The sequence below is a fragment of the Staurois parvus genome, unplaced genomic scaffold, assembly GCF_062004578.1.
Source record: "Staurois parvus isolate SC_StPar_1 unplaced genomic scaffold, SC_StPar_1.0 ptg000361l, whole genome shotgun sequence".
In the NCBI taxonomy this organism is placed as follows: Eukaryota; Metazoa; Chordata; class Amphibia; order Anura; family Ranidae; genus Staurois; species Staurois parvus.
The window spans coordinates 164,658-225,605 of record NW_028318157.1 but is presented as its reverse complement, the minus strand read 5'-3'; the positions used below and the strand labels follow the sequence as shown (position 1 = coordinate 225,605).

Below are 60,948 nucleotides of genomic sequence, written 5' to 3'. Positions count from 1 at the left end.
TTGTTCCACCCTCCTTACTCAGCTCCTACAACATTGCAGTGTAAGATTTTCACTTCCTCTGTCCCCTGACTACCTCCACACACATACTACAGTTTATCAATATGCTCATGAGGAAGTAGCTATTTTTAAAGTAAACAGTCGGCTTAGTTGAGGAAACGAAAACCCCATCTAGGTCAGCTGTATGAATTGCAATAATTCTACCAAACACTTCTGGACAAGTTCTGTAGCTAACCATTAAAGTATGGGGTCAGTTCATTCAATAAATTATAGTTGCCCAACTGTCACACTGATCCGGGGGCTTCAATAAGTCTTGATAACATTAAGTGTGTTGTTAGGAGGAGGAACCCAAAAATGTGCTTCCAATGAGATATTTCCAATGCACACGTTCCTAAAAATGGCTGTAAAGTAGGTGGGTGCCTCAGCAACCACTGGTTGGAAACCGAGAAACATACAGGGAAAGAAATATGTCACCAGCACACCAGAGATCTCCAAAACAATGTCCAAAAGTTTTATTAAATGATTACGTCACAGTGTAAAAACATCTTGGGGACTCTTTCTCCAGGCATGTGACCTCTGTGAATCTGTTTCTCATCAATTCTCAATTGTGTTAACATGTTTCAGAATGTGGCACTGTTCCTTTTTTTTTTAAGACACCGACAACATATGTTAAGACCAAGAAGAATCAATCTTGTCTATACTGAGTGATCGTCACTATTGCCTCACTATTTCAACCTGCAATCCATGTAAATATTGGTAACATCGCCAAAACCATTGTCTAGGAGCCCTGTATAACAAAATTATCTGCTGGCAGAGAGCCGCTTGCTCCACCAACCAAGCACTGTAGCTGAACTATACATAGAATACACAAAGATATGGGATTTCCAAAGGTGAGCAATATCATATATTTACATCCAGATACTTGCAGTCCACATCTAGATGCACCTTCCTACTTTCAGACAATATTTGCTTTCAAGGTTTGGAAGAGCAGCTCTTTATACAACAGGATATAACTCATATACAAGACTCCCCACATTCAGTGATATACTTAACAGGAAAACTTGCTCTATGCTGTTTTTATGTGGAGGTGGCCATCTCAGTAGGGGCAGGGTTTTGCTTCCTCTTGTCAGAGCTGTGTACCTGATGACATAGGGTAATATTCAAGAGGAAGGAGGAGTGGACAGGAGGCACAGATGTAGAGAGATCCTTGCATTGCAGGTCATCAGATACAGCTTCCTCTTCAGCAAGTAGAACAGTGAACAGCACAGTAATGACATCACCAAATGGTCTCACTCCAAATCTGGTGAGACTAGCAGTCATAGGCAGCAGTTTCTCACACTAGACCTATACAGCAATGAGATTGAGTGCACAAGATGTGCACTACATTATTTCAGTGAAGAATTGCAATAATAAAGTCTAGGTTCACTTTAATAAAAACTTCTACATAAACCCCATGCGTTATGTAGCCCTTTTGAGGTACAATGTTTTCTAGTTAAATCATTATTATAAATGGCTTGGGAAAAAAGGTTTCTCTTTTCTAAAGACATTTTTGTTGTGCTTGGTCATCCTCTGCATTGCTGAATCACCACCTCAGCTGGAATAAGACTTTTATTGCAGCGAGTGGTCATTTATTGGCATCTCATTAGGTTCACTGCTTAGAACAGAGCGTGTCACAACCTTGGAAAACTCAATAGAGACCAATACAAAGAAAAAACACTTGGAATGCCAAGTATGCCAGGGATTTTTTTTATTTTTTCACATGACCAGTTTTTAAAGGGTCAGACTATATTCTGTTAACAATGAAAACTTTCTTTTTGGCAGATGTTGGAAAGTTAACGCTGAACTGAATTCACATTGTGTTCTCAGAGAAGTTGATATAATGTGCAAATTTAGACAGCATGCACACACATTTTGGCAGACTTTCCTTTTGTTCTGTTCTCCTCTAGCAAAGTGAGGTTTTCTCTTCCTCTTGTCACTGCCATCCTCCCGACTGTCCTTCAGCTATATATTTCTGCCACTGTCAAACAACTTTCATATGCATTTTCCGGCACCCAGCTGTTACATACGTCAGGCATGTACTATGTACTACTTAAAACAAACTGTTAGCAGAAAGGGAAAAAATATTTTTTCTGTTTGGTAGAGGACACTACACCTACTGTATCTGCTACAAAAAGGGAATTTGACTGTAAATTCCAAGTCTTGAAGGACAGTACAGGAACGAGGAATTGATTCATAGAGTATGGTATGTCCCCAAGTAATAATCAAGGGGTGGGAAACAATGCAGCTAAACAGTTACAACAGGTCTACAGCTAAACCCCTCCCAAGAAAAAAAAAACCATGGTAAATAGATCCAAACAAACTCTTAGCAGCAGAAGCACTTCTATCCTGGAGAAGGAACAGTGGAAATTCAACAGTTGCCTAGTAACCAACAAAATGGGAGATATTTGAAACAGAATTCAAACGGTGGCTCCACTCAACGTATATAGGCTAAGTGGTATATAGGACCAAGAACCCGACCTCAGCAGGCGAATGGGCTCAGGCAGGGAAGGAGGAACCCAAAGGGCAGGAGCCCCTTTAAAAAAAAAAAAAAAAGGGGGGGTCGAAATGACCACGCAAGTGGTAGAAGCATAGGGAGGAAACTCCAGGAGGACCTTTCTGTAAGGAATTCCAGAGAAAAGTGGGGCAGGTCCTATGGGAGCCATGAAAGTCATGCCTTACCCCTAATCCCAAAAAAAGGAGAAAAAAAAAAAAAAAAAAAAACATGTCATCTGGCAGTACATGGTGGGGAAATGATAGAAGTCCTCAAAGGACAATAAGAAGCAAAGAGAAACCCGGTTTCCAGGCTATCCTGTCCCCAAGTGGAACAAGAAGAATTAAAAATAAATCTGGTTACACATAGGAGGAAATTTTTCAAGCGGAGGTGTCCATCACCTAAGGACACTAGCAAAACTTTTTAGCCTCACAGAGTGGGCACTGGTATGTGGGGACACCAAGGGGTGGACCCAGCAAAGCCTTTGCCCAGTGTACAATCATCTGAAGGTAGCGACATATAACCCATGGTCCACAAATCAATTCCTGTGTCCTGTACTGTAGGATAAAGATAGTAGCCTGAGAAAACAAAATCAGTACAACTCTGCAATACATGCACATTTATCCATGTTCTGTCTCTGTTGGTCTACAGGGCACCGTTCCCTTAAGTTATAGAGATGGAGAGAGTAAGCTGCTCTGGAGTCAAGCAGAGGAGAGCTCATGACACTGCAGCAACGGCTTGGATGTCACCCATTTTTTTAACTGCTATTGGTGTCCCTGTTGGGTGACCAATGACAGGAAGTGATAGGATATCTCTCTGATAGGGATAGAGACAGGAATAGAAGCATGTTTATTTAGTAGAGTGGAAAGGGGATGAAGCATCTGCTAGGAATGTATTATACGCTGTATTCCTACCTCAATGACATCCGCATCTATTACTTTTTTATAAGATACTAATATACAAACACATACACACAATGTTTTTCAATCCCTCACAAACACCACAATTCCTTTTTACAGGATTCTAGAGCTTTTATTACATCCGGTTTTTTTTGTATGTTACAGCATTCACATTCATGATGTCTTTCTAGATTTTTTCTTGTTTTTGTTAAAAAAAGAGAAGTTTGGAAGCAGCATATGGGCCGTTGTCGCAATCCTGAGCAAGTGGAAAATAAATAAATACTACACCATCTTCTGAAAACTGCTCAGAGCTTCCTCCACCTTCTGGTCCTCTGTCTCCAACTGTTTCATCTAGGCAGAAGATAGGGGATGAAAGAGTAAAGACAGCTTTCATGAATATATACAGTAAAGCTAATTTTTGACTTTTTTTTTTTTTAATAACCAAAACACATTTTCCACAGCAAACATTCTCACATTGTTACTTTTAAAATGTTTCACCAATATCAAATGTCTTTACTGAAACAGGTGCCATCCAGATGGAACAGCGAGCTTGTAAAGACTAAAGTGAACCTGTCATGACAGATATATGCAGCCTACCATTCCTGTACAGTTTCCGATTGCCTGGCTGTTAGACTGATTCTGTGGCTGCAATATTTACTGAGTTACTGATCTACAACAAGTAGATCAAGAAAATTAGGTAAATGTCATAAGTCCTGATCAGTATAGGTAGTAGCAAAGTGTTGGCAGTCACCATGATAGTGGGGCAACCAACACCTTCAGAACAATATGTCAGAGCAAAAAAAAAAAAAAAAAAAAAAAAGGAGAGGATGCAGGACTAGGAAAAAGAGGAAAGGACAGGAGGCAAAGAGAGGAAGCAAAAATAGGATAGGGGAGAAAGACGAGAGAGGGAGGGAGGGAGGGAAAGAGAAAAATAAGAAGGCAAAGGGAGAGTGAGAAGAGGAGAGAGGTGGAGGGTGAATGAAGAGGGATGGAAGTGAGAGGACGGAGATGGAGAGAGAGAAAGAAGAGGTGAGAAGAATAGGAAAGTGAAATTGGTGAAGAGGGAAGAGGGAAGAGGGAAGAGGAAGAAAGACAAAAATGTATGAGTGAAAATAAAAGAAAGACATGGAGGGAGAGTGAGAAGAGGTGAAGGAGGCAGAGGGAGCATAAGAAGAGGAGAGAAAAGCAGAAAGAAAGTGATGAGGAGAGGGAAGAGGGAGAGAGGAAGAGGAGAGGGAAGAGGGAGAGAGGAAGAGGAGAGGGATGAAGAGCAAAGGAAGTAAGGGGGGAAGGGGAATACAGGAGTGTGGAGGCACGAGGAAGAGAAGGAGAAAGTAATTAGAGGCTACATTATTGGTGGAAGGCTGACAGAGGCCCAGCAGCTTAACAAATGGAAACCAACTCTTACCATCCACAGTATCAAGCATCTCTTTCTTCTAACAGACCTTACTACGAGCTGTAACTCACCTTGTCAGCATCTTGTTGCTGTACTACAGTGGGAACTTTGTTGCGGTAATCTGCTCCAGACACGCGCTCATGCAGTTTCTCAAGCTGTCGGTTCAGCTCACTCTTCCTCAGCTGCAGCTTACCAAGTTCTTTCTCCACATCAATAAGACCCTGCCAGGAGACACAGGAATTCATATCACTTTCTGCACCCGAGTGCTGCATCACTGTGCTATGCAGTTGCAGCCATTACGTCATGTCACTATACTGTCACTATACTGTCCTGTCAGGCTCACCTTGAGAATAAGGTAGACGGTGGCTTTATCAGATGCGGTGTTCACAGCACTGCCATCTGGAGCATTGTCTGCAGGCTGCATAATCATCAGAGATTGAGAAGAGGAGAGGACGGTGATGTACGAGGTATAAGCAGCAACCACAGCCCTGGTATCATCATCTGCACACTTAACGTAACCTATGAGGACAAGGGGAGACTGAGAGTTCCTGGTCTTTGGCAATACCAAACTGGTACCAGTAAGAAAACTACTTTGCAGCTATAGTGGCTCACTGGAATTTGTGCTCAGATTAACATGTATTTTCTTGTAACTGCAGCATTTTTTAAGAGAAAAAACAGGTGAATGTGAATGTCTTCAGAGGTGTACTGAATATGTTTTTCTTTATTTTGTCCAGATATACACTTTACGGCCAAGCTATAATGGTTTACATCTCAAGATACTCCATGGCCAAAATGTGGCCACTGAAACCTTGCCAGACAGTAGAATATTACTAGTGGCTTTCTCAGCTTATTACAAGATACAACAAAGACAACACTAGTTTTGTAGCACTGGGGTCCTAGCTTAAATGTCCACAGGAGCTACTGTCTGCACACAATTTTTTTTCACAAGTTTGTGTCACATTTTCTTTTGGAGCCCCAAAAATATAATGATCGGTTAAACTAGACTTACTGCTTGCCAGGGACTTTGGTAGGGACATTAAATTGTTACTAAACCCAGGAACCTCCATCCACTATATCTGATCTCCCACAGTACACAGAACATGGAAATTCAATTATTTTAGTAAATATAAACGGCTAAATACATTTTCTCATCAGAAGTTAGAGCAGTCTTGTGACTTTTATCAGTGTCCAGCACAGCACTAGCTAAAGCTTGTACAAGGAGTTTTCTTTTTACTCTAGGAGGATCCAAAACCCCTGACCTCTGTCTGACCAGTTCTGATTTGCCCTGTGCTGATCACATGCACTCTCCCAAAGGGGAAAAAAAACCCTTTCTAGCAACACACCAAACTGAGCATGTGCAAATGCCTACGGTTCAGTCTGTCTTATCAGGAGATAAGAGGTGGACGTTTGAAAAAGGGAAGGAACAGAGAAGAAAGGATAAAACATCCTTTTTACACAATGCAGAGGATTAACCCTTTAGGTTCCACAGTGAGTATAACAAGCATGCTTTACTGCATATACAGACTGATATTACTGTTGTGGGTTTAGTAACACTTTAAAACACAACCTTCTCTCAGTCAGGAACTAACAGGAATTAGTCTACGCACTCTGAATAGCAATACTGTTAAACACAATCAATAAAAGACCAGTTCATTTCAGGATAACTAAAATAACAGCACCTGATGATACATGATTATCCTTGAATATTTTTGTTCATGTTTAAATACAATTGCAGTGCCAATAACTATTGTACAAATACATTCAGTCCAAAGTCTGAGTATCATAAAAGCTGCCTTGGCCAATAAACAGAAATAGAGTCCTATACAGAGAAACATGGAACAATCATGTTCAAAGTCCTATGAAAAAGAGGAAGGAGAGACCCAATAATGCAATAAACATTTTAAATAAATAAATGTGCTCCAAAAGTCAAGCAGCAGTAACTTGTCATGCTATTGTTCAGATAGGGAGATTACTGGCATGCAAGATACAAGAGAGTCATCAATTACAATTTTAAGCTAGTCAGCAAAAAAAATAAAATAAAAAAACACAGTATTTTACTTTTCCTAGAGTTAAAGAGATACCTATTTTTAACCCACTGATGATAGCTCTGTATTTATGTCTTCAAACCCTCTCTAGCAATTGCAAGGAATTTTATTGTACATTATGGAAAATGAAACAGAATGCCTGGGAATACTTAAGGCGGGGACTTTCTAAATTCTGAGTAGGAAAGGAACACAGTAAGAAACTTTGGTCATGGAGAACTCAACACAGGAACCCCCGAGACACGCAAAAAGCATGCAGGAGACTCCACCCACAACGGTCCACCTTTAATATCTTAGATATTACTTTTGATAAGAATGACTGTTTAAAGCTGAACTCCAGGCAGATATACCACTAAATAGAGCTCTGCAATCCCTAATAAATCATTACATTTATTTCTGTTAATGCAACTGAAATCCCCACTGTATGGGCAGACAGCGTGGGAAGACAAGACTGAAAGCCAATAAGGTGTGCTGCATACAAATATGCTGACAATGAACATGCTAGTAGGAGCAAAGACTGAGCATGCCTTATTGGTCCCTCACAGCTTTTTTTCTGTTCAATTAACAGGCTGGGGGTAGAGAGTGGGCACAACTGTATCTTTCTACAACCTATAAAGGCTGGTTCATGCCAGCTCCCTGCATTTCTAATGCATCCCAATACAATCCTGTATAACAACAATAACAATAATAATATGAATGATTGTTGTGGGGAACCTGATCACCAATTGTTTTTATAGTGTCCTTGTGTTAAACCTGCTTTAACAAATGCAGATCAATACAGCTCAATGTACCTAGTGTGAATGAACCCTTAAAAGAAGAAAAAAAAAAGGTAGCATTGCAATGCTTTGCTGAGCAGGTCCACAATGGGTGGCAGCACGTGTTATATGCTATGCTTTGCTGTGCAAGATGGTGTGAACCAGCTTTCACTGTAACAGAGTAAAGTGAAGTCATCGAGTTGTGTAGCTGTTTGCCTGGAGTTCTGCTTTCATTTTATTTTCTACCAGGCAATGATAACATCAATAATCACACCATCTAGATGTCAACTCCTCAAAGAATGCAGCTTCTGGACCCAAAATCTATTCCAGGTGACATTTTCTGCATTACATTACCTTGTGTAGTTACCTTCATTGTTTCACTGAGTACTTACTGTCTGCTTTTGTCTTTGTGAGATTATAATCAGCCCGCAGAGACCGAATGGATTTCACTATAAGCAATGCAAGATCCATATTCTTCTCAGTCCCTTCATGTCGCCAACGGAACTACAGGCAACAAATACACAAAACAGAGGAATGGTTAGTGTTAAAGGTGATTCCTGAGATCATGTGTTGCTGTATTATAGGTCTTTGTGGTACCTGAAACAACCAAACATTTGGGGGTTTTTTTTCCTGACCTGCTCCAAACAAATCACAGCTGGATTATGTTAGCCAAGGGTAACAGCTACATGTCTGTCACACAAACCTCATTCGTCACCCTGATATTTTAGACATCACCTATTATATATGTGTTCTCAGGGGTGTGGAAATTTTATCAAAAACTACTTGTCCAAGGGACTAAATCGGGGTACCAATCTACTTGTCCTCTCGACAATCTACATGTCCTGATTTTTAACCAAAACCATATTTAATTAAGGATGATCAACCCTTCACTCAGCAATCACACCTCAACAAGTGTGGGGATGGTCAAAGGCGGCATGCTGAGCATGGGGATGAACAGAGGAAGCATACCGAGCGTGGGGATGGTCCAAGGAGGCATGCCGAACGTGGGGATGGTCGGAGGTGGCATGCCGAGCATGGGCATGGTCAGAGGCAGCATACCGAATGTGTGAATGGTCAGAGGTGGCATACAGAGCGTGGTGATGGTCAGAGGTGGCATGCCACCTCTGATTATCCCTACATTCAGTAATCACAAAGTACAATGCTGTATGTGGATATGGCAGGTGGAGTAGATAAGTAGTAATAGGACAGAGTTTGATGTGTGTTGACATTGACATGTCCTGTATGGTGGTCCGGGTCCTGAGGCCACCCGCTGTGTGTGTGTGTGTTCTGCAGCAGAGTGTATGCAGACGGAGGGAGATACAAATGGAGAAAAGGAAGTCAGCGTGTCCAAGAAGGAGAAGAAGAGTAAGAGAAGTGTGGGAGTGGCCAAGACTAAATGGGGGCCGCCAAGTGGAGTGGTTGGGCTGAGGGAGCTGCTGAGCTAGTGAGAGGCCGGCGGAGAGGGGACAGCAGCATGGATGAGTGGAGAGCCTGCTAACTCTGGTGTAGCATGAAGATTTGTTCATGCTGCACTGGTATCTGCTCTGCAAAAAAAGAAATGTAAACCCTGCTTCTTTTCTGCAGCAGGGCTAAATGTAAATAAAAACCACCTGCCTGCGTTGGACGATATGAATTGCACATCCCTGGTTCCTATAATGGTTCCTCACTCAATAGGCCTTGTTAAAGCAGAATTGGACTGTATCTGAGCACCACAAACCGAGATCACAAGTTAATTTGTAACATTCAAAGCAAACTCGCCCATCTATCCATGTCTCTATGCTTTATTATGTTGAGAACCCCCCCAGCAGATTTAGCCACAGCAATCATGAGCAAGGGCAGATGATACATGTAGCATTTACTTGTAACCATCTGCCCTTAGCTCAGGCATGCAGGCAGAGAAGCGTGTGCTTCGCTAGGAATTCCCCTCCTCCAAATGCAAGTAAAAGGAAATCACCATGAAAACTCCTGGGATGTATGAGATATATATATATATATATATATACATACATACACACACACACACACACACACACATATACACACACACACACACAGTATCTCACAGAAGTGAGTACATCCCTCACATTTTTGTAAATATTTTATTCTCTCCTTTCATGTGACAACACTGAAGAAATAACACTTTGCTACAATGTAGAGTAGTGAGTGTACAGCTATTAATGTCTAAACCGCTGGCAACAACAGTGAGTACACCGCTAAGTGAAAATGTCCAAATTGCAATTAAACATTCCCGATGTCATGTTACTTGTTAGTGTTTCAAGGTCTCAGGTGTGAATGGGGAGCAGGTGTGTTAAATTTGGTGTTATCGCTCTCACTCTCATACTGGTCACTGGAAGTTCAACATGGCACCTCATGGCAGGGAACTCTGAGGAAAGAATTGTTGCTCTACATAAAGATGGCCTAGGCTATAAGAAGATTGCCAAGACCCTGAAACTGAGCTGCAGCACGGTGGCCAAGGCGATACAGCGGTTTAACAGGACAGGTTCCACTCAGAACAGGCCTCACCATGGTCGACCAAAGAAGTTAAGTGAACAGTGTCATATACTGAGATTGTCTTTGGGAAATAGACGTATGAGTGCTGCCAGCATTGCTGCAGAGGTTGAAGGGGTGGGGGGTCAGCCTGTCAGTGCTCAGACCATACATGGCACACTACATCAAATTGGTCTGCATGGCTGTTGTGACAGAAGGAAGCCTCTTCTAAAGATGAGGAGAACCTGCAAACAGTTGGCTGAAGACAAGCAGACTAAGGACATGGATTACTGGAACCATGTCCTGTGGTTTGATGAGACCAAGATAAACTTATTTTATGTCAATCACAGCCAGTGAGAAGAGAGAGTGGCGGGACCAAGCATCAGCTCCGTGTGTGAATGGACACACGGAGCAGCTGGTGCTCCCATACAAGCTGCTTGCTGAGCGGGCACCCGACAGGAGTGAGGGGCCAGGAGAGCCTGCAGGGAACCCGGGACTAGGAGGATCCAGGCTCTCTGTGCAAAACCACTGCACACATCAGGTAAGTATAAACATGTTTGTTATTTTTTCTTAAAAAAACAAGAAAAAAACAAGCCTTTGGAATCACTTTAACTCTTCTTGGCTGCAACAGTTTTTCCCTGGAACAGACAAATGCACAAAGAATACAGATGATGATTCTTCGAGGTGCTTACCTCACTATTTTCAGGATAAGGAGCTACAGAGATGCTTGGAAACTGTTCAGAGGATCTTCGGGGGAGGCGCTGATAAAGCTCTTCTGTAAGGAAAGGCATGAAGGGGGAAAGGAGACGGAGACCAGCATCCAGACAAGTGTACAGGGTATTCTGTGATACAGCGATGGCGATTTCATCTGTGCCAGCAAACACAGGCTTCAAACACTCCTGAATAAAAAAAAGTGAAGGTGGAAGATGAAGTGAAATAAAAACAATAAATTAGTTGAAGGATGAAAGTCACAAAACACGGTACTAAACCAAACACCCATATATAATTATTTATTTAAACCACTAGGAATCAGTAGGAGTCTCACTGCCTTTGAGACAACACCAAACATTAACAGCTTTGCCATGTCATAGCAGGAGGTGCATCCCTATTTGTTCAGTACATACTCTTCTTCCTGATTTGCAGTGCCAACAATGACTGTTTTACTGCTCCTTCTCACAACCCAAGTTCATAGCTGGCCTAAGATGGATGTAAATTCAACCGCTTCAGCAGGGACCAAATGAATTTCGATTCATGTATGGGCACTGTGGTTAAACAGAAGTCAATCTACCAATTGACTTCTGGCCAATGACACTGCTGTAAAAAATCCATACTCGATCAGCACTGCAGGCTGTAGACTGCAGTGCTGATCAGTGTATTCTGAAGGCAGGGAAGTCTGCCCGCTGTCAGAACACAAAGGAAGGATACCCCCATCCACCTCGAATGTGTGGATGGGACAATCAGGTTAGTTATTTTCATTCAACCTACTGGTTGAACGAACGACTCACCTATGCCCAGCTTTGGTCGGCTGCCACATTAAAAACAATACATTTCGCCCCTCTGTAACAGGCAGGGAAGAGCCCAGTGTCCTATCCCACCAGACAGATGTCAAAACAAACAGCCAGTCATATGAGCAGCTGCAGAGCAGAGAATGCCTCCACTGCCTATGATTAACTGTCGGCTTTGACAGCTTCTTGGTGGAACAGCTCAGGCAAGTATGAACTGGTGTTCAAACAAGCCTGAGCTCATCCCTATTCAGCTGTCCAGCACAGAGTTTGAAAGAGGCCGAGTCAAAAGGTATCCCTCTAGTGACTAAACTGCAAATCTCTAGATTTAACAAAATAACAAAAACATGCAATAGTAATAGTACTTTAAGGAAAGTACAACTTAAATGTGCTATACTTTCCCTTTAAACTATTGTACATTTTCCAATGTATTTGATGTTTTAACAAGGAATTAGTCTAGGTATATTCCCTGTATCGTTTGTTTGCCTTACTTTGTAATGATGGGCTCACATGTTGTGGCTGCAGTTTGTAGTGTCATAGCCAATCAACTCCCCTATGTCCATGCATTAAAGGATAAGTTCAGCTTAACAATAAAAAATAATAAATGTACCCTTTTGAAGAAAAAATGTGCATTTATTATTTTTATTCACAGGAGCCTGCAGACCAATACACACATAATCAGTGGATCACAGGTGTGACGTCAGGCTCTTGCACACGCTACTGGACAGCTCTCTGCCTGTACTTCTGTATGGGCAGACAGTTACTGAGCTGTAGGCAGTGTGCATTACCTAGGAGCATGCTGATCAGTGCACTCGCAGTTCATTGAAATTATAAGTCAGTAGGACTTGTGGTCTACTCATTCACAGATCTCAGAATAAATGACGCAGTTGTGTGTGTGTGTGGGGGGGGGCGGAGCCTTGCACAGGAAAGCCGGATTTAAAATGTGATGGCAGGTGCAGCCATTGTCATATTTGGGGTAGGGGTTGGGGTTGCTATATAGTAACATGTTACACCCTAAATACGAGTGTAACATGTCACTAAGGGTAAACCTATCCTTTTTTTTAATCTAGCTTGTCTCTATTTGCTATAAGGACAAGCAATGTTTTGTCCAGGCCACAATCCACGCCTCACCATCACAAATGAGGGAGTGCTAATGTGATGAAACTGCATGGTGAGCTCTGGTAATTGCTCTGCCTGCTTGCGTCTGATCTAATAACTTGGCTCTCACCTGAAAAGCACTAACCGCAAGGATCCAGGGATTGTGTGATATGTAATTTCTTCACATGAAGTGCCAGTTCTTAAAAGGATAAGTTCAACTTTTGATCAAAAATAATAAATGCACAAAAGGTAAAAAAAATGTGCATTTATTATTTTTGGTTGCAGGAGCCTGTAAAGCATTACACCAGTGATCAGCAGTTCCCAGGTGCCATGCAAGTGCGAGCAAGCAGATATATACGGACAGGAAGATTCAATGAATTTCTGAATGGTAGTTCATTGAGAACTACAAGCCGACAGCTGCCAAGGCTGTTGGGACTTGTAGTTCATTAATTCACAGAAGACTGTGAATGATGTGGCTGTGTGGGCGGAGCCCTGCACAGCAGGGTTGTTTTAGAAAAGTGACAGCTTGTATGGAGAACTTCTCACTTCTGTCACAAGGAGGAGGGGCAGCAGCTGTAGCAATGGGAAAATGTTACATGTTCCACCCAAAAAACAGGTGGGACATGTAACATGTTACCAAAGGTGAACTTATCCCGCAAACTACAGACCGAGATCATGCATTAATCTGTGCAGTCATGCAGCATGCCTCAGATTTGGACACAAACAAATTTCGGACGCCAGAATGTTAAGATTTACACTACTATGGGATGTGCATACAGGATAACAAATTACACCATGAAACTACATGTTCAGTGAGCATCTTATGCAAGTGAATAACACAGTGCAGGTCAGTTGGTTTATAATGCCTTTAACAACTTAAGCCCTGGAAGATTTTACCTTCTTCATGACCAGGCCATTTTTTTTGCTTTTCGGCACTGCGCTACTTTAAAGCAGTAATAAAATCTACTCCTACGTTCCATATTTTAAATAAGCCACTATATAAATGTATTCTTACATGCAGTATTAAAATTAACCCCCATTCTTATGTTTCTTAAATGTTTCCTGCTCTTTTAAAAATCTTCCTTCCTGGGGCAAGCCAAAAATTTTGAAGAAAAAAAACAAAAAAAAAACATATTTTTTACTTTCTGCTATAAAAGATATCCAATTAAAAAAAACATTCTTCATAAATTTAGGCCAAAATGTATTCTGTTACATGTCTATGGTAAAAAAAATCCCAATAAGTAGATATTAATTGGTTTGCATGAAAGTTATAGTGTCTACAAACTATGGGATTTATACTGGAATTTTTTTAAATACTAGTGATGGCAGTGATCAGTGGCTTATACTGGGACTGTGATAGTGCGCTGGGCGATCTGACAATAACTGACACTTTGTGGGAACTAACAAACTGCCACTGACATCTCCAGTGACACTAATACAGTGATAATATCATACACGGACACTGTACTAATGACACTAGCTGGGTTCAGGGGGCAATCAAAGGGTTAACTGTGTGCCTAAAAATGTCTACTCTATGTATGTGCTTTTACTAAGCGATGTGCCTGTTTTTACTCCCTGCTTAGCAGGGAGAAAAAAAAAAGGCACATTACTGCTGTCTGTACAGAGCTCTGTGTTGTTTGCCAAAACAGAGCTCTGTTCTGTCATTCGCTCAGGCGATCAGCAGGTCCCAACCATAAACTGGGACCAGCTGATCGGCTTGTGCTATAGCAATAGACAGCACAGTCAGGACAGCAGGCGCAATCCCTACCCAGAAATGCTGGATCAGGTATATATATATATATATATATATATATATATATATATATATATATATATATATGTGTGTGTGTGATTCAGCACACAGCGGCCGCCTAGTGATAAAGAAAATACTGCATACAAAGAAAACCACAAATGCTCTCAGAAGTAGGAAAAAAAAAGAGATAACATTTCTTACCAGATACACATCACAGAGATCATATAGCCAGAAGTTATATACTGCCGTAGTAGTTCCTGGGAAGTCGTAATTTTGGAAACCAGTGTTACACAGATCAATCGCAAGACTAAGACGACTTAGGATCCAGAGATCAGCCAAACTTTCCTGTCCAGTGGGCTAAAAAACATAAATTAAATATGATACCCTATATGCAAAACACAAGGACACCCAAAGAATATGTAAACCCAACATTTCATATTTCTAATATGTGCCTGCTGTACCATGTTCTTGTATGAAAAAGTATCCTGTTCTCAGAATTGCTTCCTTTTGTGTGAAATCCCTGCTGTTCCTGCCAGTCCCTCTGCTTTCCTATTAAGAGCGGACCACACTAAGCAGAAGAAGACAGAGTGGTCAGCTCTCTGTGCTGGGAAATCAGCCTGCTCTCCTCCAGATCAGACTTGTCCTGACACGCCCCCTCTGCACAACCTTTCACAAGGAAGATCAGTATGCTGCTGTTTCTCCTCCCCCAGCTCATATGTAGTTGAGAACAGAGATAATGTGGTCACTTAAAAAAAAAAGGGAAAAAATTGTATTTATATATTTTTTTTATATCTATACACAAATGTTTTGTCTTTCGTTTTAAACTGAATGAGTTGTTTTATAAGGTGGGGGTTTACAGTCACTTTAATTTAAAAGAGAACAGTCTAAAGATGCATTATCTCAGGGTTTATAATGTTCAGTCGCACATTACCATCAAAACTTGTCCACCAATACATTCCTAACATTGCCTTCAATACCAGGAGCAGAAGCTTCATAGTTTACACTGTGACAGCTGTAGGTGTGCCACAGGAATCTACGTAAAGTATCTCCTTCCTTTCTCTGAGACTTCTAGGTATATTGGCTTCTTAAGCCATTCACATCCCACTCTCCAAGAGTGTCGCTATTAATTCTAATCACTGGGATTATAAAATAAAAATAAAATAGAAGCACACTCTAGGGATTGTGGACAATGCCTGCGTATAATCTGCCACTCAGAATATGTTCATTTTAGTGGCAAAAACATCTCTCTATAGGAAGCAGTGATTTAAACTGCAGCACAGAAGTGTTTTCTTGTAGCAGCTACAGCTGGTTTTCCTTTAGATATGAACCACCATTCCTCACTTTGGGGCAATTGAGCTTTGTCAGATATTTCTACAGAGGAATTGGCAGCACCCTTTTCTCAGCTACCAGTGACAGGCTGCCTGCCACTTAAGAGATCCATCTTCCAAACACTAAGAGTGCTGTCATCTGCACACAGTGACACAACTAAGAGTCATGCAACAATCTCAAGAAACAGTCAAACTAGAAGTAAAGGAGAATCCTAAAGCGGAACTTTAACTAAAGCGTGGCACGGCAGTGCCCAGTCAGCTGATCGCAGGTAATATCCTGCTATCAGCTAACGCTGGGTCACATCAGTACGATAGTAAATGTAAAAAGGTTTAGCCATACTTTAATCATTTTAAATGCTGTCAGTATAATTACTTGAAATATACACTCACTGGCCACATTATTAGGTACACCTGTTCACGTGCTTGGTAACACAAATTGCTAATCAGCCAATCACATGGCAGCAACTCAATGCATTTAGGCATGTAGACGTGGTGAAGACGACTTGCTGAAGTTCAAACCGAACATCAGAATGGGGATTTAAGTGACCATGCAAGGTTGTTGGTGCCAGATGGGCACAACCATCTCTAGGGTTTACAGAGGAAAAAAAAATCCAGTGAGTGGCAGTTGTGTGGATAAAAATGCCTTGTTGATGTCAGAGAATGGGCAGACTGGTTGCTGCGACATTCAGATGGTAGGGTCAGAATTTGGGGTAAATAACATGAAAGCATGGATCCATCCTACCTTGTATCAATAGTTCCGGCTGGTGGTGTAATGGTGTGGAGGATATTTTCTTGGCACTAGCAAGGTGTACCTAATAAAGTGGCCGGTGAGTGTATATATGTAATAACTATACTGGCCTAAATAACCTCTTATAAACATGCTTGTTCCAGGGCAGTAAGTAAATACGAGAATGACATAATGAAACTTGTATGTTCAAAAGCAAATCATAGATGGTAATTCTCATACCCTGTGTTTCCCCAAAAATAAGACACTGTCTTATATTTTTTTTGGCTCCAAAAAAACACACTAGGTCTTATTTTCGGGGTAGGTCTTATTTTTTAAATGTCCAGGTCTGGACAGGGGGCGCAGAGGTGAGCTGCAGGCAGTTGTGGATGAGGATTACTATGGAGAGGGCCAGCTGATGACAGTTGTGAGCTGAAGTAAGGTGTTGCAGGGGTGACTTGACAGGTGTTTCAGACAGGGTGCAGATATGAGCCACAGGCAAGAGTGCAGGGGTGAGTTGCAGACGGGGAATGCAGAGGTGAGCTGTGGCCATGGAGTGCAGAGTTGAGCTGTGGCCAGGGGGTACAGATCTGAGCTGTGGCTGGGGGGTGCAAATGTGGGTTGCAACTCAGCTCACCTCTGCACCCCCCCAGCCACAGCTCACCTATGCACAGTCTGCAACTCACCTGACTCAATTTACCTCTGCAACACCTGACGGCAGCTCACCTTTGCACATCCCCCCTCCCCCTCCACTGCCCTCATATGTTTAGCTAGCTTTGCAAAACACAGCTGTCAGCAGCCGGCTCCTCTCTATAGTAACTCCCGTTTCGGGTCCTATCTTCCCACACAGTGCACTAAGCGCGCTTACTCACCGCTCTGCCTCTTCCCCACTGCCCGGTGATCACCCCTGGGGCATCGGCTTCCATGCATTAGGCTGCCGGAGTAGATGCCCCGTCCCTAAACACACTGCACCTCTCAGATATCTGTTCCTTCCCTGTCCCACAGTGAGTACAGAGGTAGGGAGGTTCTGTGGGAGTGGATGGTGCTGTCACTTCAGCCGTGCTTCTGTGTTTATAAGAGACAGTAGATATGGGTGTGCGCAGGGCCAGTGCCGGAGGTGATGGAATGGCATTCTGCCATGTTCCAGCTGAAAAAAAGCCCTGATCACAACTAGGTCTTATTTTCGGGGTAGGTCTTATACTTTAGCAATTCCCAAAAATAGCACTAGGTCTTATTTACGAGGTAGGTCTTATTTTAGGGGAAACAGGGTATTTCCTTCTGGACAGCTTTCTTGCAAGGAGTGGAGAGCAGAGGAAGCACCTCCATTCTATGTTCACTTATAATTGTACTTGTGCATAATCTAACAAATAGGCTAAAAGCAGAAAAAGAGTGGTGACTCAGGAATCTGAAATCTGAATGCTCTGACTATATAATGCGTTGGTAGTATTGATGCTATTGAACACAATTACAAATACATTAGCAGATAGAAGAGCTCACATGCATACATTTTAAAAGTTTAAGTAGCTGTTGGCTGGCATTGTGAGAACAATGGTAAAAACTCAACAAAGAAACTCTCTCTCACCAGTGAGGAGTCCGGAGGTGTGAATTTATCTCCCAGGCCTCTCATGGCAAACTTTGTTGCATTCCAGAGTTTGTTGCAGAAATGGCGGTAACCCAAGATCCTGTTCACATCCAGGTTAATGTCACGTCCTGGCGTAGAAAGATTTGTCAGAGTTGTTTCATATTGCATTTAGTCCTTACAATGTGGAGGCAGAACCACTACTAGGTAATTTTTTTTAATTTTCCCAGAAGTTTGGCTTTACCACTTTAGGACCACCGGCCTGCACTGTACTGCGGACAGATGGCTCCTACAGGCACAGTGACGTGCGCCCCCCCCGCACAGCAGGGAGATGGAACAAATAGATTTTTAGTAAAAAGCAGCACATATTACACACATTAACTTGTTAGGCACACACTCAAACCTTTGATTACCCTGAGATGTTAACCCCTTCCCAGCCAGTGTCATCAGTACAGTGACAGTATACAGTATTATCACGGAACACTGAATTAGTGTCACTGGTGATGTCGGTGTCATTTCCCACTCAGTGTCAGATTGCCCGCCACACTATCACAGTCCCATTATAAGTCGCTGATCACTGCTAGTAAAAAATAAATAAATAACATTTCCAATATATATATACCATAGTTTGTAGATGCTGTAACTTTCACACAGACCAATCAATATACACTTATTGGAATTGTTTTTTATCAAAGACATGTAGCAGAATACATTTTGGTCTAAATTTATGAACAAATTATATTTTTTTTATTGGATACTGTATGTGATAGCAGAAAGTAAAAAAATACTGTTTTTTTCAAAGTTCGCAGTTTTTTTTTTTCAATTACATGGTAAAAACTAAAAACTGGGTGGTAATCAGATACCACCAAAAGAATGCTCTACTTGTGTGAAGAAAAGTGATATAAATGTCATATGGGTACAGTGTTGCATGACCTCACAATTTCTAAAAACAGTGCTAAATAGTAAAAATGTCCTGGCCATGAAGGGGGTAAAACCTTCCAGAGCTCAAGGAACACACAACAGAGCGATGCACAGGAGACTACATACCTTGACTAGTGTAGGCACACAAGGCAAATCTCAGGGCATCAGTCCCACATTCAGGGATCCCACTGGGGTAGTCAAATTTCTGAGGAGTAAGGAAAAGCATAGTGTAAAATGAAAACTCGACATCTCATGTAATTAAAGTACAGATGTACTTTTGTTTGAAATTTCATTAAACTCCACCCCAAAACTAAACTGCAGTAACCTTTTCACCACCATCCCAGCTGCTTACTCAGGTCCTTGGCATTGTTGCTGCCTTCCCTCTAGTTTACAGCCAGTCTGACAAAATTCCCATTTCCTTACAAGGAGCTATATACAAAGACTGAAGATTTTTGGTGTACGGCTCCTCAAAAGTCAGACGCTGGGGCAGATATCTCTGAAGAGAATTTCAGCATCATTATAAAGCAGCAGTTGGGATGATGGGGGGGTGGGGGGTTCAGGGGTTTGACTAAGTTCAGTTATTAGTAACATTTTTCAGTCTTGTGAGAAGCACCCACCTGTCCTTCCTTGGCTTTCTCCAGCTCAGCAGGATCCAAGTTACTGTCCAACAGCTGAGCATGCAGGCCCTGTTGGGAAGATAATAAAAGGATTCTGAAGAGTAGCAAAATGAACATCATTTTTGTCTCTTTACCTTTCCCCATGTTCATCCTTTACCTCCAGGCTTATCCCATTGATCACATCCAGGGGATCAATTACATTTCCAAGGGACTTGCTCATTTTACGCCCATGAGCATCACGTACTATAGCATGTAGGTACACCTGAAAGATAATAGTAAGATAATAGTGACACAAAAGACTGCTAGCTGTCTAAAGGATAACATATATCTAAACCCAATTTCCAGGCTCACCCACTAGTCGGCCCCCTCATCCCATGAAGGAACCCCTGATCATACTTTTTTGATTTTCATTATTTAAGAATGATCTTTTCAGAGGTCTTTAGGCTGGTCATGTAATGTGCAAGTTCCTCTTTGGATCTTCTCTAGCCTTGGACAGGACTCATTGGTGAAGAGCGCAGCTCTGATGTAATTTTTGCAATACTGTATGCAAGTACAGGGCACCATAGAGAAGCCCTAAACGAAAGGATTTCCATGTTATTGCTTTTCCCTAGTGTTCTTGCCAGTCAATGCAGGCAAGGAAGGGCATCTAGGGGTAGAAGGATTACTCCCGAGGACAGCTCCAGAGAGGAAGTTCGTATTGTAGCCAGGGCTACTTTGTTTTAAACCCTTGCTGGGTGTTTATTTTTTTTATTTTGCCTGATGTTACGGTTCAATATATACTCAGCATGCAGCATTGCGCATGGAAACTATAATAAAGATTGTGATTGGGAAGGGGTTGATGCGTCCATGCTATGGGGAATCTATGCATTTGTTGGAGACCCTAAGATGACAGTCACCCATACACATCCAAATTCGGTATATGTACTATGATAACCCCTTGTAGCCTATGAAGCTGTAATAGATATATATTGTATATTTAATGTCTACTTGATCAACAGATGTGGAGAAAAGGTTTTAATCCACCCAATGGCTAGTGACGTCAATCGCCATATATGTAGATATTTTCATGTGATACCACTAAAATTGCCTAATACTCACCTGTACATGCAACAATTCAAATAATTAGGAGCCTCTCCTCATTAGGAAACATTTGCTAAGCTAATGTGCATATCAGCCGCCTTTCTGGGTTTAGAAAATGAAGAAAATGATAAACAGGTTAGGTACTACGTGTACTGTGTGTTTGGAATTCCTGGAGTATGCAGAGAAATAATAATAAGACCAGGTTATGCCCCAATACCTGGTAATGCTCTTCACCCCCCTCTCACACCAGTTTGTACTGACTGTTTCTACAATGCTGTTTGAACTACGGCAAGTCAATAATAGGACAAGTCTCGTGAATGTAGTAAAATGTTAGGGTTTTTTTGTATGTTGTTCCTGTTCTACTTACAGGTTCACATAAAAATTATGAGTAATTAAAAGTATGAGACTTAGAGCTGTCAGTAACAGCTCGACTCTAAACCTAACCCTGAAAATGACCTAGGTCAAACCTGATCTAGATATTTTAATGTATTATTTTTATATTTTTACTGTTTACAATTTTCCACTGCAGCAAGGAGAAAAAGATACATTGTACCTTGCATTTCCTTTCAAGGGGAGAAAGATCACAGGGTGGGCTATATAATGAGTGATCGTTGTGATTGCCAATTGCAGGCTATCATAGCAATCCCGTGATCGAGAGTTGGTCCTCCCGTCTCAAAGTTGTTAGTATGAGACTCTCAGTAACAGCTCAGTCTCTGCTGTGCAGTGCACTCTCAGCACGAACACCTGCATGTACATACGAGGCCCCATAGCAGAAGACTCACTTCCGTGAGGCCGCATATATGCCTGTGCTCAGTGAGAATGGGTTAAATAGCTTAGGGTGCTATACACTGCAATAGAACACCATTATATAAATTTTTACCAAAATAGTGCAATAAGAAATGGTGAACAACAGCAACCAATGACATTTCAATCTAAGATCATATCCGACTGGCTTTTAAGAGAGGAAATTCATGTCATATGAACAACTTTATAAAAATTATAACTGTATTAGCAGAGAGACCGGGAACCCATTTTTCTGAACACACAATAGCATACATTTGCTGTCTTACCATTTTAGTGTTATCAAGACATATAGGATAAGAGAATAGTGTACCTCTTTAAAGGGCAGCTTCCCAGTCAGTGTGAGGCCAAGCATCACCATTCGAGCCACCCAGAAGAACAAGATGTCATGGCCAGTCTCCAGGAGTGCACCAGGGTAGAAAACGGACAGATCTTCATTCTAAAGGAGAGAGGTGTGTAAAGTAAGGCATTGTGGCATGTTTACAACTTCGTCCAGTTGCCTTTGCTGCTTAAAAGTAGAGGTAAAAACGTGGCTCAAGCACCTATTTTTATCGCCCACTGACTGCAGGTGTAAACAAGACCCTAAATTCAGAAACAAAAATAATAATACAAACACTAACTTTATTGGATGAGACAATCTTGCTAAGAATAAAATGAGTCATTCTACACAAATACATATTTCAGTATTGGCTGAACATTGAAGGGTTGAACCATTTAACACTTTCTTCCTACTTTCTGGAATTCTATTGGTGAGATGTCTGTACACCTGCCTAGGCCACTATCCACTTGCCCTCCGGAAGACTTATCCCCCCCCCTTCCTGACCAGGCCATTTTTTGCTATTCAGCACAGCGCTATTTCAACTGGTAATTCTGTGGTCATGCAATGTTGTACTCAAACAAAGTTTATGTTCTTTTTTTTTAAAACACAAATAGAGGTTTCTTTTGCTGGTATTTGATCACCACTGGGTTTTTTATTTTTTGTGTTGTTATGAATGAAAAAAGACAAAAAAAAAAAAAAGAAGAAGATGTTCTACTTTCGGTTATAAAAAATATCCAATAAACTCAAAGCTAGCCCCCAAAATCCAATGACCACTTTTAGGTATTCCCTCATGTCACTTCCTGACTACCTATCACAGTTTCGGAGGCCCTAAAATGCCAGGACAGTACAAACCAAAAATGCCAGGACAGTACAAACCCCTCCCCCCCAAATGACCACTATTTGGAAAGTAAACACCCCAAGGAATTTGATAAGAGGCATGATGAGTATTTTGCAAATATCATTTTTATCACAGGGCTTTGAAAAAGAAAAAAAAGAAAGAAAACAAAAATTTTTTTTTCTTTTCTTCATTTTCCAAAAACTTGTGGCAACAATGTGATTTGCAAAATACTCACCATGCCTCTTAGCAAATATCTTGGAGTGTCTACTTTCCAAAAAGGGGTCATTTGGGGGGGTGCTTCTATTATCCTGGCATTTCAGGGCCTTTACAGGTCACCCCTTTACATCTACACAGAAGGTCCAGTGCTAGAATTACTGCCCTCAATCTGATGTTCAAGGTGATATCTCACATGCATGGTGAAATCTCTGTTTATGCGCACAGGAAGGGGGGGGCGGGGTTGATTTTTTACTTATGTACACTGTACCTTTCTTTTTTTTAATAATTTTTATTGTGAAAGGGAATGTAAATATCCCCTGTGAAATCAAAAGGCAATGACAAGTACTCTTTTCTGAGAAATCTGGGGTCCATTAGACTCTACATTTCTCCTCTGCTCTTAAAGCATCTGATCACACCAAGAACGGTGTCATCAGAGGCTTTCCCAATTTAAAAATGGCGCTGTTAATATCTGGCGAAAAGAAAATTATGAAATGCGCGTAGCTTCCGGTTTCTTTTTTCTGGTCTTCGATTAACTCTATGGTCAGCCGGCGGAAGTGCCGGCTGCATTTTCGGATTCCCCTGTGGGACGAGAGAGCCCAAGAAAACTGTAGAAGGCGGCGGGAGGGGGGGGGGGGTAACGACGTCCCTTCCCGCTGCTTGTAAAAATGATTCAGCAGCTACATGTCACATGGACAGTGCTGACCAAACAGATGCCATCAAGCCCAAACTGTCATCGCTACAAAGAGAGGAAAGTAAGCGTCAGAGATTTCAAATCTCTGCCACTATCTCTCGTCTCCTACCACTGAGAGGCAGTATGGGACGCCTGCAGGGAGGTTTCCCACATTGCTCCTGTGTGAACTCCAGCAATGACAAGCCTGGGTTCACACAGGAGTAGAGGGGAAACCGCATGCAATATGCATTCTTGTTCAAATCCCATGATAATCTTTGCGGTGTAATTTGCATCCATTAACACAAATCGCACCGCAAACTATCAGTATCGGCGAGTACTTGACCGAAAGTGTTGGTATCGTACTCGCCGATAAAATAAATGGTATCGGTGCATCCCTAATTATTAGCAAAGGAAAACTGGCTCAAAGTAGTAAAAAATATTTTTTTTTGTAAAATGTACTTGTATATTTTTTTCTATTAACATGACCAACCACTAAAGAACAACCCAAATTCTCCTGCTCCTAACAATTTCACCAATACTACATACGTGCATGTTATTTGTTGTTTATACTTGTAGTAGGGCCCAGAATCATTAGTGTGCATTTTTCTTTTTTATCCTACCTAAAACACACAATAAAAAATGCTTTTTGTTGTTTTTTTTTTTTTAAATTCCCAACCTGGCCCTGATCTCTGACCCCAACCTTGACATTATACCTAACCCTGAGAATGACCTAAGTCAAACCTGATCTAGATATTTTAATGTATTATTTTTATATTTTTACGGTTTACAATTTTCCCCTGTAGCAAGGAGAAAAATATACACTGTACCTTGCATTTCCTTTCAAGAGGAGAAGGAACACAGGCTGGGCTATAAAGTGACTGATCATTGTGATTGCCAATTACAGGCTACCACAACAATCCCCTGATCGAGAGCCGGTCCCCCTGTCTCCCTGTCTGTAACAGCTCAGTCTCTGCTGTGCAGTGCACTCTCAGCACGAACACCTGTATGCACATACGAGGCCCCACAGCAGAAGACCCACTTCCGTGAGGCCGCATATGTGCCTATGCTCAATGGGAAGGAGTTAAATACCTTATGGTGCTATACAATAGAGCACCATTATATTTATTCACCAAAACAGTGCAATAAGAAATTGTGGACAACAGCAACAAATAACATTTCAATCTAAGATCATATCCGATTGGCTTTTAAGAGATGAAATTCATGTCATATGAACAACTTTCTGCAGAACTTCTCACCTCATTGGGCCAGCCAAAGATGGAGAATGGGAACAGACCAGAAGAAAACCATGTGTCAAGCACATCCTCATCTACAGAACAAAAAAGACAGTTATCCCAATGACATCAAGCTACATGGTCCAAATACTTTTAGAGGTATTAACCTGATGTTTCTCAGTTTCAGTTCTCCAATATTCTAAACACAGGTCATGGTTACAGTATTTGCCTTCCCCTGCACAGGGTATGTTATTTGTGTTGCAAACATAGTAAGCATACAGCTGCTTCCACTAAGGGATATTTGGAAAAAATTACTTTTTGGGGGTATCAGAGGACTATACTATGCAACTGGACAGCAGCTATTATAACTGCTGCCTTGAGATGTAGGAGTCTTTCTAGATTGTGTCCTATGGGGGAATGGAGATGTATTTCCTCCCTTCCTGTCTGGAGACAGCAGGAAGTTGGAGGACATCTCTTTAACCACTAGCCTACAGGGCACTTATACCCCCTTCCTGCCCAGGCCAATTTCCAGCTTTCAGCGCTGTTGCACTTTGAATGACAATTGCGCGGTCATGCAACACTGTACCCATATGACATTTTTAGCATTTTTTTGTGACAGATAGAGCTTTATTTTGGTGGTATTTAATCACCTCTGGGTTTTTTTATTTTTTCTTAAACAAACCAAAAACCACAGAAAATTTTGAAAAAAAAAAAAAAAAGTCTTAGTTTTTGTTATAAAATTGTGTAAATAAGTGATTTTTCTCCTTCACTGATGTGCGCTAATGAGGCTGCAGTGATGGCCACTAATTGGCTGCACTGATGGACACTGATAGGTGGCACTGATGGGCACTGATGAGGAGGCAATGGTAGGTGGCACTGATGGGCATTGACAGGCATCACTGATGGGCACTGAAAGGCAGTACTGATAGGCGGCACTGACTGGCACTGATAAGCGGCACTGATAGGCAACACTGACGGGCACTGATAGGTGGCACTGATGCGAAGCACTGACGGGCACTGATAAGCGGCACTGATGCACACTGATAGTCGGCGCTGACTGGCACTGATAGTTGGCATTGGCTGGCCCCGATGGGTGACACTGAAAGGCAGCTCAGATGGGCACTGATATGTGGCATTAATGTGGCACTGATGGGCACTGTCAGGTGGCATGGATGAGCACTGAGAGCTGGCACTGATGGACACTGACATGTGGTGCTGCTGGGGCTACACAGATCATCAGTGCTCTGATGATCTGTGTACATGACCCCTCCGAATGCCGAATTACTGGCTCTCCTCTCCTCACTAGCTGTCAGCGTGACAGCTCGTGGGGAGAGAAATGCCGATAACCGGCATTTCCCTGTTTACATGTGATCAGCTGTGATTCGACATAGCTGATCACGACCGAGCCGACATCTTCGGCTCTTTCCGTGGATCGGTGATCCGCTGTGTCCGAGGGACACAGCGCACCGCCAATCGCCGCGTGCTCTGAGAGCCTCGCCTGCGCGGTTAGAATGGGAGGACGTCATATGACATCCTCCCAGAACGAGAGAACCGCCTTGCGTCCGTCATATTACTATATGGTGGGAGGGAGGTGGTTAAAATCCCCTCTTAGGCAGTCACCAAAACAAGTGTACCTCTTGAAAGACGTCCTCCCTATTCCTATTAAAGTGACCACTCAAAATGTTTGATTTGCCATCACAGTGAGAGTGGTTACCAGGACAAACAGGGAAAATAAATCTCCCCAGCCGTCACATAGAAAGCTGTAGCAATCTAAAAAGGGTTCTATCCCCTCACATTCTATCCCAAACTAAAATAAAGTTGGCTTTAGATACAAGAATGTTGTTTTAAGCAAAGAAATTCAAAGCTTCTCGACTTAGAGGTTTAGTGAAAAAAAAAGGAGGAAAAGAAAAGCCTGAATAAAACAAAACCAATGCAGCCACCATATATATATATATATATATATATATATATATATACACATACACACACACACACACAGTAAGTACTGGTTAGCTGCAATATAGTATATCAGTTTGGTTTTTGGGTATAGAAATGATTTAAGAAAAGTAGAAGAACCTCCTCTACAGAGGTGATGGAAATAGTTTTTTCAGTATGGGAGCAAATGCTGTTTGAATGCTCCCTGAAGGGTGTGCCCAAGCTGACAAATAAAACATTTCCTGTTATAAGGTGACAATACTCACTCACTGTGCTTCACCTATAGAGCAGCAGTGTTGTCACCAAAGGACAGGAAATGAGTTAGCACTACAAAACATCCCTCTTTCTCATCACCATTACAAGGGAGATGGTGTTCTGTACTTCACAGAAGATGAAAGAGAAAGCTCATAACATTATTTGAGATTTCAGTTCAGCTCACATGAAGTTACAATGATTTCTGGCAAAGTCAACAGGGATCTTCCTGTACTTATAAAAAATGTTCTTGGTCTGAAAAATTTAAATTTATGCATCCACCACATTAAATGTAAAAAAATAAATAAATAAGAAAAACAAACTCCCTTTAATAAGTGAACTCTAGTAATGTCTATTTTTAAGGACATACCCTGTTTAAGTGTAACTTTTGCAGGAGCCACATTAAACGTTTTCGCTGCCTTTTGTCTTGCTTCCTCCTCTGAACGACCGCTGATCCAGTACTTGCCATCTGTGTCCTGTGTAGACAACATTTACAATAACAAAACCCGTAAGATCTTTATATGTTCTTTACAAGTTACATCCCTACCTACACCCTCTCCAGCTAGTTACTCAGAGAGTACTCTCCTATCTATAGAACTATTCTTACACCCCAAGCAGCTCACCTCTCCTGGTGGTACTGAAGGATCGTTGATGGTGACAAAGTAGGCTGGAATTCGATGACCCCACCACAGCTGTCGTGATATGCACCAGTCCCTAGGAAGAGAGCACAACATGGACAAAAGTCAGTTAGCAGAGGTCTAAAGACAAATGGAGAAAAAAAGAGATACCAATTCAAAACCTATTTGTAGGCATGCTGCACCACATTGTTTGAAAGAAATTTAGAGATTTTCCTGGAAACAGTTACACTCTGTTCAATGCTTTACAGCTTTCACATAATTAAAGAAAACCCTAAACCGAGTTAAAAATGGGGAAATCCACTGCTGACCACTACTTTTGAAAATACTTGTTGCCTTGCTGTCATGCTGAACTGATGGCTTCAACAGTGTTTCTGGCACTGACCCATACCAAGTTTACAGATCAGGAGTTCTGGCTTCATTTGCTACATGCTTGGGTTAGGTGAGTGAGAAAATACTGAAGCCAAAGACAATCAGGCAATAAGCATTTTCAGAAGGTCAGCAATGGCAGCCTAGATATTTCTACATATTTCTATCAGTGTCCATAGGAAAGCCAAAGCTGTATGAATCCCAAGCTCTTATCTGAAAACAACCATCCTGGCATGTTGAAAAGGAACAGTCACAGGTGCTCATGGAATTAAATATTTATCAAAGGCAGAACATCCTCAATAATCAGTCTAAATGTATGAGGGTTCTTCAAAACGTTACACACACACGTGTATATTTTGTGTGTTAAAAAGTGTGGTAACTTTTTGAAGAACCCTCATACATAGCCAGTCTCAGAAAAGTGCCTGAGCTTCATGTAGCCTTGGCTGATTGTTAGAGGGTGCTGCCATCAATATCAACTCTGTGGATACCAATAATAGCTCCTCCCTTAACATTCACTCTGTCTTGGCACATATAATTTCAGATAATTTGCTCAGTCAGCACACATTAGGTTTCATGTGTAGGAAAGCAAGTTGAGGGTTATAATTTACTGAATTTCTTGTAAGTAACAGAATATAAATGATAGACAAAATAAAGAACTCCTGCGCTACCTCAATGTGACCGTTTAATGAATAATAATGTATAGAGCTTCTGCTAGCATCAAGAATTGTGTTCCCACAACAGAACCATAAATAAGTAAAAAACTTAATGCTGCGCTGCTAAAGTAAAGTACACATACCAAATCATCAAACAATTGAATATGAAAACATCAAATATACATAAAAATAAAATGTCCATAGAAACAAGTCCATTGGAATATGAATTAGAACAGTGAGTCGTGGATATAGCTCGTGGAGCCGAGCCAAGTGACACGGGGCCCCCGGGGACAACACTGCTGACAGATTTGATCCTAAGCAACCCTTAAAGGGACCGTTTTTTTTCTCTGGTTCGGAGATCAAGGGAAAGGAAAGAGGGCACCCAGTGGTTCTAAAATTGTGGATGACCAGGAGAGTGAAGGAACCCCAATTTCTTCATTATCTTAAGTGCATTCTAATTGTCTTAAGGTAAGAGTTCTGTGAGCACTGAGGTGGCACAATCTACATGTTTTGCAGCACCCTAAGAGATGGTGTTGGTTATATGAGCATGTGAGAAATCCGATGGAGTTGTGAAGGAAGTTGATGTAAAGCTATATCCACGATTCACTGTTCTAATTCATATTCACATGGACTTGTTTCTATGGACATTTTATTTGTATGATTTATGCACAATTTATGTATATTTGATGTTTTCATATTCAGTTGTTTGATCATTTGGTATGTATACTTTACATTAGCAGCACAGCATTAAGTATATTTTAGAATATATATTATGATATCCATCCATCATGACAATATCAAAGATAATACCAAAGATGCTTCATGACAGAAACAGGCATACCAGCTGCTCTACCCTTACGGTACAATTTAGGAATAAGGTCTCTAGGAAGCAGCACACCCTGTTCAGGGTCTGTGTGCCCAGACTTCCTTTAGGCTACAGGTACTGTGATTACATGACTGGTTACCTGATATTGTCCATCCAGCTGAACCAGGTCTTGGTGTGAAATTCAGGTTTGATTGTCAGGTGTCCATTCTGCACAACATCCGCTGCTTTCTTGCCCATCTCATCGCAACGTACATACCACTGGGGCTTTAGGAGGGGCTCCACAATATCCTTGGATCGACTAAGAGGGAGAAATGAATGCAGAAAACAAAATTTAAAAAAACCAGAGGAAGGTAACATCACTGTGATTTTACATGCATTAAAAAAAAAAAAAAATCTCAGAACCGTATAAAACATGTTACCTGCATATAGGGACCACCATAGGATTATCCTTTATCTCCTTAAAAAGTCCCTTTTGTTTCAGAGCCTCTAAGACCGCTTTTCTGGCCTCAAAGCGTTTCATACCCTGAAACGTGAAACCAGACTTTAACTTTTGAGTCTCAGAAAAACAGTGAAAAGGAAAGCAATGAGGAAACCTATTAAAGCTAAAGTTTAATCTGCTTAAAATTTTCCCTTCCCTAGCTCCTCCTTTCCCTCGATCATTATAATGATATTTTTCAAAAAAGTTAGTTTTTAATGCATACATTATTTTAGACCCAGTAACATAATTACTAGCTCTCTGTGTTTATCTATATGCAATACAGCATGTTCATAGCTGGTGAAAGGAGCTAGCAGGCTGCTGTGCATAGCTTCCTGAAATCATCACAGCACCCTGCCTCAGTACTCCTCTCAAGAACCCTCACCATAACGCAAACAGTGCACTGGTTCTTGGGAGGAGTTGTGCAAATATCAAAATGCCATGATGGGTTGATATCAGTCTGGAGAAGTGGGAATTTCCATCTGCATAAAGACCGCCCTACATAAAGCCAACGGATGCTTAGCCTCCCTGATTGTAAAAATTTAAATCCAATGAAATGGGTGGACCACGGAGAGCAAGGCGGGGGAAGAAAGTGCTAGCTAATACTAGATGTCCTCCAGGAAGGAAATGAAGTGGGCTTTATCTGATTTATTGGAGACGCCTATACAACTATGCAAGGTAAGGCTGAAGTTCTGATTTAAAAGAAAGACAATACAGAAAACAGTACTGACATCTCAATGATGCCTACCATTAACCATCATTTTAGCTGCATTCTCCTACAGTTTGAGTTTTGAGAAATCCAGCCCGATGTAACCAGCAACTTATGACATTTTGTGGTAGCACCGATTGCTAACCCCACTCCCTGGGCATTCCTACTGGCAACTCACTATGATGAGAAGCCTTATTTGCCAATAGGATCACACAGGAGGGAGTGGGTCAGCGCTCAACATTACCACAAAGAGTTGAAATTTGTTGGCTTTAGAAGCCTAGGATTTAGGGAGCTAAGACTGAGAATGAATTAAAATACATAAGCAAGCACTATAATGGTGTAAAAAATTATCAGAACTTCAAAGCAGTGGCCTAGATAATATGCCATGGTACTGGAAGATCACTTAATAGAACGATTATCTTAAACACTAATCACACTTAAACTTACCCTTAATGGTATTTCCTTGCCTCTAACAGCCAGAAGAATTAAAAGTGTTAAGGGTTGTGCGTGGACACACCTAAGTAGCATGTCATAACTGTAGGGCTGGTTTGACGCTTTCTGAGATCCTTTGTGGTGCCATAACTTGAAGTATGGTGAGCTGCACCAAACCAACACATTCAATATGAACATCATAACAAATCAAAAATGTACCTGCAATGCGTTGTGCTCTACTGTACAACACGCTTCGGTGCCATCCATAATAAATGATCCAACACATCACACATAGAGCAGGTGCATTGCCATACATGCTATACTGCAAACCACAAGTTTCAATGGGTCTAAACAGATAAGGGCAGTCACAGACACAGCGCATCTCCTAGCGACCTCCAGTTGACCATAAAGCATGACAATTAATTTTTATAGTGAAAGCTTGAAATTATTCCTGGTGAAAAATAGATTGATGATAATATCTTCACATGAACAAAAAAGGCTGGAAACAATCATGGGGCCCATCCCCTAGGTTTTCTTACCAAGAATGGCTCAGGCACATTGACCAGACTACCACTGTCATCCATGATGTTAACAAAATCCAATGAGTGTCGCAGCCCCACCTCATAATCAGTCTGATCATGAGCTGGAGTGATCTTCACCGCTCCTGTGATGGGTTACAAAACAGAAAAAAAAACAGAGAATGTGTGAGCAGAACTAAAGGAAGACCCCAAAACAAAACAAATAGGTGTAGGAGATGAGCAGTACATCTTTGTTCAGATTCATGTGAGCCATGTTCTGCGAGTAGGGCACCCCATTCATTTCAATGGGTCTGCCCTACTCACAGAAACATTGGGAAAAAAGTCCCTGGCCTTTTGTTTAAACTGCACTGCATGGACCCAGAAGGTATACGGGCATTTTGTCGATGTGTGGGGGATTAAGAACTAATGGTACTCCTGCGCATCTTTAAAAGAGCATGTGTTCTGCCTGCAGGTCAGACTCGCATGCAATTTTGCAAAAGCTTCCATCCTGTAATAATGTGAACCTAGCCTTAAATTCCCACTGAAGTCTTACTTTACATCAGATAGATAAATAGAAACTTCATGCAATCCTATGCTGGTAGATGTGCTACTAACCTTTGATAATATCTTCACTGCAACAACAGCATGAACACTGCAGGACATGGTAACAGGCTGCAGGTAGGATCGTTGCCATCACTGTGTGAGCAATGATCTTCTCTGCAGTAATCTGACCCATCCCCCCACAAATCAAAGATAGAGTCGTGCAAACTGCAAAACTTAGGCTCCCTGCAAGGAACATGCATAGTTGCTAAATGAAGTACTAAAGCTTCGTGAATATTAGGTCACCTCCATGTCTTCAGATTGGAAAATGAATAAGCTTCATCACCTGTGTCCAGTGAGTTAGCCAAAATTATAAATCCTCTAGCATGCAAAACAGTCAACATGTATGTATTTCAACCATCTCAGTGGAGTTTGACTTAAACAATAAAGACTCCACACATTTCCCTCTATCCAATTATGTGCACTGCCGTTCTCTTTTTTCCTAATGTACTGCTGTCTATATAGTTAATATCAACTAACCTGTCCCAAAGCTCATATCCACAAACTCATCAAAGACAATGGGAAGTAGGCGGTTCCCAAACGGATGAACAACACTCTTTCCTTTCAGATGCTGAAACAATCAAAGACAAGAGAAGGGACGTTATTTCTGCTAAGTATACTAATGAGTCTTTGTAAATCCTTTAGAACACTGGAGGGTATACTGCTAGTAACAATTTTTCTCACCCGATAGCGCAGATCTTGGGGATGGACAGCCACTGCTGTATCACCCAGCATGGTCTCCACTCGAGTTGTAGCCACCACAACCTCTTCACCTAGTAGGAAGAAGATAAGACCCAGCAGGTAAAAAACACATCATCCAAGCAAACAGAAGTGGGAAAGCCTGGAACAAGTTTGGTATTGATTATCATGACTGATGTTATTTTTACCTGTATTTTGTACTTTGTAAGCAAAAGAAACCAGCACCCCAAACTCTACACCCTCTTTATACCCAGGCACAGGCAACACCGTACGACCAGTAAGTTCTTTCTTATCCACCTAAAATAAAAAATAATCAAATCACAGTCACAACTTTTCTCTAAGCAGTCCCCAGTTACAATGTCACAAGTGACTCTCTGTTCTCCTCTGAGTTTTCCCGATATGGAGGAGTACGACTGTGTAACAGTATAAAAATTAGGCAGCTAACTAATGTGACCAAGGATGCAGCAAATACAAAACAAATACTTTAAAAACTGAAAAGCATCAATGCAAAATAATTGTGTCCAGTGTCCATTTCTTTCACGTTTGTGGTGACCATTCCAGCTGTCAAAAACCACTGGCTGGGTGGCTCCTATCCACTGATGTAGTGTGCCTTTACCACCTAGTTTATTTAATATTTTTTTGTAACAAGGAGAACATTTCTAATTTGGCATGTGGAGCCTTTAATCCCTCCTAAAACCACTCCTCACCTCTATATCTGATATGGCTGAGTTCAGTGTACATGACCAGTTGACAAGCCTCTTGCTGCGATAGATCACACCGCTCTCGTGAAGGCGAATGAAGGCTTCCTGTACAGCATGTGATAATTTCTAAGGAAAGAACAATAGTCATAAGCAACACTAGCAACAGCGTTGTCTGAGTAGACAAATTTGGAGAAGAGACATTTTCTCACCGGCTCCATGGTGAAACAAGCTCTATCCCAATCTAGGGAGCTACCCAGAATTCTCAGCTGGTGATAGATTCTGTCACCTTTCCTGAAAAAACAGCACAATAGGTTAACTATGAGGGTTAAAATAGCATCATATGAATATACCTACTTCCTCCAAACAGGTGTGACTTACTCATTCTTCCACTTCCACACTTCATCTATAAATGCTTCTCTGCCCAGATCATGCCGGGTCTTTCCATGCTCTCTCCAAAGCTTCTTCTCCACAACTACCTGGGTGGCTATCCCAGCGTGGTCACAACCTGGGTTCCACAAGGTCAGCTCACCATTCATGCGATGCCTGGAAGTAAAAAAACAATAATACGTTTTTTTTTCTCCTTTTTTATACAACCCCTTGTTAGTGTGATAAATGTATAAACTAAGCGTGGACAAATCCTAGAGGATCCCCTAAAAATGATAGTTCTCAAGTAAATATTAAAGCATTTTTTTTCTTTCAATTAAGAGTGGGGAAAGGTTAGAGCCTAGGTGTTTTCCATTGCTCCACTTTACTATTTGTCCTGGTGACCACTGTCAAAGAAAGTAATGGGAAATGTAACATTTTACAATTTTCACTATATCATGAGTAGGGGAGATACTGTATCTTCCAATGGGGTGACCTATTCCAATGACAACTGTAATTTCATGACATTAAAGCTGAACTCTACGCAGATAAACACAGATGAATGCAGCTCTGTATTCATTAATACACAATTAACTACATGCACACCTTTAAATGAAAATCACCAGCTGCCAAACATCTAGTGTCCAGAATATCCCATTCAAATATATGGATCCTTATTGCACAGGAATCTTGGCACTAGATTTTTACCACAGCGAGCGATTTTTGAGTTAAAGGTGTACATGTACTATATATATTTTGTTTGTTTAAATGCAGTGTAAGTATCTGAATTTGACTTATAAGTCACTTGGAGTCCCCATAGAGCAGAAATAAGAATTGGAAAGGGAGAAGCAAAACAAGGAGCCAGGAAAAAGCAGAGTGGCAGAAAGATAAGCTCATCAGTGTGCTGTTCCTCTGTTCACTGTTGGGGCACACGCTGGGGAAGGGACAAGACCTGTAAATATTACTTAAAGATTACCTCCACTTTTGTGGAGAAAAAAACATTTCCCTCTGGGTGATCTATGTACATTGCAAAGATTTTAACAAACTTTGTTGCAGAGTCCTACCTTTTGTTATTCTGAAGAGAGCTGTTTGTTTGTCCGTGCTGAGTGAATCTCTACGGGAGTGGTTTCATAATTATCTGACAGCTGCTGCATCTGCAGGGCTCTAATGAGGAAAACTGCAGGGACTGCAACCCTTTAGACATTTTCTATTGGGGGTATTCTCACCAAAATTACACTTCTGGGGGCTGTTCTGTACACCATCTGTGTACAGAACACCTCCAGGCAGCCATATTGCATTTACAGAAAATTACAGCGGCTTTAGATTGAAAAGGAAAGGTCATTTTTAATAACATTCGATTACAATATGACTTTTGTCACAATTGTATGTGCTATATTTTTTTTATTTGCAATATTTTTTTTCCCCCCATGAAAGTGGAGTTACCCTTTAAGTGCAGCAGATAAACAATAGGTCTCCAACCCTGCCAGACAGAACTCTGCTGTGTGGAAGACCTGTGTAAATCTCTGAACTTTTTGGAGAGAAATACCATTTCTCAAGAGATAAAATAGCTCCAGTATATGCATTTCATATGTGTATTTAGCAGTTTGCCAGGAGTTCAGATTTAAGTTAGGAAAGCACGCTTGTCTTTTTTAATAAAAAAAAAAAACAATTTTACATGTTAAAATAACATGTGCAATAAGTGTCTAATAAAGAAGTGTCTAATAAATAGAAGTCCCTACAAGACCTCGGTTTATTAGGGGCACTACACGCACACAAATATGCCTGTTTTAAATGTCGAAATTCAGCCCAATCCAAGTGTGTGGAAGACCTGTGTAAATCTCGGAACTTTTTGGAGAGAAATACAACTTTCTCAAGAGAAAAAACAGCTCCAGTATATGCATTTCCTATGTGTATTTAGCAGTTTGCCAGGAGTTCAGATTTAAGTTAGCAAAGCATGCTTGTCTTTTTTTAATTTAAAAAAAAAAACAATTTTACATGTTAAATAAAAAAAGCTTAGCGCTGCCTTTATCCTGTTTGCCTCCCTGCCCAATCAATACTACCAATATCGTGTCTAAAAAAAAAAAAAAAACCAGCTTCACATCATTTTTGTATTTTGTTGTTTGTGTGCTGCCCACACCATGAGCTCACCAGCGAGTCAGGCTGTCTTGAATGGCATTCGTCAAAGCGTGACCTAGATGAAGAGATCCAGTCACATTTGGAGGAGGGATACACATCATGAATGTGCCTTTAGGATTGGGCTTTGAGATGCTGGTTCTCTGAAAGACACAATATTGTGATCATTTCACAAACCTGTCAAGTTTAGCATATGAGAAAAATACAAATGGAGAGTTCATGATTTAATGATTGTTTTGACAAGCCATCTTCAATGAACTTGAACTTCCCTTATGCAGTTTTTACCTTTTCACTGTCTGCCTGGAATTTGTGATCTACAGTAGTTACACAAGCACAGTACAGCATAGAAATCTTAAATTTAAAGGAAAATCTAAGCATCAAATGAAAAAAGGTAAAAAAAGAAGTTAGATGCCTTGTTTTTTAGAGTCAACAACCTGAATATAAAAAATTGCAATTATTACATTGGCCCAGTCCTTTGATGACCATTCTCAAAGCACAGCAAAAAAAGGCAGCGGGAAAAGGTTATGTTTGCAAATGTGTAATGCACACTTGACATGAGCCAAATAAACAACATAGTGGACCTATGTTGGAAGAGGATTTGCAACAAAATGGCACAGATATTAGCTACAGATTTCTGCCTAGTCTGACTTTCTCTGATAAGAATCTGTAGAGATGCATACCAGAGGGAGGACCGAGCCAGGAGAAGCTGCCACTGTCTAGCTGAGCAGAGGAGAGGAGTGGAGGGATGAGGTAGCTAGCAGGTATCCTCTAATAAGTGCCCAAACAGAAGCTCACCAGAGGGTGCAGGCAGCTCAATGCTGCTCTGGGGCTTGCACTTTTCTCTTCCATCAGTGGTCATTTTCCCGAGAAAGCAATACAGTGAGCTGCTATAGTATGTTGTACCACTCCCATCACAGTGACAGTGTGCTGAGTGTGTGCACTGTCACTGTGCAATAAGTGTCTAATAAATAGAAGTCCCTACAAGACCTCGGTTTATTAGGGGCACTACACACACACAAATATGCCTGTTTTAAATGTCGAAGGTGCTGTAAATTCTATTCTGCCAATAAAGAAGTCTTGCAAGAAAGTCAGCCCGATCCAAGTCTACCGATACCTTTTTGTTTTACCCATTGATCCTAGTGGGTGTTACAGGTGTACCTGGTTGGCACAGGTTCCCCTTTTGACTGGTCACAGATCAGTTCTGAGGGGATACAGTTCTTGGACAGAGTTACAATACCATCAGGATATTTTGGGTCTGCCTTTGAACTTTTTTCTAGCGGGACACGTTCAGATAAACTCTAAATGGCCTCTTCTAAAACAGTGTCTTCACTTACATCAAGAAATTTAGACCATTCACAGTGTTTTACCACGTTACCACAAAAGCATGGTAACAAGTACCACAGTGCAATGTGTTGCAATTCATTTTCATTGAAATTCCAATGGACTGACACAAAGCATTGTAAAACACCTCAATGCACAGATGTGAATGAACTGTGCGATGTGCTCAATTGTGTTTAAAAAGAAAATGGCACAATTTTAGGTGTGCTGCGATTCATTTAAAATGAGCAGGCTTCCTTCTAATGCAACATAACACATTCAATATGCCCACATTAAGGCAAAACACAGGTGTAAACAGGTCCACAACTTCACATTATCTAGGCACTCACCCCATACTCTGGCTTAAAGAACCCCTCCTTCTCCCACCATGGATACCAGGCTGCCTCCACATACTGAGGACTGTATGAATCTGGCATACTGCCGGATACATCTAAAAGCAAAACAAAAAAACAAAAGAAAAACCATTTAAGATGGAAATCCCGAAAGCATGGCACCGTTAAATAATAGCAAACATAATACTAGAATTCCAAAAAAACAACATTTAAAAAAAAACAAATACCGTATTTTCCGGCATATAAGACGACTGGGCGTATAAGACGACCCCCCTACTTTTCCTGTTAAAATGTAGTGTTTGGGCTATACTCGCCGTATAAGACTACCCCTCTTCCAATGCACACCAGTGGGAAGAATCGTGCCCCATCATTAGTATCAGTGGGAGGAATAGTGCCCAGTCATTGGTGTCAGTGGGAGGAATAGCACCCCATCATTGGTGTCAGTGGTAGGAATAGTGTCCCATCATTGGTGTCAGTGGTAGGAATAGCACCCCATCATTGGTGTCAGTGGGAGGAATAGCACCCCATCATTGGTGTCAGTGGGAGGAATAGCACCCCATCATTGGTGTCAGTGGGAGGAATAGTGTCCCATCATTGGTGTCAGTGGGAGGAATAGCACTCCATCATTGGTGTCAGTGGGAGGAATAGTGCCCCATCATTGGTGTCAGTGGGAGGAATAGCACCCCATCATTGGCGTCAGTGGGAGGAATAGCATCCCATCATTGGTGTCAGTGGGAGGAATAGTACCCCATCATTGGTGTCAGTGGGAGGAATAGTACCCCATCATTGGTGTCAGTGGGAGGAATAGCACCCCATCATTGGCGTCAGTGGGAGGAATAGTGCCCCATCATTGGTGTCAGTGTGAGGAATCGTGCCCCATCATTGGTGTCAGTGGGAGGAATAGTGTCCCATCATTGGTGTCAGTGGGGGGTGGAATAGTGCCCCATCATTGGTGTCAGTGGGGGGGGGAATAGTGTCCCATCGTTGGTGTCAGTGGGGGGGGGGGGAAGTGCCCCATCGTCGGTGTCAGTGGGAGGAATAATGCCCCATCATTGGTATCAGTGACACCAATGATGGGGCACTATTCCTCCCACTGACACTTGCTGACCCCTGTTCAGTATGGTGCTGCTGCAGCAAGCATATATGGTTGCAGCAGCACCTGTGAGGAGGCGGAGCCGAGCAGCCGCACGAACATCCAATGGCCGAACTGAAGGAAGGAGCAGCTGCACTTCCTGGACCGGATCGTCATGGGACCGGAGCCAGGTAAGAAACAGCAGCCCCTGCCCACCCCTGTACTTAGTTTCACTTCCGTTGGAAGGGGGGGGGCGGCGGCGGCACCGCACCGCCCCCCTAAAAAGTGTCAGCATGCCGTATACCGGCGTATAAGACGACCCCCGACTTTTGAGAAGATTTTCAAGGGTCAAAAAGTCGTCTTATACGCCGGAAAATACGGTACATTCTAAAAGCAGTACACAGCAAAAAATGGTTTACTTTCTCATGCCATTGATGATGTCCTTTTGAATGTTCTGGCTGCTTGGCTTCAATACTTTTTCAGTCAAAAATCCAGAAAAAGCACGTTATAAATTGAGTTTTAGAACTTCTTCTTTACTTGTTCTGGATTAGGGACTGTATTTTGGTCAAAACATTTGCATGACAGCCAAACAACAACTATTCTCAAAGGAGAGGTCAGTAATGGCAGCCACCATAATTCTCCAATGGCTTGTGGTGTACATTAGTACTGTATTAAACCTTCTAAAAGCAGATGGCGGCAGTAAGAGGAGGATGGAGTCATTCTTCTGAGTCTTTCACCAGCTAACATTCAGCTTGAGCTACTGAGCTCTGTAAACATCAGGGTTTTGTTTTTTGTTACTAACAGGTAAGGGAGCCTGAAGGTCCACTTTCTGACTGTACATGTAAATATGAACTTGTTATATGCAATATTTAATTTTTACTCATCTAAAACAAATGTAAAAATATTTAATTTATGTTTAGACATGGCTATATTAAAAATAAAATGTATTAAAATTAAAGACACATTTCCGTAAATGCATAAAATCTGCTGCAATGACCCATGCAGTATTCATTCACACCTAAGTGTTGCATTATAATGAAAACATAATGAAACATTGAAATATAAAACACTGCAACACAATGCAAAAGTGTGATTCTGCTCTGCCTATCCTACATTTTGGGCAGTTCAGGCTTTATTAAATACTAGCAAGTTATACGTTACAAGGATGTTGGTGAAACCACATTTCACAAATATTGAGCTTTCCCCATTGCTCTCTGTTGTGCTTCCCCATTGCTCTCTGTTGTGCTTCACTAAGCTTCTGTCATTTTTTTAACCCCTTACCACTTGCTCCAGAGTCCCTTTACCCCTTAGTAACTGAGGGTAAAACAAATGTTAATGCCTGAACAAAATTTTGCAACTCTGACATGTGTTTTAATAAAACCATACATACAACCCCTGGCAGAAAGTATGGAATCACCACTCTTGGAAAATGTTCATTCAATTGTTTGTGTAGAAATAAAAAACAATCACAGATATATTGCTTTTACGAATTCAATATTCAAGGCATATTGCTTTAAATTTTCTATCTTGACACTTGGGGGTTTATTTACTAAAGCTTGTTCACTCAGAATCTGGTGCACCTGTACATGGTAGCCAATCAGCTTCTAACCTCAGCTTGTTCGATTAAACTTTATCAATAAAAACTGGAAGCTGGTTGGTTTCCATGCTGAAGTGCACAAGATTCTGAGTGAACCAACTTTAGCAAATAAACCCCTTGATGTCTTCCTTGGTCTGTCAGTACACTTCCCTTTTACAACCTTCCCATCTGATTTGTACTTGGTCCAGATTTTAGGCACAGCTGATTGGGAACAACTAACATCTTTTGCAACATTCCGTGATGATTTACCTTCTTGAAGAAGTTTTATAATCCTTTCTTTTGTTTCAACTTACATCTCTGGTGTTGGAAATCAGCTTGGTGCAACAGCTCACTAAGGTGTACAAGCACTCTTTTTTTAACTGCAGACTAATTAGCAGATGTAATCTGATGCAGATGTTTGTTTTAGAATTGCAAAGTACATGGTGATTCCATAATATTTTCCTCCAAATTGAGTGATTCCATATTTTTTTCCTCTGCTTGATCTGCAAAAACAGTTGCAACGGACTACAGTCTTTTTTCTTTTTTTAAGTGTTTCTTAAAGCCAGAAGGTTGGAATCCTAAATTAAAATTAGTGTTGAGGCATGTCTGTGAATATTTTTTTTCTCTACAGAATTAAAACAATTAAATGAACATTTTCCAAGAGTTCCATACTTTCTGCCAGGGGTTGTATCATCAAAACTACTTTGTGCATCTGGGGTGGATTATACTTTGTTTTTACAGGACAAATTGAACTCTCTCTTGTTGGGAAACATTAACAGATATCTCATGATTTATTTTTTTTATCAAAAGGAAAATGGGCCTAATATTGAAAAAAATAATAATTTTTTTAAATTTATCTTTATATTCCTTGCTAGTATCATAACCTACCACCAAAGAATAACCCCCCCCCCCCCCCCAAATTTTCCTACTCCTGCAGATCGCAGCGATACCACATATGTGTATATTAGTTGTTGTTTGTACCCGTAGTGCAGGCCAGAAACAATACTGCGCAGTTTGCTTTTTTAATCCTACCTAAAACATACTGACACTAATATCAATTAAAAAAAATAAAAAATCATACCAAAAATATACTGATCATGACCTTTGACCCTTAACTTGGCTCAAACACTAACCCTTGCACTAACCTAGATCAAACCTTGACCTAGCTATTTTCTCTTCATTTTATTTTTTTTAAACTTTTGTTTATTTACATCTTTCTCCCTGCAAGGAGAGAGATACAATGTATCACACAGGTGGGCTGACTGATCACTGCGATGGCCAATTAGAGGCTATCACAGCGATCAGGTGATCTAGAACAGAGAGTCTCAGGTCCCAATTGTTAGAACAGGACTTGGGGCTCCCAGCAAGATCAAAGACAAATACACATACCGGCCACTTTATTAGGTACACATTGCTAGTGCCAAAAAAATATCCCCCGCACCATTACACCACCACCACCAGCCTGAACCATTGATACAAGGCAGGATGGATCCATGCATTTATGTTGTTTACGTCAAATTCTGACCCTAGAATCTGAATGTCGCAGCAACCAGTCTGCCCATTCTCCTCTGACATCAGCAAGGCATTTTCATCCACACAACTGAATTTTCTCTGTAAACCCTAGAGATGGTTGGGCGTAAAAATCCCAGTAGATTAAAAATCCCAGTAGTCGATTTTGAAACACTCAGACCAGCCTGTCTGGCATCAACAACCATGTCATGTTCAAAGTCACTTAAATCCCCTTTCTTCCCCATTCTGATGTTCGGTTTGAACTTCAGCAAGCCCTCTTCACCATGTCTAGATGCCTAAATGCACTGAGTTGGAGCCATGTGATCGGCTGATTAGCAATTTGTGTTACCAAGCAATTGAACAGGTGTACCTAATAAAGTGGCAGGTGAGTGTATATGCGACCATAAAGATAAAGGCCCACTTCCGTGAAGTCACATATATGCATACGGTCGGCGGAAAACAGGTAAGGGAGCCTGAAGGTCCACTTTCTGACTGTACATGTAAATATGAACTTGTTATATGCAATATTTAATTTTTACTCATCTAAAACAAATGTAAAAATATTTAATTTATGTTTAGACATGGCTATATTAAAAATAAAATGTATTAAAATTAAAGACACATTTCCGTAAATGCATAAAATCTGCTGCAATGACCCATGCAGTATTCATTCACACCTAAGTGTTGCATTATAATGAAAACATAATGAAACATTGAAATATAAAACACTGCAACACAATGCAAAAGTGTGATTCTGCTCTGCCTATCCTACATTTTGGGCAGTTCAGGCTTTATTAAATACTAGCAAGTTATACGTTACAAGGATGTTGGTGAAACCACATTTCACAAATATTGAGCTTTCCCCATTGCTCTCTGTTGTGCTTCCCCATTGCTCTCTGTTGTGCTTCACTAAGCTTCTGTCATTTTTTTAACCCCTTACCACTTGCTCCAGAGTCCCTTTACCCCTTAGTAACTGAGGGTAAAACAAATGTTAATGCCTGAACAAAATTTTGCAACTCTGACATGTGTTTTAATAAAACCATACATACAACCCCTGGCAGAAAGTATGGAATCACCACTCTTGGAAAATGTTCATTCAATTGTTTGTGTAGAAATAAAAAACAATCACAGATATATTGCTTTTACGAATTCAATATTCAAGGCATATTGCTTTAAATTTTCTATCTTGACACTTGGGGGTTTATTTACTAAAGCTTGTTCACTCAGAATCTGGTGCACCTGTACATGGTAGCCAATCAGCTTCTAACCTCAGCTTGTTCGATTAAACTTTATCAATAAAAACTGGAAGCTGGTTGGTTTCCATGCTGAAGTGCACAAGATTCTGAGTGAACCAACTTTAGCAAATAAACCCCTTGATGTCTTCCTTGGTCTGTCAGTACACTTCCCTTTTACAACCTTCCCATCTGATTTGTACTTGGTCCAGATTTTAGGCACAGCTGATTGGGAACAACTAACATCTTTTGCAACATTCCGTGATGATTTACCTTCTTGAAGAAGTTTTATAATCCTTTCTTTTGTTTCAACTTACATCTCTGGTGTTGGAAATCAGCTTGGTGCAACAGCTCACTAAGGTGTACAAGCACTCTTTTTTTAACTGCAGACTAATTAGCAGATGTAATCTGATGCAGATGTTTGTTTTAGAATTGCAAAGTACATGGTGATTCCATAATATTTTCCTCCAAATTGAGTGATTCCATATTTTTTTCCTCTGCTTGATCTGCAAAAACAGTTGCAACGGACTACAGTCTTTTTTCTTTTTTTAAGTGTTTCTTAAAGCCAGAAGGTTGGAATCCTAAATTAAAATTAGTGTTGAGGCATGTCTGTGAATATTTTTTTTCTCTACAGAATTAAAACAATTAAATGAACATTTTCCAAGAGTTCCATACTTTCTGCCAGGGGTTGTATCATCAAAACTACTTTGTGCATCTGGGGTGGATTATACTTTGTTTTTACAGGACAAATTGAACTCTCTCTTGTTGGGAAACATTAACAGATATCTCATGATTTATTTTTTTTATCAAAAGGAAAATGGGCCTAATATTGAAAAAAATAATAATTTTTTTAAATTTATCTTTATATTCCTTGCTAGTATCATAACCTACCACCAAAGAATAACCCCCCCCCCCCAAATTTTCCTACTCCTGCAGATCGCAGCGATACCACATATGTGTATATTAGTTGTTGTTTGTACCCGTAGTGCAGGCCAGAAACAATACTGCGCAGTTTGCTTTTTTAATCCTACCTAAAACATACTGACACTAATATCAATTAAAAAAAATAAAAAATCATACCAAAAATATACTGATCATGACCTTTGACCCTTAACTTGGCTCAAACACTAACCCTTGCACTAACCTAGATCAAACCTTGACCTAGCTATTTTCTCTTCATTTTATTTTTTTTAAACTTTTGTTTATTTACATCTTTCTCCCTGCAAGGAGAGAGATACAATGTATCACACAGGTGGGCTGACTGATCACTGCGATGGCCAATTAGAGGCTATCACAGCGATCAGGTGATCTAGAACAGAGAGTCTCAGGTCCCAATTGTTAGAACAGGACTTGGGGCTCCCAGCAAGATCAAAGACAAATACACATACCGGCCACTTTATTAGGTACACATTGCTAGTGCCAAAAAAATATCCCCCGCACCATTACACCACCACCACCAGCCTGAACCATTGATACAAGGCAGGATGGATCCATGCATTTATGTTGTTTACGTCAAATTCTGACCCTAGAATCTGAATGTCGCAGCAACCAGTCTGCCCATTCTCCTCTGACATCAGCAAGGCATTTTCATCCACACAACTGAATTTTCTCTGTAAACCCTAGAGATGGTTGGGCGTAAAAATCCCAGTAGATTAAAAATCCCAGTAGTCGATTTTGAAACACTCAGACCAGCCTGTCTGGCATCAACAACCATGTCATGTTCAAAGTCACTTAAATCCCCTTTCTTCCCCATTCTGATGTTCGGTTTGAACTTCAGCAAGCCCTCTTCACCATGTCTAGATGCCTAAATGCACTGAGTTGGAGCCATGTGATCGGCTGATTAGCAATTTGTGTTACCAAGCAATTGAACAGGTGTACCTAATAAAGTGGCAGGTGAGTGTATATGCGACCATAAAGATAAAGGCCCACTTCCGTGAAGTCACATATATGCATACGGTCGGCGGAAAAGGTTTAAATAGTTCTGAACGGCCAGGAGGCGGGAAGGATTTGCAATCACGTAACCACTGTCACAGTGGTCACATGATCAGAAACAGGTCCCGCCGGCTACCAATCTTTAGACCAGACTGAGAGCAGTCTTTGAAACCTCGGTCTTTAAGCTGGAAACGAGCACCAAGCGTGCACTCAACACATAAACATCGGCCACCCAACAATGCATGTGTGTGGAGTGTGAGAATTAGAAAACCAAAAAGATACACAAGTAGTTCAGGATGGACAGTTTCCAGAGCCAAAAGTAGATGAGGGAGAAAAACAATCCTTTACAACAAATCCACAAAAACATGGATTAAATATTTCCCTCCCGGCTAACCTTTCTTTTGTCCTGCGGGAGTTGGGATATCATAGACAATCACGCCAAGTTCCTTCTTCTCTTTCTTTTCTGCCTTTGGTTTCTTCTGTTGTTCATTAAAGAAAAAGAATTCAAATGTGATAAGAACAAGGAGAGAGGACTGTTGAATCCAATGATATAATCAAGAATGCCTGCTCACCTCTATCAGCAGTTCTTTTATCTTCTCTTGCTTCTGCTGGAACTTCTCCAACTTCTCTTTTTTCTTGGACTCTTTCTTCAACTGGGCAGCTGTTTTTGGAGGACCATTGACAACAGCAGCTGTGCTGGTTGGTGCAGCTATGGTAGGGAGATCTGAGCTCTTCAGGTCTGTGTAGGAATGCAAGACTGGTCATATCTGGACGATATTCCTATATTTTGTTGGTTCTTAAAGTGCAACTAAACCCGGCAATTTAACTGTTTCCCAAAACAGTTATATTCAAGACATGCAATAAATAACTGTTACAACTGCTTGTGGGCGCAACAAAACTATCAAGCCATCAAGTGGTTGGGGTCATAGTTGATCATATGTGCAGCACCATGGCAACCGCAGATCATACAGAGGCTAAGATGGCAGCTTCCTTGGCTGTAAAGGATATGAGGGTTTAGGCTTTAAGCTTTAATCAAATGGATACACTGAGGTTTTAAAATGCACAACTAAGTTTAAATGGTCTAATTTCAGTTTATTGATTAATTTAAGTGTAGGTCTTATAAATTTTTAAGGACTTTTCTCGGTTTACCTAGATCTCCTTAAATCATTAATTATTATTTTCTCATAGCAGCACATACGGGCACCCAATGTATCTGAACCCACCCTGTGCAATTCTAACTGCCCTTCTGGCAAACATGGATTCCTTCTAATACCAGGGTCTCTTGTAATATATGGCTCCTGTTTCGCATGGCTAGAATCCACCAATCATTAAGCAGCAGCCCCTCCTCTTCAGTGAGTGTTCAGCAAGATCTGTTTAGGGCATGACACAATGACCCTGGCACTGACCTCAACTTGTCCACAAAAAGGATTAATTAAATAAAAGCACATACTTGCTTCTATGGCATAACTCCCTCAGTTGCTGGAAAACTGCAGAATTTTGCTCACCGGTCAATGAGCAACAACAGAACAAAAAGCGTTGCTCAACCTGGTCCAGCCTGTGAGGGAGCAATGCCATAGCAGCTGATAGTATTTGCTCTGCTCTCTTAGCGTGTTGCCCCCATATTCAGGATTGTTGTGTGACATGGGCCATAGCCCAGGGGCGGACTGACAACTTTTTTTTACTGGATATGTTTTATAGCAAAAAGTAAAAAATATGACTTTTTTTCAAAATTGTCAATCTTTTTGGTTTATAGTGCAAAAAATGAAAAAGGCAGAGGAGATGAAAAGAGAGCTCCTGGGGCGGACTGACAACTCATGGGGCCCCTGTGCCCTTGCCCAAACTCAAAAAAGCCCATGAAAAAGGTACCAGGGGCATCTCATGGGGCCCCCTACTGACCCCGGGCCCTCGGGCAGTGCCCGAGTTTCCAAATGGTCAGTCCGCCCCTGCCATAGCCCCTTCTCAGCAATCGCTTTAAGTGTGATTACAATAAACTTCAATTTCCCAATCATATGAGTTATTATACCTCCATTAAATAGTGTAAACGTTCCTATAACCTCCTTAAACTGTGGTTGGTTGACACAGGTCAGGAACCAGCGGGTAACATTGGAAAAGTTCTGCCTGGTGGAGGGAGAAATGACCTGCAATAAACAAAAGAGACGTCATATGAAGGTGGCCAAGATTAGGGGGAAATGAGGGAAGTGAAAATATACAAAAGCACAAACACATAACCCAGATCTGTTACACACAGCCTGCAGAAAGACAGTTTTTGAATAGATATAAGATACAGCAAGCATTGACGATAGCTGCTGTAAATCCCCAACCACTGGAATCAGCAGGTTAAGCTGTGAAGCATACTATGGCAGCGAATATCACAGAACGGGGTAAGCTATAGTATGTAGACAATACCTTGCTAAATGGATAGATAAGACAGCAGGACACTGCGATGTCGGCAAGGCTCAGTCGCTCTCCCACTAGGTACGTGCGCACTTTCAAGTGACTGTCCAACACCTCCAGGATTTTATGCAGTTCCATACGAGCGCGGTCTCTAGTCTGGGAAAAGGTCACACACAAAATCAGGTAAAAACTTTGCAGAATAGCAACAGCTAAAATTATAGAATGGCAAAAATGGGACACTTTAAGCAGCATAAACATTTCTAAAGTATTGTAGTTACTGTGGTAGAATGGACCATTTGCAAACCTCGCTATACAGGTGACAAGTACCACTCCAATCTATCAAGACACACAGCATCCTCTCCAACAAATGAAAAGTGTCCACATCACCCAGGCAGCAATGTGAGCACCTAAAGAAGCACCCTCCCAATGTCCAAAACAAAGAAGACTCAGAATCCAGAGCAGCACATGCCCACATATCAAGTAAATGGGGCCATCATTGCAAATTATTTTCCCCCAATTTATTGGAAGCGAAGCCCTGGGTGAACATAAATTTTAAGGCTAAACTCCAGGGATAACTTTCGCATACTTACATTGGGCCAGCTTGGCACCATGTACAGTAAGTATGCATATGTAATAACCGATTGGCCTCTGTAGAAACTAGAAATCACCGCAATAGCTTGAGCTACTACAGAGATAACTGTGGCCTGCGTGATGTCCTGGAAGGCTTCCCTTCTGCATAGTAACCACATGGTCATTTGTCTTGGTCATTCACCTGAATGGCATTCATACCTAGTGAGTGACCCCATATGGTTACTATGCAGAACTATGCAGAAGGGCAGCCACTCTGCACAGCACCTGCAAGATTGCAGCCAGATCAAGGAGGAATTCAGGAAAACACACCAGCCATGCTAAGTCCACATGTTGTGTCCAGGTAATGTTGCTGTGAATGAGAAATTGAAGTGTCTGCAATATTCTCACCCACAAAGGTTTCTGCACATACTGGTCACAAACATCCCCCCTTCTGCCTTGCATGGGCAGTCCCAACGGGAAATGGCAAGTGATTTTCAATATAAATACTTGGAATCAAATCAAAATTTCACAAATTTGGGCATCAGATGTATAACTGTATTGGGGGCTACAGATTAGCTTTAAAAGGGACCAACCTGTGCAAAGGACCTGTCTCTCCCATTTATCAGATCCCAACTGTAAGCTCTCCTACATGACACCGTGGGAATGGGATCTACAGATTTTCTGGGACTTGTCAGATTGGCATTACTTCGCAGACGACTTGTCAATAATGTCACTCAATACTATCTTGATAGAATCGAATCATAAAATTCTTTTACGCTGGTATCTAGTACCAACTATGATAGCCAAGATGCATCAGTCTTCCTCTCCGAATTGCTTTCGTCAATGCAGACAGCCAGGAACGATGTTTCATGCGTAGTGGAAATGCCATAAGGTGTCCCAGTTTTGATTAAGACTTTTTAACCTCATACGCTTGGTCATGGACATCACTCTTGCTAGGGTTCCAGAAACAGCCTTGTTTCAGAAATTAAGACTCAGATATTCCAAAATGGCCTAAACGGCTAATACTATATATGCTTTTGGCGGCAGGAATCACGATAGCACCTTGTTGGAAATTAGTGGTGGAGCACTTCGATTACGTTAAATATAAATTGAACTGGATTATGGTTAATGATAAACTCACCCAAACCCTCATAATAATCTTACTAAATTTCACAAGAGCTGGGACCCCTGGATTAAGTACATTTCCCCTGTGGGCTGAGAGTGGACAAGTTCCATTATCTCTTCCACTATTGGGACACCCTCTCCTTTTTCTTTCCTTCCTTCTTTTTCTAATGGCTTTGATCTGACTCTGTTCTAGTAGATACTGATTTTTCATTGGAGTCTTTTGGACACTTTTGTGAGGATAGGGGCACCTATATATTTATCACAAGTATGGCCCTATTAGACCTTGATATGTTCCAGTTCATACTTTGTACATGCTGTATGACAGATGCTCTAAGTATTGTGATGTTTGACCTGCTCATAGGGTGCGCTTTATAAGAATAAGAACTGCCACTGACAACTTCATAATGTACTCTTTGTTAACTTGCAGATGTTCACTTTTGTTCGCTTATATGTTGTTTGTTCTTTTTGTAACCGCAACATTTATGGCACATTCATTTTGTATTGTTTGAAAAATGTTAATAAACAGATTAATAAATAAAAAGGGATTGACTGCTATGTGTAAGTTCATTTTTAAAGAACTCTTACCGGTTTGTGGTCGACGCCATAGGCAGTTGGCAGCACATCGGATTCTGCATAGTTTACCCACTGTTTGATGAGAGAGAAGCTTCGCTGGTTCCCATCCCCTGAGATAGATTCAGGGGCTAGCATGTAAGAGACAGCCCAAGCCCCCCATACAGATCCAGTGGAAGGAGACAAAAGGCATGGTAGGGGAAGGTCCCGGGGCCCCGAAGAGACTTCTTTCACCTCGGGGCGAGGGTGAGGTGAGAACTGGCTACAGACACGCACCCAGGTGCATCGTGGATCTGAGGTAGAAGACTGAGGAAGGTAGAGGGTAGACATCGTGGCACGGGGGAGTAAAGACCTGCAGATGGAGAGAGAATGTGTCAAGAATCCTGTTTACATCGCAATTACCTTGCAGTGACTCACAGCATGTCTCATCCCAACAATAAATAGCGGTCCACTGACACACCCATCTGTGTTATCATTAGAGATGCACTAGCTGATTAATTGTACACATTACACTGCTTTCTTTTAACATTTCATCATATGAGGTGTGATATCATCCCCATGTAACATTTTACAAGCTGGATAAAGATAAGTAATGAGGTTTGTTAGATATGTAAATAACATTAGAGATGCAATAGGTGAATAATTTTTACAGCACCCTAGGTGCCTGTCCTGTCCATAGTCCTGGAACAGTGTAAAAAAAGCACATTTTTATTCTAGAAACTGGACGCTGTGTGTAGCACAAATGACCAAATCAAAAATCATCAAAGCTGTAAATAATTAGAAGACTGTGGAGACATAGAGCAGTACAAGACACTGTTCACAGCCAATGGCCTGTTCACAACAATGTATCTCATTAAAGTGTATAATCAGCCCAAACTTTATTTTTATTTTGGATAGAGGGAGTTGAGTGCCGATTAGAATCTTTATCAGGATTTTAATCTATCTGGAACTTCCCCTTAATGTGGACCCAGTAACTACCATTTCACCAGGTAGGAATGAAAGGAAAACCAGCACCAGGTACACGAACAGCAATAAAAATCTTACAAGGATTCTAGCCTTCCCCTACCCTACTAAAAATGTTATTATTTCTGCCTATGTCTTTAGCAAAATAAGTGAGGAGATATCCCAGACTGCATCAAAATCAGAAAGGATTTCTAATCTTTCCCCACGCAGTAAAATACATTTTTGGTTAAACATTTAAGACTTCATTCACAACTATGTGCATTTTTGTGTGGGGTACAGTTCACTTTCAATGGGCCTTTAACAAGCTTCATTGCACAGAAAAGTACTTATTGCGTTGGAACACATACACATTTACATACACATGTTGTGGTAAACTAAAGTGAAATGCATTGGCCAAAAGCCAACACATACAGTATGTCACAGAAGTGAGTACACCCCTCACATTTTGTATTTTACATTTTGTAAAAATTGTATTCTATCTTTTCAACAACACTGAAGAAATAACACTTTGCTACAATGTGACGTAGTGAGTGTACAGCTTGTATAACAGTGTAAATGTGCTGTCCCCTCAAAATATCTCAACACACAGCCATTAATGTCTAAACCGCTGGCAACAAAAGTGAGTACACCCCTAAGTGATAATGTCCAAATTGGGCCCAATTAATCATTTTCCCTCCCCAGTGTCATGTAACTCGTTAGTGTTACAAGGTCTCAGGTGTGAATGGGGAGCAGGTGTGTTACATTTGGTGTTATCGCCCTCACTCTCTCATACTGGTCACTGGAAGTTCAACATGGCACCTCATGGCAAAGAACTCTCTGAAGATATGAAAAAAGAATTGTTGCTCTACATAAAGATGGCCTAGGCTATAAGAAGATTGCCAAGACCCTGAAACTGACCTGCAGCACGGTGGCCAAGACCATGCAGCGGTTTCAATGGCAGTGCTGTGGGGAGGATGGGGTTAATGGTACTGCTGGTTGGGGGGGATCATTGGCATGGCTGGGGGGAAAGGAATGAGTGGCTGTGCTGGGGGGGGGGGGAGATGGGATCAGTGGCAGGGCTGGGAGGAATGGAATGAGTGGCAGTGCTGGTGGAGAGATGGGATCAGTGACAGTGCTGGGGGAGGGATGGAATGAGTGGCAGTGCTATGGAGAGGGTGGGATCAATGGTAGTGCTGGTGGGGAGGATCATTGGCAGTGCTGGGAGGAAAGGAATGAGTGGCTGTGCTGGTGGAGGGATCACTGGCAGTGACGGGGGGGGGGGGGGGAGAAGGAATGAGTGGCTGTACTGGTGGGGGGATGGGATCAGTGGCAGTGCTGGTGGAGGGATGGGATGTGTGGAAGACCAGTGCTGGGGGTGAAGCATATGCTGTATGCACACCATTTCTCCAGGGACTAGCGTTTCTTAGTCGCATTTAGGAGCATTACAGTTTTATTACCATTTTTACAGTACACGCAGAAAAAAAAAAACTAGAAAAAAAGCTGTTGGGAGCGTTAAGCATTTTTTTCTGCCAGAAAACCGCACTCAAAAACTTTACACTTTTTTCTGCTCCTAAACACTTAAGCTTGAAAAACACTACTAGCATAAAATCGTGTGCATGGACACATAGGATAACACTATGTAGCTTCTAGAAGCAGAAGAAAATGCTGATAACAGCTTCTAGGAGCATAAAAAACCCACTAGTGTGCATGCAGCCTTAATGCTTTCTGAGGCATTGGCTCAAAACATGTATGTGGATCAGGAGTGCCCACTTTACTTACTGTATGCTTTTTTTCAGTACAATAGCAAGTGTTGGCCATGAGGCATCCAACTTTTACAGAAGAAGGTCAGTCATCATGGCCTACAGACTTCTCCCTGTACAAATTATTCCATGTATAGTTAATATTTAGTAAAATGCCTGTCACTTTCTCAATGTTTTACCAAGTCTGTTGATATGCCTACCACTCTGTGACATTTGTGAGTGCAATACATTTTGTTTTTATGACATTTCATTTAAGAAAATGTACTGCACCAGTGGCTGCTTGGCGCCTCTCTCTCTCTCGCAGTGCTTGGGTTCCCAGCCCATTTGAAGAGGCATCCTCATTCAGTCAGCTGATCCAGCAGTTCATTAAAGTGTTACTAAACCCACAACAGTAAAATCAGTCTGTATATGAAGTAAAGCATGCTTGTTATACTCACTGTGGTACCTAAGGGGTTAAACCTCTGCATTGTGTAAAAAGGCTGTTTGATCCTGTATTCTCTGATCCTCCCCTTCTTCCAGTGTCTGCCTCCTATCTCCTGATAAGGCATATCACGTGGAGCCACTGCACATGCTCAGTTTGGTGTGTATTGCTAGAGGTTTTTTTTCTCCTTCGTAGAGTGCATGTAATCAGCACAGGGTCAATCCGCACTGTCCAGACAGAGGTCAGGGGTTCTAAATCCTCCTAGAGCAGGAAGAAAACTCCTCTTACAACTTTAACCAGTGCTCAGCTGAACACTGATAGAAGTCACAACACTGCTCTAACTGCTGATGAGAAAAGGTATTTAGCAGTTTATATTTACTATAATTACATTTCTATGTTGTGTGTACTATTGGAGATCAGATAGTGAATGCAGGGTCCTGGGTTTAGTAACACTTTAATTAGCCTATACCTCCAGGACTATTGTTTTGCTTTGTATACATTGTAATTTTTTTTTCCTAACAGAATACAATACATTGTAACTTTTAGTGTTTATTGATACAAACTTCCTTGACAGCCCATTTTCACTTTCCTTATACTTTGACAGTTTTCCTTTTCAGCTTACATTTATTACTGCCATTCTTAAACATGACTTCTAATCCCCATACACTATCCCATTTGGATTGGACAGACAACAGTATTTGGTCCTTTAGCAAGAGGAGCACAATTTCAAACATCCCCTGGTCAAGGAAAGACCTGTCCCACCCCAGTGATCTGTGAAGTCACCTATCACAGTAATGACTAATAGAGAATTGTAAACCCTTAGCTTTCTCAGTACTCATCTTCCCTGTCAGAAGCCATCATTTGCATATTAATGGATCAACCAATGGAAATGTATGTTTACAGAACACACAATTCCTATGCATTAAGTTGAAATACCTTTTGTGCTGCAGAATCCTCCCCTCCTTTATACTTACCTGTTCCAGGGATGTGCACAAAAGCAGCATCTCTAGCTGCTGCCTCCCTCCTCATTGGGCAGATTGATAGCAGCGGGAGCTATTGGCTCCCACTGCTGTCAATTAAATGCTGTGCTGAGCCAGCAGGGGGCAGGGCAGAGCAGGGCCGAGACAGCCGCTCTGTGTCAATGGACGCAGACAGGGCGGCTCAGGAGCAAGCCCGCATGGGTGCCCCCATTGCAAGTGGTTTTCTATGGTGGCACCCGCTGAAGGGCAGGAGCCTGGAGCAATAGAGAGGGACCCCAAAAGAAGAGGATTGGGACTTCTCTGTGCAAAATTGTTCCACAGAGCAGGCAAGTATACCATGTTTGTTATTTACCACGTTAAATAAAGTGTTGCTTTATTATTTTGATCATTCTCATTGAGTTTATTCATAAAATTCTCAAGGATTCTACCCAAACACTGATTGTAAATATATCTATTATTTATAGGTATTGGAGACTAGATCCAGTTACGTGTGTTTTTAACACATACATTTTGGAGTGACCCTTTATCATATAAAAATGTTTGCAGATGTTTTTTACTTTTTTATTTTACTATATTGATCACTCCAAAACAAAACTGATGAAAAAAAAAAAAGTCTGAACCCACCAGAACAAGCCACCCAGGAGTCCCCTGTAATGGACCAATGATCTGTGACCACTGCCACTTATGACTGGTCCACTACAGGTGACAACTTCCGCGCGGGCTCCAGCAGGTGAGCTCAGACTTGGATCCAAACACGCCCGAGCTCATCGCTACACTCTGATTGGACATGGTGATGACAGTGGGTGGAGCTTAGCTATGAAGTCACAGAAAGTCAGACCCTCATAACAAAGTGAAACTACATCAGAGAGGGGCACAGAAATGGGGTCTAGGCTCACAATGTGACTAGCAGAGTCTTCCACGAGACCTTTACACATTTAGGGGGTCACCAGAACATCTGGAAATCATGGCCAGTCCTCAGCTCTGCTCTCTGTAGAACACGTGGTCCTCCAGGGGACCCATACAATGGGAGTTCTGTAATCCCTCAGCACATGGACAGCTAAGGTCCAGTCATGTCCCCGCACCCCTTCCTCATGTCCCTGCCCCCCCAACACCTCACCTCGTCCCTCTTACTTTTCTCACTCACTTCTCCTCAGCTCCACGCAGATGACGTCACAAACCGCCCCACGTGTATTCACTTCCCCTTCTCCCTTCCTACTTCCGCCCTCACTGTGCACTCGGGTAGGACCCCGGTTTGCCCATACTTAGCTGTCCTCTTCAGATAATTATAACTTCAAGTTAAATCATTGTCGGGACTCGTCCTTTTTGCTCCCTTACCATTATAACAAATACTTTCTGACCTCGTGAGCCCTATGTATGTAAGCATTGTTTACAGCGAGAGGTCCTAATTCCCAATCCTATTGGATTTTCTTGGAGTCATTTTAAATGAATTTGGGACTTTGGAGCTCATTGATATCTCCAATAGAATTGTATTGGTGTGCTTTGTGCGTCTATGACAGTGTAATCAGGAGTAGCTGGGGCACCATAGCTGGATATGTATTGGTGACATCTAGTGGGAGAATTGGTAACTGCAGCCTGATGCAATATATGGACATGCTACTGGGCAAAGCAGCATGATTCATCATTGGGTTGTGTGACAGGTGTATAAGTAGGTATATTGTAGCTGTGTTGGGGCCGATTCACACCACAAAAGGTGTGTTCACCTGTGGTTTTGTGTACAAAAAGTAAGGTAGGCTCTGCTTTTTAAAATTGCACCACACCAGACTGCACTACGATGCGCTTTGGTGGCCGTGAATGCACTGGTGTTTGACAGATGCATGAGTGTGCCATTAGGAAATGCACATTTCTCCAGCGCATTTACCGCACTGCACCATGCAGCCCTCTGTAGATGCACATGGGTGTCAAATGTTAATGGCACCCCAGATTTATTTATTTCAGGTGCTTTTATAGCGCCGTCAATTAATGCAGCACTTTACTTATATATTGTATATTCACATCAGTCCCTAACCCTCAAGGGGTGTACAAGCTAAGGTCCCTAACTCACATTCATACATACACACACTAGGAACAATTTACACAGGAGCCAGTTAACCTATCAGCAGGTCTTTGGAGGGTGGGAGGAAACCAGAGTACACAGAGGAAACCTGCACAGCTACAGGGAGAACATACAAACTCCAGGCAGGTGGTGCTGTGGTTGGGATTTGAACCAATGACCCTAGTACTACCAGGCAGAAGTGCTAACCATTTACCCACTGTGCAGATTCAAACACACTTGGAGTTTGCAGACCAAAACGCAAGGTACTGCAGTACCATGTGGTTTGGTGTGGCCCAATTTTAAAAATTGTACCTGCCATACTTTTTGCGCCCCCTTGAAATGTATGGATTGTCAAAAATGCGCTGTGCTTGAACATACAAGATCTCGTGCACATGAACGCAAGCATTATGGTGTGATCCAGCACTTAATGGCACCAGCACACTTCCGCAGCTGGCTGCACATTTCCATGCGATGAAGAAAAACACTTGATGCCACACGTGTTCCTGCACCACAATTGCAGTGAACCGTCCCTAACACAGATAATAACTACAAACATATATTAAACACATATTTAGCAACATTTTATATTCATTTACAGGGGGATACTTCTGCTGAGCTGATACTTCAAAACTAATGACGTGCAAGACCTGGTATTTATTTATCTAGCTGGCTCTATCTTGAGCTGAAAATGTATGCAGCACTTTACATATAGATCAGTCCCTGCCCTCATGAAGTTTACAATCTGACGATCCCAACAAGTGTTCACCCGATATAAATCTGCCTTCCTCACCTACACTTCCTCCCTTCACGCTGCCAAGCAAGCCTACTTTGTTACCCTCATCAATACCCTCTCCTCCAGTCCTCGCCAGCTCTTCTCTACTTTTAAAAAATATAAACAGCGCAAACATAGACCTCTATATCAAATCAATATACAAAGTGCAAACATATATAAAAAATTAAATAAATAGTGAAGTCCATCAAAATTAATAAACACAAAATTCAAAAATAGTTTGTGCAAACAGAAATTTTCAAATTCTTCTTCTATTATAAAGAAACTTCCACCTTCCACCCGTGAAAACCAACATCAAATGCACTCACCAGATTAAGGTGAATGAAACGCCTTTTAGGAATTTATGGGATCCTAAACCCTCTTTGGTATCCACTCTATAGGAATCCTCACCTCCAGCATAGACTCCACCATCCAACTGGGGAGAAAAAAACTCAGATAGTGTAATATTGCAAAACACCATTCAAAAGTGAAATCAAGGATTAAGGCCACTCACATTATAATCGCTTTAAAAAGGCATATTTATTAAGACCAGCTTCTTTCCAGATGAACAGTAGATGTAAGGCAACCTCTCACAGAATCTCACATCACAGCTCCAGGTTACAGCAGAAGCTCCACAGAGACCACACATATACAGATCCCAAAAGATGGCCGCTGGAACGCACCGCACCGCGGTGCGTTCCAGCGGCCATCTTTTGGGATCTGTATATGTGTGGTCTCTGTGGAGCTTCTGCTGTAACCTGGAGCTGTGATGTGAGATTCTGTGAGAGGTTGCCTTACATCTACTGTTCATCTGGAAAGAAGCTGGTCTTAATAAATATGCCTTTTTAAAGCGATTATAATGTGAGTGGCCTTAATCCTTGATTTCACTTTTGAATGGTGTTTTGCAATATTACACTATCTGAGTTTTTTTCTCCCCAGTTGGATGGTGGAGTCTATGCTGGAGGTGAGGATTCCTATAGAGTGGATACCAAAGAGGGTTTAGGATCCCATAAATTCCTAAAAGGCGTTTCATTCACCTTAATCTGGTGAGTGCATTTGATGTTGGTTTTCACGGGTGGAAGGTGGAAGTTTCTTTATAATAGAAGAAGAATTTGAAAATTTCTGTTTGCACAAACTATTTTTGAATTTTGTGTTTATTAATTTTGATGGACTTCACTATTTATTTAATTTTTTATATATGTTTGCACTTTGTATATTGATTTGATATAGAGGTCTATGTTTGCGCTGTTTATTTATATTTTTTACAATTTGTGTTGATCACATTGCACAGCAGCAGGATAGAACCTATAGTAGGGTGTTTCACTAGGCGCAGGAAGAGTTTTTAGTCTTCTCTACTTTTAACTCTCTATTCTCTCCGCCCCTACCTCCACCCAGTACCTCACTCACCACCAAGGAGATTGCTAACCACTTCAAAAACAAGATCGACGCAATTCGTAGGGACATCACCACTGCTCAGACTTCCACCCCACCTAGCATCCCTCACACGAAAACCCCCTCAACACTCCTCTCCTTCGACCTCCCCACTGCCCAGACCTCCACCCCACCTAGCATTCCTCACATTAAAACCCCCTCAACACTCCTTCGACCTTGCTACCACTGAAGAGGTCACTAAGGTCTTCTCTGAAGCCCGCCTCACCACCTGCCCCCTTGACCCTGTCCCCTCTCAACTCCTACGATCACCCTCCTCCTCCATCCTACGCTCCCTCACTCACATCTTTAAGCTCTCCCTCTCTACTGGCGCATTCCCCTCCCCTCTGAAGCACGTGCACATCACTCCCATACTTAAAAAACCTTCCCTGGATCCCACCAACCTGAACAACCTTAGACCCATCTCCCTGCTGCCATTTACATCCAAACTCCTTGAGCGCTTAGTCTATAATCACCTGAGTTCCCACCTCACCGACAACAACCTCCTTGATCCCCTACAGTCTGGCGTCCACCCCCTACACTCCACCAAAACCGCCCTACTCAAACTCACCAACGACCTGCTAACCGCCAAAGCTAATGGCCACTATTCAGTGCTCCTGCTCCTCGACCTCTCCTCAGCTTTCGACTCGGTTGACCATCCCTTCCTCCTCAAAAAACTACACTCTCTTGGCCTCAGAGACTCCGCTCTCTCCTGGCTCTCTTCCTATCTATCACAGTGCTCTTTCAGTGTTACCTATAATGCTGCCACCTCCCCTTAACTCCCCCTCTCTGTTGGGGTCCCGCAAGGTTCTGTCCTCAGGTCCCTTCTCTTCTCCATCTACACCTCCTCCCTTGGCCAACTGATACACTCTCACGGCTTCAACTACCATCTCTATGCCGACGACATACAAATCTATCTCTCTACCCCTCGCCTCACCCCTTCAGTCTCTGCCCGTATCACAAGCCTACTGAATGACATATCGGATTGGATGTCACTCCACTTCCTCAAACTAAATCTTTCCAAAACTGAGCTCCTAGTTTTCCCCCCAGCCCGCGCAACCCTCTTGACTTCTCCATCACGACCAACAACGCCACCATCAGTCCCACCCCGCAAGCCAGAATACTAGGTGTCATCCTAGACTCCAATCTGTCTTTCCAACCCCAGGTCCAATCGCTGACAAACTCATGTAGACTCCACCTCCAACATCTCCAAAATACGTCCGTTCCTAACCCCAGAAACTACAAAGCAACTCATTCACTCCCTTATATCACGACTTGACTACTGTAACTCCCTCCTCACCGGCTTACCTCACCGCAGGCTATCCCCGCTTCAGTCTATCCTGAATACTGTGGCCAGACTCATCCACCTTACTAACCGTTCCGTATCCGCCACCCCCCTCTGACAAACCCTCCACTGGCTTCCGATTGCCCAACGGATAAAACGCGAAATGCTAACATTGACGTACAAAGCTGTTCATAACACTGCCCAAAACTGCATCACCGATCTGATATCCAAATACCCCCAAAAACGTACTCTCCGCTCCTCACAAGACCTCCTACTCTCTAGTTCCCTGGTCTCCCCCTCCCATGCCCCTCTCCAGGACTTCTCCAGGGCTTCCCCCATCCTCTGGAACTCTCTACCCCAATTCATCAGACTATCACCTACTCTCCTCACCTTTAGGCGCACCCTGAAAGCCCATCTCTTCAGGAAAGCCTACCCCACCCTCAGCTAATTGCCGATCTCCTCCACTCTTCCTACCACTCCATCACCCACAGCTATTTCCTCTTGTACCACTATCCCCTCCCTCCTTGATTGTAAGCTTCAAGGAGCAGGGCCCTCGAACCCCTCATGTATTGAATTGTATTGTTACTGTACTGTCTTGTGTACTGTCTCCCATTATAATGTACAGCGCTGAGCAAACTTGGCGCTATATAAATACTGTATAATAATAATAATCCTGTCTCACATGAATACAAATACTAAAGCCAATTCAGAAAGGAATCAATTACCCTAACAGCAAGTGTTTGAAGTGTGGGAGGAAACCAGAGTATCCCAGTAAGGAGGAAACCCAGCAAGCACAGGGAGAACATGAACACTTCATACTGATAGTGACCTGAATAGGATAATTACCGAGCACCCCAGTACTGCAAGGCAGAAGTGCTAACCACTAAGCCTCTGTGCTAGTTAGTCACATTGAACTTGACTTGTTCTGTAATGTTGAGGATGTTTCATAGATTATCCAAGATATGTCTTCAGTTTCAATGAGCTTCAAGAAGATACCCCAGCATTTATATCCACACAGGTAGCACAGATATTTTACTCCAATCACCAGGAAATGTGTAAATATTCAAACCCAATGTGATTCTGTGCTTGGATAAAAAATCCAAGTGTACAATCCAAACGCACACGTTCCTGCTTTAAAAATGGCTCTGTGTATAAGTGGGTGCTGCAACGACCATCGGTCGGAACCGAATCAGCAAGGGAGAGTGTCACCAACACACCGAGGATCACCAATATGGGTATAAAAGTTTTAACGAACGATCACATAGTACAGCAAGGCAACTTTTCGGAGTCTCACAGGACCCCTTCATCAGGCATGTGACATGTGGATAAAAAATCCCTGACAATGTCAATCCTATGACGAAACGCGTTGGATGGAGCCTGATGTGATGTCACCAAGCTGAGCGTCCGTCAGCAGGAACTCTCTTTTGACATGCATCGGGATTGAAAATACTTTTTCTAATAAATACATTTTTAGAACATACCACACTATTAGCTTTTATGTATTCTATATACAGCAATTGGTGGAGAGTGAAGGTTACAGTGGAGCCATAGGAGTGGAGTACCACCATACAGCATG

The 60,948-nt window shown here is 41.8% G+C and overlaps 1 protein-coding gene across 3 annotated transcripts; it reads right to left on the bottom strand.

Moving 5' to 3' along the window:
- Nucleotides 1-1,729: 1,729 nt before the first annotated feature.
- VARS1 (valyl-tRNA synthetase 1) lies at nt 1,730-55,057 on the bottom strand. Of its 3 annotated transcripts, none has more exons than XM_089684886.1 (31): nt 54,982-55,057; nt 49,750-50,086; nt 47,482-47,625; nt 47,099-47,213; nt 45,648-45,814; nt 45,470-45,554; nt 37,752-37,852; nt 36,100-36,227; nt 33,967-34,131; nt 33,798-33,879; nt 33,595-33,714; nt 33,076-33,184; nt 32,873-32,961; nt 32,669-32,759; nt 31,610-31,734; nt 29,874-29,977; nt 29,594-29,752; nt 27,595-27,685; nt 27,342-27,447; nt 24,809-24,879; nt 21,823-21,948; nt 19,786-19,890; nt 19,629-19,697; nt 19,138-19,216; nt 18,094-18,221; nt 14,661-14,816; nt 10,799-11,005; nt 8,012-8,123; nt 5,166-5,341; nt 4,894-5,043; nt 1,730-3,777 (listed from the first exon to the last, which is right to left on the bottom strand). In XM_089684886.1, exons 2-31 carry the CDS (start codon nt 50,062-50,064, stop codon nt 3,709-3,711), a joined length of 3,744 nt encoding a protein of 1,247 aa, XP_089541012.1. In that variant the 5' UTR covers nt 50,065-50,086; nt 54,982-55,057; the 3' UTR covers nt 1,730-3,708. The 3 variants fall into 3 exon arrangements, with proteins under 3 accessions (XP_089541012.1, XP_089541011.1, XP_089541013.1); XM_089684885.1 differs by having other exon boundaries at nt 54,955-55,038; XM_089684887.1 differs by having other exon boundaries at nt 54,969-55,031.
- Between the last annotated feature and the right edge of the window lie 5,891 nt (nt 55,058-60,948).

What these genes read in the sequence shown, in the direction of transcription:
- VARS1 (XM_089684886.1), bottom strand. Translation starts at nt 50,064, where the DNA reads ATGTCTACCCTCTACCTTCCTCAGTCTTCTACCTCAGATCCACGATGC. An exon ending in GTGTGGAAGTGGAAGAATGA is followed by an intron (nt 33,880 to 33,966) that starts GTAAGTCACACC and finishes CTGTTTTTTCAG; the next exon opens with GAAAGGTGACAGAATCTATC. An exon ending in GTGTGCCTACACTAGTCAAG is followed by an intron (nt 18,222 to 19,137) that starts GTATGTAGTCTC and finishes TTTCTACGCCAG; the next exon opens with GACGTGACATTAACCTGGAT.